We start from the raw sequence: 58,441 nt of genomic DNA, 5'->3' as shown, positions 1-58,441 counted from the left end.
AGGACATGCCTCTGGGACTGCCCTCTGGAACAGCCATGTCCAGCACATGTGGGAGGCACTGCATGGCATGGGGTGCACCAGTGCTCACCCAGAACTTGCTCCAGCCACCCCCAGGCTTGGGGCTGTGAATCCCAGCAAAGCCCAGCTCACAGCAGCAGTGATTTGCCTGGTTTTAGTGGCTATCTGTCAATGTCTGTGGATGCTTTCTTCTGAAGTCCCAGAGTGGTTTGGATTTTCACTTATACCAGTGGATGGCCTATGTAAAGTGACCTGCAAGACTCAAGGGGAAGTCATGATGCAGTTGAAATGACAGGATATTTGTACCTACAGAGACATGATCTAACCTATGGGAGTATTTGCTGAATTGAGGACAGTCTCCCTACCACCCTAAAAGCATATTTTTTATTGTCTAAGTCATTAAGAGCAGCTATGCCTGAACTTCTATTTTGAAGATCAAAAATCCCTCCTGACCCCTACTAATTGGGTTCACCTCCAAGGTTGGGAAGCACTTTAGGCCCTGTCTCCATTGCTTTCTTATCCACGTGGTCATTCTCCATTGTGGCTGATAGCTATTGAACCTACTTGATCAATAACCATCAGGTGGTAATGAACTGTGACATGGGATCAGATTTGAATAGACAATTCAGAGTCATAAACCTTTATCCCTGTTCAGTGTTCGAAATAAGGAAACTAGATATGCAGAGACTAACTATTTTTTTTATTGTCCTTTGCCAGCCAGTCTGTCTATTAGAAATTCTCATGGGTCATTCCAAAGACAATTGTGACATACAAGGTTTCAGCATGAACTAAATTTATTTAAGCATTAGTGGGGTTTTTTCATATTCTTTAGTGTATACACACACACAAAAGATTTATATTCAGGCTCCCCAAGGAGTTGCCAGTGTCCCTTAGGTCTGTCACACACAAGTTTCTTGAAACATTCATTTCAAAAAGAAACATGCTTGTTACAGGAGTGTTTTAAGTGGGGATTTCTCTTCAAACTTCTTTCTTTTTTGATATATTTACTGAAGAAATATAGAGTGCTAAGATATTTTTAATTTTAACTAAGCTTCCTGTGACACTGATCAGACTGTTTTGAATGTGGTGCCCCTGAGAAATCCAAGAACATGGGGCTATAAAAAATATGCATCTCATGCTTGACATAACTTGATCATTTCTCATTTTCATTTTCCAGGCACCCATGGAGTTTTATTACCATTAAAGGAAATCCCTCCTCTTCTGTTGAAGACCACATTGAATATCAAGGTATTTAATGCACGAAATGTTGGCTTGACATGATCTCTGGAAGTTACTGGAGTTATGGCTGAGATTAATTTGGTCAATGATGTTTCCACTTGCATAGCATTACATTGAAGCTATGAGCAATTGATGCTTTGACATATTTAATTGAATGCTCTCTGTACATATTGCTTCTTCCCACTAATGCAGCTGGAGCAGCTGAGTGGGGGATAGCTTAGGTTATCCAAACCCTGGGACAAAAGGTGAGATCCTTCACCAGTGTAAATCCATGTAACTTCATTGAGCTCAGGCACTTCCTCTCTTAGACACAAAGATGTGGAACAAACCCAGCTCACACCAGCTGAAAATTTAATCAGTGTGTCCTGAATTGGTGGCCTCAAATCCTCCTGTGAAACCATTTTCTTGCAAGCTGAACACTTTTGAGGCTGTCTTCTCTCAAAATTAACAACATGGCTTGCTAAACATCAAATAAAAATAGCAATATACTACAAATAACTGGGGAGTTTATCATCTCTTGATTTTTGAAGATTTTTCCTACTGATTATCTAAGAAGTTATAAAAGTGTTTGAAGCCTCATTCCCAGATCAGTAAATTCTTCTGGAACTTGTACAGGGCAATTCTGGACAATGTAGCCAAAATATGCAAACATGTACACAGACCTTTTCAGTTCTGACATTTATTGATTGCATTCAGTGATTTCACCAATGTTTGTTTTTTTATGACAGGTCACAAAGGGTCAGCTGTGGCCAAAGTATCCAAACTATTCAAAGCTGAGAATGGAGAACATTTTAATGTCTCTTCGACGAGTGAGTGGGTTCAAGGTAAGAGGTCTGTGGGCTATTTAACTCGGTGGGAGACAGCTGACAAATAGGATTAATCACCCTTTTTATTGCAATCCTTTTCCATTTGGGAAGAGTGGACTTACTAGCTGCTATTTACGTGGCCACTAACCCAAGTAATGAACACTCTCAGATTCTTTCCCCAATTGTCTCCAGGACTCTCTGAATAACTGGGATCCTTTTTCCTTTACTGCACTGGGTATGAAATTCCATCTCCTATGATCTAAGAGATCACACACAACCTCTTACTTCTTTTGACTGCATAGTCATCATGTCCATGTTTTAGACAACATACAGTAACCGGTCGCAACTTGATCTGAAGATCATAAAAGGCACCTAAGGAGGACACAGATCCAAAATCCATATCTATTAATAATGCTCATACTGCATACTCCAATTATGTAGCTTTTAATAAGTCTGCTCTCCCTTGGCTGGTTGCACTTCACAGCATCATTAAAAGCAGCTGACAGACTGGCAGGAAGAGGTAGGAATCAGTTTGTCAGTGAAGAAACTTGTGATGGATATCTGAGATCATATTATGCTTCATGCACTTCTGCTGCATTCATTAAGCTTGACTTTCAAATGACTATTCTTGTTTGCACTTGTCTCCAGATGTAGAATGGACTGAGTGGTTTGAGAAGCCTGGTAAAGCGAGATCTAAGGACATGGAGAAGCTGTCTGACTTCAAAGCTGCTCATCCTGATAAAATCTGTAGGCAGCCCATTGGCATCCAGGTAGGACAGCTTACTCCTCACTTTAGAGGGGCAAGTCCTCTTTGGGCTGACACTGAACCCTCAAATAATTGTGCTTGTCAGCAATTTTTGTATCTAAATAAAAGACACCAATTATTTTACTGCTCTAATACATACAACAAGATTTGGTATCCTGTTTTGTATAGTTCTGAGACAAAATTTTATAGAATTGATCTCCTTACAGCAAATTCTGGCTTCTGGCATGAGAAGGAGTACAGATGGGGTCATGGACAGCACAGATGCTATCGGGAAATATGTGGTTCATTGCTGGAAGATTAAAAGGAGCAAGCACATGAAAATTTCAGTATTTAAATGGTCCTGGAATGGACCCTACCTAAAAAATTAATCACAAAATGTAACTACCAGCTGTAGCAGGTTGTCAAGAATATTGGTGGGCTTGAGGCCATTTCTTGGAGTCAATTGTTTTATCTCTGTGGAAAGAAATCTGAATTCTGTTTGAAGTTAAAAAAAAATAATTATGCCATAAGGCCATCATGCTGAAAGAGCAGTCATATCTCAGTCTGAGACTGCAAAAGCCTCTTAAAGGACAAAAACCCCCCCAAACCCAACAGCAAAAACAAAGGGATTTTTGTTTGTGTATACATTCACCTTATAGTTATACGTCTACCTGGTAAAACAACTATAGCAGAAGTATTGACTAGAAAAAGCCAATATAATCCTTCAATGTGTGCAAGGCTGAACATAAGGTTCCTGCATGCTCTGAGCCAGTGGAGTTGTCCTTATTCACAAGAATGCAGCTATTGAAGTCAATGGGAATGCTGACAGTATGAGTGAAACTTTCCAGGGCTAGATGTTGTAAAGAATCTCTCTTGAACAGAAAGGAAAAAACTGCCCTATAATTTTCTGCCAGGTCTTAGCAAATCCACATTAATTTTTGCTTCCATATACACGTATTAGAAGCGACAACTTAGTTCAAAACGGGTCAGATGCAGCATATGTGTTAAAAGAGGAACAAGAAAGAGATTATTTTGTTTGAGGAACAAACCTTTTTTTTTTCCTCTTCTGTGAAATGAGTCACTTTTTTTCCCCATGTATATTAAAAGCAAGACATCTGTCAGTTTATCCTGCAGATCTTAGGGCAAATCCTCAGGTAGCGTAATCTGGTGCTGCTCATTGCTTTCAAAAACTTCCACTGATTTATAGCAGCTGGTCTGCTCCAGCTATGCTACATGCAAGTAAATTGAAGATATGATGATTATAACAGAAGAACAGCACAGCCAGAGGCACATTCCTCCAGCTGACAGTGCTAATCCCATACACAGCAGCAGAGTGTATGCATTAATAAGAAAAGTCTGCATGAGCGAGAGAATGAGGATCAGACCCTTCATTGAAAGATGCCTTATCTCCTGGTACCTTGCTAAAATGCACGTGCTATTTGGATTGCCCAGTGCAGTGCATCACATTTTTGTGAAAGGGTCAAAATGAAATGCAATCTGTAGAGGCAGACTGTGAAATTTAACATGACCCTGAGGGATGACGTTGCCCCAACAGGAACACAGGAGAGATTACATATCTCACTGCTTCTTAGCATGATACAGCTTTTTTCTCTCAAGGCAGCTCTACAGGCTGGTACTTGTCTGTGAAAAAAGGCCACATCTACTTGTTCCTTTTGGAGCAATGGGTATTGCAGCAGCTTTGGGGTTTTTTTATAGAGAGACTGATCCATGCAATGAAGAAATAAGACCCCTACCCCTTTCTTCTGCAAGGTTTAGACAGAGCCTAGCCATAAGCAATGGAATGAGTGCAATGCAGATGATTGAAACCATGAGTTCATTCGGGTGCAAGCATCCGTGTTCAGTATTTTCATCTGCCCTCAAACCAACGGCAAAAGAAAATCTAGGGCACCGAAGCAGATGTTAGTGAAGCTCAGAATACTCCTCCCCAAAAAAAGCACATGGTATTAATATAGACACAGGAGAAAGGCATGCACCTAGCAATAATATTTGCAGCTTGTGGGTAGAATAGCTGCATGTGAGCACCAGCTGGAGTGCTGGCTAGAGAGCACAGTGCTCTGTTATGCAAAGGTTCAGCATGACCCAAAACAAAGTGAAAGCTTCTTCTGATGGCATAGATGTTTTGGTAAAATTCCTTCACCTTCCAGTATCACCTGTGTTATATTTCCATTCTCATTCCAGGCAATGACGTTGGATGGAGCTAATTTAACAACTGAGGTTTTCTACAAGAGTGGTCATGATTACAGGTTTCTGTGCCATGGCAAGGACCAGACAGGCGAGGGCTGCCAGAACTACAGAGTACGGTTCCTGTGTGGCAAATCTGGTATGTGCCCCACGTTTGAAAGCCAGAACAGAGAACAGCAGAAATCCTGTCTTTTGATGCCTGGCTCTTGTCTGGTGTCAGAACAACTTGAGTAATTTCTCCAAGCTAAAACGTCATTTGGGCTATTGACACGAACTCAGATGTAACAGCCGAAGATTTATCTCAGGAAAAATTCCTGGGCACAAAGAGAGGCAGCAGGGTGGTGTCTCAAAACCCCAGCAAGGCTATGGCAAATACTTGGCAAGCTCCTTCCTGTAAATTCCTTCACTTTTGCATTTTGGGATGAGGTCAGATTAATCAATCAGAATGTGCGAAGACAAGAGGTTTTGAAAGTAATACTTCACTTTGTAGTTATTAATTCCAGCACTGCTGTCCCTAACCTGGTTGTTAGACCATTAGGGTTCTTTGGCACTCTGCTGGTGGGAAAAGAAGGGTGGAAGACTGTTGTTTTGCTGGGAAAAACAGTCATTAGGTTAAAGACCACTTGGCTGCTATAAACAACAGCGCCCAGTGCCCACAAGGGCTGCTGCTAAGTGGGTGTGGTGAAAATGAGCCACTAAGAGCTACATTTAAATTTAGTCCTGGGGCTAGTGGAAAATCCACCTGCCTGCAACTAAAGGAAAATACTTTCTTGTTTTCTTGCTTTCCAAGCCAAAGCTAGTAAAAAACATGTTTGGGAGAGTTAATTTATTTTTTTCTTTTTCGCATGAGGAAATAATTTTTGGTGGCATTCCAGGAAAAAAAAAGCCCCAAAATGGAGCAAGCATTTTCTGATAAGATTAACTGAATTCTCCACCCTTTCAATTTGACTTTACAGTGAAACCAAAGCTCACAGTAACCATTGATACCAATGTGAATAGCACAGTCCTGAATCTGGTGGATGATGTGAGCTCTTGGAAGCCTGGAGACAGGCTGGTGGTGGCGAGCACTGACTACTCCATGTACCAGGCAGAGGAGTTCCAAGTACTGCCATGCAGAACCTGCAGACCCACACAGGTCAAGGTAGCAGGTAAGGTGCTTCATCTTATCACTCTGGTGTTACAGTTCACAAATTCTGTCGTTTGTGATGAGGTAACTCCATGAAGAATTGCAAAGAGTTGAAAGACACCTGAATTTGATGGCTGGTTTTCAGATGCTTTTAGGAGAGAGAGTGCCTTTCATCCTTGAAAGCCATCTAGCTTGATTCTGGTTCCTTTCTGCTTTCCCTTTTCATAGCTGCCTCCATTTTTAGTCCCCAAGCACACTGCTGAGTGGGTGCATTTACTTAAGAGACAGATTCAGGTCATGTATTTGAAATTTTCAATAACTATATTTGGAATATCACTTCCTAGAAAGCAGAAGATGAGCACAGCTGATGTGAAGAGTGAGCTAGGGCAGGAGCAGACCATGAGAGACTGTAAGGCAATGAAGTAATATCCATCTGGCTGTTTTCCTAAGTTTTCTTTTACAAGAACTGTAATCTTACATTTTCGAAATGCTGTTTTGTATTACTGAAGCTACTCTTTCTCATTTACTGTGTCTCTAGACAGCATTGCTTAGAGGTGATGTATTAACCAAACATTTCTGGTGGCCAGCGAGTTGTCCTGAGCCACTGAACTGGGGAGATGGAGCTGGCAGGGTGGTGCCTGAGCTAGTCTGAGCAGGAGGAGCCTTTGCATAGCCACAGCATTTTCTCTTGAGGGTGACTAGCTCAAAGGCAGAACAAATTGCTTTTGATGAAAAGACATTGTAGACCAATGATGTAAAGTGGCCTCCAGACACTGACTACAATTAAGTAGCATAACCATGATGAAGCACAGATGAAGCTCAGTATGAGCATAAAAGTGAAATCCAGAGTGGGAGATTGACATCTCCACTTGAATCTGTGAAGTGGTCTTTCCCTTCTAGAACCATGTTTTGCCACACTGATAAGCAGAGCGTGGAAAGAGCACATGAACTGTCTCTTCTCTGAATAGATGAGGATTTTTTTAGTTCTATAATTTGCAAAAGTAAAAGTTATTTTACAATCTAAAAGTCTCTAGTAGATGAGTCTGTATTTCAAGGGCAGCATCTGCCTTGTGGTAAGTCATGCATTTTACATTATCTTTTGCTTACACAGTGGCTGTTGCTCTAGGCAGAGGTTTTGTCTGTATTTACAGTAAGACCTTTCTGAGAAACCATGAGGGCACTTGGAACATTCAATGCACGAGGGAGTTTGCTCGGTTCTCTGAAATGAACCACTTCACCATTATCTCTGATGCAACTTCTTTTGGAAGGTACAAATATACTTCCTTTGGCAACTACCTCCCCATGGAGCTCTAGCCATTCATTGTTGGAGATGCTCATCAAGCCAAGAAAAATGTTATTCGCAGTTCAAATGTATCATAGTCTTATGACTTAAAATGAGTAGTACTTTCAAAGAAGACAGATTTCCAAGCTGAATATTTTTCTTGAGCAACTTTTGAGCTCTTGGACTCAGACTAGTATGATACATGTCACATCATGAAGATGGTCTTGGAAGATTGCCAGTAAAAATAAAGATGGCATAGGAATGTTAGGCTTCCCATAATGGAATGGATCTGTGAAATTCATGTAGTTACATTTATCTTCTGCAACAATGACAGCTAAGTTAGTTCAAGGAAATGAATAATGGGTTAAAAACAGCAAAAAAGTTCATGTGAATTTCAAGTAAAGTAGCAGTGGAAACACTTGTTAAAGTAATCGTGCTCTTGGTCTCCGATTACTCTTTAGGAGAATTAGGACATTCCTTTTATTACCACAAATGACATGAACACCAGGGCCAAAGTCTGCCCTTACTTATATCCAGGCAACTCCATTGACGTCAGTGGGATTTCACTGATTATATAAATCAAGGCAAAATCTAGTCCAGTTATAAAAATCACATCCAACTTTCTCATAACAAAAACATATTCACACTAGAAAATAAAATAATCTGCCTGAATCTAAGTTCAGTCTAGATGAAATCAAACCTGGGAAAGGCTGAGGTGTCCTCTGTCCTTAGGAGCCAGGAGGTCCCTGAGCTGCTCTGTGCCTGGCCATGGTGTAACTTCATCCATTGTCCTGTGCCATGATATGCAGTTAGAAGGACCAGGAATGGTCCCTTAGCCCAGGTGAGCAGCCCCAGCACAGCCTGACCTTGTGTGGCTGTGTTAGACTCGTGATTGTGTGCAGAAGTTCATTGTAGATTTCTGCCTTCCTTCTGCTGTGGAGGGATGCGAGATTGCTTTGCTCCTTCTGAGACATATACACATTTATATACGAGCTCTCAGAGGGATGTCATTTGTAATCAGTGGAATGGCTTCATTTTCCTAAGAGGTTTAGTTTAGCAGCTGTGGACTCCTGAAGTCTGCCCTTTGAAAGACAAATGATAAAACCATTCCTACCCATGATGGTTTGTTTCCCTTTTGATCTTCACTTTTTTTCCTTTCCCTTTTTTAAAAATGAAGCCTAAATGTCAGATCTAAACTGCTTACGAGTCTCTTTGCAATAAAAAAGGCAGAAATCCTCTGCTTTGTGGATGGACAACTCGGTATGGCAGCCACTTGGCTTACCAAGGTTTAGGATAATTGATGCTCTCATCATTAAAAAGTAGACATGGTTTAACATATTGTGCCAAATAAGTCAAACTCATTAGTTAGCTCTGAAGCCTAAATGTCAGATCTAAACTGCTTACGAGTCTCTTTGCAATAAAAAAGGCAGAAATCCTCTGCTTTGTGGATGGACAACTCGGTATGGCAGCCACTTGGCTTACCAAGGTTTAGGATAATTGATGCTCTCATCATTAAAAAGTAGACATGGTTTAACATATTGTGCCAAATAAGTCAAACTCATTAGTTAGCTCATGTCCTTATTTGATACTTTTTTTCTGCTGAAAGTCATACTTTCTTTGCTTGCTAGAAATTGATTGAGTAGAGCTTTTCAAAACAGCTTAAGGGAGTTAATGCTCAATTGCCATCAGGTTTTAGCAGGATTTTGTTGTCTAACTGTGGACTTCTGTAAATCTCGGTGTAGAAAGTGAGGGAGGACACTCAGCTTCTGATCTTCTGCACTCCTTTATTGCAGTAACTACACTAGTATCAAAACTGTGACTCCTATGGGTAAGTGTAGTTTGCATGAGGACCTAGATCTGCAGGTCCTGCTCCCAGTCAAATGGTCACTCCCTTAAATGGAACTTTTTCTCCACTTGCCTCCTTTGTTTAACTTTTTATTTGCTTGTCATTTTTGTGCCTAGATTATTTTCTCTGTGGGAATAGATTAGAACTGTTTGATCTTCCAACTTCACAAGGTTTGGGGAGGGACGACAGTCCAGGGCAGAGGGAGGGAGGAGGAAGGAAGGAAGGAAGGAAGGGTTGTGTTGTTATGATAGAACTGGATAGTAGGAAAGATCAAGTATTTTGTCTAGTTTCCCTGGGAAAAAAGTCTTATCTTCATCTTGGTTGCTCTGTATGAAGTTACTACTAATGCTGATAAGTTTCACCATGGAACAAAAATGATGAAATGCTCTTTTGTGCTCCTATATGCTCTTGATAAAGGATGAAAAAACTATTTGTGCCTGGCATAATTACTCCAATTATCCCACATACTGGTGAATCTATGATTACAAGCACACATCTCTTAAATCCTGCTTATTGGGTTGCGAATACTAGAGGGATACAGAACTTACTGTGATCTTGTTCATGCAGAGAACTTTGTATTAAAAGTATGAATACATAGTTGTCTCACAACTTCACAGCCTGTGTCAGCATTCATCTGGGGCTGTAAGGATAGAAGAAGTTACTTCATTAACATTCAGATACTTTTAGAGATTTAGGGTGTTCTGTTTAGAAGTTGGCATCATTTTGGCTGGAACTTGCCAAAAGCTCTTTTTTTCTTTAAGGCAACCCTGGTGCTTGAGGGCTGGGCAGGAAATCCTGTGAAATGGCCCTTTCTAACAGCCTTTCAGATCTCCTTCTTCTACCTTTGGACATTGCCTAGAAGCTGAGTTGACAGAGACATGCTCAGGTTTTCATAGTGGTTCAGAAGGGTTGAGTTTGGGCCTGATTTCCTAAGTATTTGACCTGTTTGTTCACTAGACCTGCTTAATCTTCCTGTCCCAGCTGCAAGAACTTACATGTCAGGATGAAGAGAGGGAAAACCTAGGGGCTCAGAGAGGGATAATCTAGCATTTACAGAGCTGTGTCAGTAGATTGCCAAGCTGCTGCTGCAGAAAGAGGGCATGAGGTGGGACAGGAGTGGGCTTAGGAAAGAGAGTAGCACTGCCACTGGGCTAAAACACTAATACACCTTGCAGAACCTTCCAGTGCTTGGTTAAAGCCAGCATGAGCAGATGCACTGCCCTCAGTCTGCACCAACCCCCTGCCATGCCCCTCTGCAGCCTGAAGGTCCACTCATTTCAGCCTTGATAGCAAACAGCTACTGAGGCTTTGATCCAATACAGCATTTAAACATACACTTAATATCCATGTGGACTCAAGGTTCTTTATACTCCTATAACAGAGGGTGTATTTCTGAGCTTTGAGGGACACTCTGCAGGATTTTGAAGAAGAAAAGGGATGAAGGGCCATAATAGGATGAGTTGCCTTGCAGGAAGCTGTCCCAAGAAGGCTTAGTTAACTTCCAGCTCCTTATAAAGTTTCATGTTTTCTGCTGCATGTCTTTTTACTGGAACCTAAATTTTCCATGTGAAAGTTGTGAATTTGAGGAATATTTATTCATTAAGACATCAGGTTGTACTGTGTGACTCAAGGAGCTGGTCAGCTCACCCAAACCATGGCCTTACAAGCCAGTGGCTTAGAGGTGCACCAGCAAGCCCCACCAAGACAACTCACAATAATGAGGATTTGACAGGAGGACTGTGTGAGCATTTGTTGGCTGCTAAATATAAGCAATACCACCAGTGGTGACAAGAGTTTGGCAAAAATGATAAATGTGTCAGATCTGGGCTGGCATCTGCAATGAGTTGCACTGACTTTCTAGATACCCTGAAACATTCACTGTCACTGGATGAATGTAGGTTGAACAGATAAATTGTGTTTAACATTTCCCTTAAAAATTTGTTTAGGAAACATTAAAAGACCATGACACACATGGTCTTATCCTTACAGAATGCAAAAGGAGAAGAAAACACTCTTTAGAGAAAAAGAAAAATATACCAGGAGAATCTTAGCTTTACTTTATCTTCACCAAACCCAAACCTTCAAGTGCCTGTTTCACTTCTCAAGTGGAGGCTTAGCAGTTTGTGTCATTTAGAGCTATGGGATTTAGGAAATGCGTGAATGTACCTGGAAGGGTTTTCAGAGGGATCTGTCCAACTAGCCAGACCTGAGCACTCTTCCACGTCTGCAGCAGCTGAAACAGTTTTAAAATTCCACCCCTCCCAGCCTTGATAAGGCCTGAGACCCAGTTTTTATGGCTAGGTTCATGTATAGCAGGTTTTCCTGGAGCTTTGTACAGTTTGGAGAGACTCTGCTTTGAATTGCTTTGTTGACATAAGCATGCCCTTGGTTAGTGGATCATCTATGTTTATTTTAATGCATACTTTCTTTTAATAATTACCTTGTCCTTATCAACAACTGGTGACTTCAATAGTGACTGTCTTGAGTCATAGTCATGGAAATGTGCTCCTATTTTTCTAACTCAAGACTTCCACCAGGCAAGCCCACATATTACAGAAGTTGTTCCCTGTGAATATACATTATGCTAACTGGAGCAGCACCCCCAGGGTGTTTTTCCTAGTCCATCACACAAGGCTGTTGTGGGGAGACGTAATCCGACTCACTGCAAGGCTTTGTTTGGTTTAGATTATAACATGGCACAAGCCTGACTTGCTAGTGGGACAATATCTGTCCATGAGGGATGCAGCAAGCCTGAGCCCAGAGGAGGAGAAGGTGAATCAGTGGCCTCTGGGCATGTTAGTGGTTGGGCAATCACAGCATTGGCTTTGATGCTGAAGCAGCAGACACATTACTCCCACTTTCAAAGCACAGTGTTGCCTTTTTAGTATCAAACCACTTCAGTTTGCAAACTCCAGGCTTGGGTTTGCTCGTGGTCAGTGCTCAGGGTCTCAGATATCCTGTCTGCTCTCTGGGAAGGCTCTGTGTGCCAGCTGTGAGCAGCAGCTTAACTTCGAACTTGTAACTCTGCAGAGTGAGACACTCTATCCCCATGTGAACTCCCTGAACTTGCCACAGAGCTGTCTCTTTTGTTGTTATTTTTTATGCATGCCCATCACTAAACATGTCCCAGCAGCTCCCTGGCAGTGCAGCTTGTCTGTAAATGCACATCATGGTGCTTCTGGCCCCATGGGAAGTTCCCAGTGTTGGAGTGCTAGTTCCCAGCAGGCATGTATAGTACCCACGGGCTCTTGTGCCAGGGTCTGCCTCCCACAAGCCATTTCAGCTCTGTTGCTATGGGGAGCTTGAATTTCTGTCTGCCTTGAGGAGAGATTTGTTTTTTAAAACTCTGTTAAAGGAGCTATTATTCAAAATCCGCTTTCACCTTGGAAGGGGGATTGCTTTCCGTCCTTCCTTTTATCTCCAAATATGTCAAGTCAGCAAAAGCACAAACTGAAAATCATGCACCCAAGAAGTTATATTTAGAAACTGGTTAGTCCGTATTTAACATTCCTGTCAGTGCTTACCCTGTTTTGCATGTCTGGACTGGTGTTAAATTAAATTAAATACATGCAAGCATGACATTTATTATTCTAGAGCTCAGCACATGAATAACAAAACTGCCTATCTAATTTCACTGCCGCAAATCCTGGAGATGTGGCGTCAAATCGGATGTTCTTAAGATTATCCGAACTACTTCCTGCATTTCAGTAAATCAAGGAAAGGTCAGCACTGGGGAAAACTGAAAAATAATAGCTTCAGAACAGTTTCATAAGGAGAAGACATGCTCCTTAGCAGACTCACTCAAGGGTCTAGCACAGAGTGTCCTCACGTGAAGGGCACTCACAGCAGTGGCTTTTTTTTTTTTTTTTTAATGTATGTGAATAGGGCAGTGCTTTTTGGGCAGGTTTTGTTTGGGTTTGGCCACACACCTGATGGGGCTTGCTGGCTTCAGGGCAACAACATGGGCATGGGTAAGCCCAGGACATTCTAGGGAGGCAATTGCAAAAGTGAGTGAGATGCAAACCCATGGCCCTTTGCAACCCTTCCTTTCTGGGCTGAGGGCAGAGCTTGGAGGAGCTTCATTTTCCCACAACAGCCAAAAAACTGCATCTACCTGTTCAGCCATCACTGCTCCTCTAGTTAACAGAGAGTAATTTTTCACATGGCCAGATTATTTTGAAGGCACAGGTACCAAGGAAAATGGCACATGTTGTGATGTGAATCCTGTCTCACAACACTGCAGTCTCGGAGCAAGGCAGAGCGCTCACCCTTCCCAAATCCCAATACTACCATCAAACTTTGCTGCTCCCAGCTGCAGAAGAGGGAGTGAATGGTGTTTGTTTTGAATCTTTGTTATCCAGTCAAAACATCGTGTTTTGGTTAAAACCAATATTGTTTCAATGTTAAAAACCCTCCCTTGACTTGGCACCTCTGCTTAAGCAAAAAGTGGTTCGCAGCTATAGCCAGGCTTCAGGCTTGCCATTTGTTTCTAATTACGGATTTGAATGATTCCATGGAAATTAAATACATGCAAGTGTAGCATTCCTTAAAGTTCAGTGTTTACTTAAAGAGTTTATTACTTATTTTTACTGGAATAATACAGAATGTAGTCAGTAAGATGAACCTTTTCCCAACTGGCCTTTCCCTGCAGAAAGCTACGGAAGGAAGGAGGGAGTAGGAATATGTTTGAATGAAATTACAGCAAAGAGATATTTTACTTTCTAGACATCTGCATTGCCTGGACTTCACCCCTTTCTGGCCAGGCCAGGGAAAGATTTCTGTGCTTTTAACCCCTCCATGGAGCCAAGGGTGTGTGTGTGTAGGATGCTATGAGGAACTTGGGAAAGGGAGATGTGGCATGCAGTAGATGGAAGATCCCATTGACCCCAGCTACACCTGGGCAGAAAGAAGCATTGGGACCAAGTTGGAGACGTGGGTAGACCTACATTTCAAAGGTTTTGGAGGGCAGGAAGTGAGAGGTTTTACAGCCCACAAACTTGGTGAGAGGTTGTGATTGTCCCAAGCCACAATTTCCACAAGGTTTTCTGCCCAGTCCTCTCCTTGCTTGCATTAACACCCATGGTGTTAGCAGGATCAGACTCATGCACACCTATGGGTAGTGCTGTGGGATCTGAGCAGCTCCCAGCATTTTACTACAGGAAATGCTGTGCTAACCCTAGTCTTTTAGACTTTTCAGTAGCTGCATCATCAGTTTTCTTTGCTTTGGGTGTTCATACACAGCTGATTGTAATCCAAAGTAAAAAATCTCGAATTATCACCATCCTTTTTTCAAGGTAGAAAATGTGTTTTGTCTACCAGACTGTTGGTTTAATTCCCTGGATAAATGTAGCAATTTAAGACCAAAAATCCCACTTCCTCTATTGCAAATATCTCAGCAAGACTTTGGGTGTCACCTGTGCTCCAGCCTTCCCTCCTTTGAGGTGTCAGCCAACAGTTTTTGCTGACTCGATTACTCCTTTCATTTTCACGCCAACCCCACCACAGGAAGCACAAGGGGAAACCAGCAGCATTGGCAGAGTAACCCTGAAACTGGATCTTGTTCCTTTAGGGAAAGCAACATACCTCCACATTGGTGAAGTCATTGATGGCATTGACATGCGGGCAGAAGTGGGTCTGCTGAGCCGCAATGTCGTGGTGATGGGCGAGATGGAGGAACAGTGCTATGAGTATGGCAGCAAGTTATGCTCCTTCTTTGATTTCGACACCTTTGGGGGACACATCAAGGTAGGGCTGGAGGCCTTTCCTTGCACTTTCCTTCTTCCAGTCACACCTTCACATACCAAGGAAACCAGGATGCGGGAAGGGAAAAATTCCTCGTGTCAACCACTAAGCAAATAACCTCTCCCACGGTACAGCAGATCCTCCCTGCTGCTGCCTGTCCTTTGGCCCTGAAGTGCAAGTCATGCTCCTGCAGACACTGCTCAGTCAATGAGGCTGGTGATCAACCCACCTGAGATACAGTCTCCACATCCCAATCTCAGTTTTCCCCAGATTTTGGTGATGCTCAGCCCAGGAAGTTCTATTTGAACCCAACTGGCTGAAACTTGTGGAAAACATTAAATAAAAACTGTTTTCCTTCTAAAATTAAATTACACATAGCCATGGTAGCAGTGAGAGGATCAAAGAGCAACAACGGTCCCTTTAGCCACAGTGACCCTCTTCCCTTCACCCTGCAGCCATACACTTCCCTCCACACAGTAAATCTTTGTAGCAGATACAGTGCAGCCTTTCCTATGTCTTTATTCCCTCTCCTTGCTCTCAACAAACTTTTGTGTGTCTTGACTGATGTTCTTTTGTTCTCCAGATTGGTCTTGATTTTAAGGCTACTCATATTGAAGGTCTAGAACTGAAATACATGGGCCAGCAGACAATGGGACATTACCCAATTCATTTCCATATGGCTGGAGATGTGGATGAGAAAGGAGGCTACAACCCTCCAACGTATGTGAAAGATGCCTCCATCCACCATACCTTCTCCCGCTGTGTCACAGTCCATGGATCCAATGGTTTACTGGTAAGAAACCCCAGTGTCTACCTTAGAGAACAAGGCACCAGTACAAAAGTTTCCTCACAGCATGAATACAGCTTAATTATTGCAGGATGATGTGGTTTATTGTTAAAGCCAATGCCTGACTCTTCCTGCCCTGGATACAAGGAATATTTCAATCTGCATTGAAGAGGAGGATGCCAGTGTAGCACTGGGGGCTGTGTGTGGCTCAGAGTGGGCAGAGCACTGGTCTGTGTGCAGCAGTGTCTGCAGCCCAGCCCATCTCTAATGAGTAGTTGTGTCTATCCATAGACACAGAGCTTGCTATTTAAAGAGGATAATCAGAAGCTTGAAGTGTGCCTCATCTTTCCTGTAATAAAGGTTTGGGTTTGTAATGCCAGTCACAACATTAAGCACTCACAGAGCTCTGATTTGTCAGAGCTGCCATCGAAAACAAGAAATCCTTTAGGATAAATCTATAAAATGCCTGATGCTTACCAGACAAGTTACAGCACACCAGAGATGGTAAGAACATGTTCAGATTCTCCCCAGATGTAGGAGTGCCTTTGTTTTTGGGGTAAGGATGCTGGACCTGTTTGTGAACAGAGAAGGACTTGTGGGTGATGTGATTGTTGGAGGTTTTCTTGGGCACAGTGATGACAAAATGATAGTGGTTTTCATTCTGGGAGGAGTAAGGAGAGGGGTCAGCAGAATGGCTACCCTGGACTTCTGAAGGGCAGACTTCAGCCTATTTAGGAGTCAAGTTGACAGTCCCTTGGGAGTCAGTCCTGAAAGGCAGAGGAGTCCAGGAACACTGGATGTTGTTCAAGAGGGAAATCTTAGAGGTGCAGGGTTTCTATAGGCAAAGGACTCCCACCCATCCAGTAAAACAGCAGTGCATTTCAAGAGGAAAAAAGTGTATCAGAGCCCTGAAGAGGAGAATTTGCACCATCAAGAGCCTTAATACTATATATAACAGAGTTTTAAGTGGAAACATATCATTGGCAGTTGTAATCTGGATGGTCACTGTGCATTAAGAATTCATACCTCTAAAAGTGGCAGTACTGGAAGGGACAGTCACAGGCATAATTAAAATGCACAGAAGTTGAACAAAGGGCATTGAAATTGCAGCTCCAGAGGCAGAGCAACTTTTATCTGCTATTTATGAATCCGAGGTTTGGGGTTTGACCTCTGTCCTTCTGAGTTTATAATAGGATCCTAAAAACCTACCACGTGAACACAGCTTCTGAAGAAAAAAGACATTCTACTATATAAATTATAGAAGTCATTCAAGACAGGGACTTAGTATACAACTAACATGCAGAGTGGCAGTGCAGCAGTGCAGGGCTCATTTGTCACACCATGATGGGCTGTCACCAACAGCACCATAAACACATCCTCTGGCTGCACAGAGGTTGCACAGCTGTTGATGAGCTGCAGACCAGCTGAAGTCCTGCTTCTGGATCTAATGTGAGATCTCCATTCCTTGTTGCTTAATACTTGCCAAACCAAATACCCAAAGCCTGGCATTTTTTTAATCAGTCAGACAGATGGGTTCATATAGAGCATTTGGAAATAGTTACGTCTCTTGTTCTTTCTCTGGGTGGCAACTGTGCCATGGGGTATCCACAGCATAGGGATCCATGTGCTCAGGCTCTTCCAGCCAAGGTGGCATGAGGAAATTTAGGCAGGCTGATGTAGCTGATGAAAGCAACTTGATTCTCTTGCTGTTACTCAACAACCACAAATCCCTAAATGACCATACTTCGCCTCCATAACAAGGCACTCAAGAGAAATGGTAGAATTTAGGACATTAGTTAGTCAGCAACTTAATCCCTGTTGATTTTAGCTTATCAAAATGTGTGAATACCAAACTCTACTTATAATACTTTGCTTGTTTTTTAATTTAACCTCATCCTATTGCTGACAGCTGAAAAGAAAGCCCCAGTGAACTAAAGCAACTGATCAAGTTTGTTCAGTTGCATCACAGAAGACATGCTCCAATCATTGCATCACTTAGGTGTTGTTTCACTGCTCTGATAGACATCTGCAGTCAGCAGCTCCATGCCTTGATTCATCGGGTGATCCCACCACAATCTCCTCATCTGCCTTCTGACTCTAATTTCCTTCCTTTCCTCTTCCTTCTGCCCCAGATATATTCACAGACACCCACATGGGTCTTTGATGATCATAATAGTTATTCTATACATTTCCTACTTGCCAATTATCTGGTGCAACACCACCTGTTTCTACATGCAAGAACACCATTTGTGCAAACAGAGATGAGCTCTGTCTTTCCCCAGGTAACATTCATTCCCTCTGATATCAGGGAGATCCAAAGTGTACTTTGCTAAGGGAAAATTTGCCTTAATGATGTGCACAAACCACACTTTGGAAATAGCCATAAAAATCTAGCTGGCCTATTAAACCTTAGGAGAGCACAGCATTTAAGGTTATCCTTAACACTAAACCCTCGATTTCAGAGGGGTTTCTTGCATGAGTGTGGTAGAGGACCTGTGCAAATGCTTTAATAAATGGTAGAAGGGCATCTGTTGTTTTTAACTGTCATTAGAGCAGGCTGGTAACTTACATTCAGGCTTCCTTGCTTGCTTTGCTGTCACTTTTCTTATGTCACTTCAGACAGATGTTTTGCTGTGGGTCTGTACAGTCTGCTAGAAATTACTATCTCAACATTAATTCACTTCATTGGTGGGTTATCCTGCACTTGTCTGCAAATTCGTATTAGCTGGAAGGCACAGAGTGTCCTTCTGGAAACAAATCTGTAGAAATTCTTTCCTCATCATAATTGTTGTTTTAAAACGCAATAATTACCCAATGTTTTCTTTAATATCTTGGCCATAAAACCACCTAGCTACACCATTTCAATTTCAGGGATGAAACTTTGCTCTGATTCTCACTCTCTCTCCACTGAATCCCAGTGTGCAAACTGAAACAGAAACAGTCATTGGGGAAGGAAATTAAATGGGGGTCAATAAATAGTTTGGAAGGATCCAGGGAAGAGCTTTACTTCATGGAATTAAGAGGCTGAGCTGTCTAACAACTTCAGTGGTATCTGCTTTTACTACTCCAGCTATACTTCACAGCGATTGTTTTGCCACGAAGGGCATTATCTGGTCCTAAATTACTCATGGTTAAAGTAAGATTATAGGCTATTAGCAAGTTTTTAATCAAATAAAAAATTAAGTACATTAGAAAAGTGATTTTTGGAACAAGCATCTTGTTTGCAATCCAAGTATTTCAGTACTGGGTTTATGCATGAAAACATGCATAGGAAACTAAGTTAGACCTGACCAAGAGATGAGATATGGGGAATTAATTAATTAGAGAGAGGGTGACAAATTCCTACGGGACCAGCTTTCTGGCCAATAACTCAGTGTTATTCTGTGGGCTGGGTAAGGGGAACAGTGAGTGTTTGCTGCCTCTGAGCCCCTCTGCAGTGCACACCCCTCTCTGCTTCCCTCCTCTCTCACTATACAGGAGATGCCTTCCCCTGTGCTGGTACTCCCCATGCACATAGGTGGCCTTTGCCCCAGCTAAGTCTGGTCACTGCAGGTTTTCATGTCCCAGTCCCTCGTGCAGTGCTGTGCTGGTTGGAAAGATAAATGACCAAAGTGACTAACATTTCTCTAGGGAAATTGCTCCCATCATCTAAGTGTTGCAACACCATTACTTATGTCTCCTCAGTGTTACTGTAGTGTGAGAGAAAGCGAATAGGATTCAGTGGCAGTTTCTGTGGAATTCTGACATCTCTGTGGTTAAAAGCCTTCTCTTCATGTTGGAAAACTGCAGACAGTTCACTGTCCCAAAATGTTCTTCTGTTCTGTAAACCTTTATCATTTCACGGCTAGGAAAGCTCATTCTTCCAAATGGACACAGTTTAGTACATATGTTGTACATGTAAATAACAAAGCCTAAACCTTTCAAAATCTGTAATTTTATTAGATCAGGGAAGTTAATGAGTTTTAGTGAGGTAGCTTAAAGGAATGCACCACTTTGCAGGTCATTTTAGCTGTGTTTAGTTTGGTGTGATGACTCGTGTTCAGACATTTGAGTATTTACACTGGAGCATGGATGATACATAATAGAAGTGTGTGCAGGTGGTAATATATTTGGCAAGCGAGTTGTTTTTTCATATGTGAAAACATATTTGTAATCATTTCAACACTAATACTGGGATGTTGTTTGAAATTGGTGCTCCTTGCCTTGAGAATGAGGCATGGCGATGACAAAGGAGTCTCAGGCCTGTTTACAAAAGTAATTCCAGCCCTTGAGCACCCAAGTCTCTCAATGACACCATGATGAACAGGTCTTCTATCCAGTTTAATATTGTCTTTTGCCCCTCGACAATTGCTGTTTCATCAGAAACATTTACAGGAACACATTGGTAGTAGACTAACCTTGCCAGGGGAGATTTCCTAAGTCCGAAGTGATTGATGGATGATGGCTGATGGGAGCAGCAAGGAAAGAGCCCAGGAGATCCAGTCCTTCACCTGGCCAATGGAGATCTGAAATTAATTTTCCATATCCCAGACATATCCGCTAACAACTGACTCACTGGACACACTGTATGTCCAAGGGCTGTTGTTTCCCATCCAGTCCTAGCCTTAGGCTTTAAATTCACATATCTGCTCCTGAAATTGTTTTCTCAGATCTTCCAGTGGTGTGATGGGTATTGTTCTCTCCAACCAATGGTGTCCCAATATTAACAACATTCAAACCAAAACCAGAAGAGCACTGATTAACACCAGCTGATTTGTCTCAGGGTCAAGTAAAGCTTCTGTCAACAACTTGGAAAAAAAGATCAGGTCAAACCTAAAACAAGCCAGCCTGTCTGGAAAACAACTTGCTGCCTCTCTGATAGCCTGAAAAAATATTGTTTCAGCTCAGCTGCATTTTTCAGTTGCATTTTATGTAGCTGCTCATGTAACTCCATATGAAGATGAATGAGCCCAGATGTGATTTGAACATCTAATGTCCTCTGTTCATTCCCCACCCTGTTGTTTTTTCCAGCCTCATGCTAAGCCAGTCTCTGATTTCACAGGCCAACAAAAGAACAGAATGAGCATTTCCTAGGTGATGACAAATTCTAATTAAGTGTTGGAGTTATTGCGTAGATTATAAGCTCTTAAGGACAGAGAGTGATCTTGCTTTTGGTTTTGCTTATAGACCCTGAGTTCAAAAGGGTATTGAGGCTCCTATGTGCCACCACTGTAAAGTTTGTTCTAATCAGGCAGTGGCTGAAGCATGAAACCTAAACACTGGTCTTTATTTTGTACATTCAGGTGAAGGATGTGGTGGGTTATGATGCACTGGGGCATTGCTTTTTTACGGAGGATGGGCCAGAAGAGCGCAACACGTTTGATCACTGCCTTGGGCTGCTTGTTAAACCCAGCACTCTGCTCCCCTCCGACCGAGACAGCAGGATGTGCAAGCTGATCACGGAGGGTGCTTACCCAGGGTACATCCCTAAACCCAGGCAGGATTGTAGGTGAGTGGGAGCCTTACTTTTCTTCCTTCTCTTTGCAAGACTTAGCCATAACAGATAGCACATGTTTACGTAGTCATCTGTAGGGGTCTAGGCTGTATCCCCCAGAGCTGGGAAAGCAGTTTCCTTGGGGTGTATTTCTATATCTGCTATTCAGATGCCTTACACTTAGGGTATACTTTTCATTTTTTGCATGAAGTCCATTGAGACGGTTCCTACCTCAGATATTGAAAATCTTTCTTTCAAAGTACGTGGTGATGCCTTGTGTCTTGTGGACTCTTGAACCCAATGGCTCAGCAAAAAGTTGCTGAGTTCAGAACGGGCTGTGTTCTGACTTTCGTGCTCATCTCAAATGGCAGCTGATTTTGGAAAGATTCCCATTGATTCAGAAGTCATTATCTGTGAAGGATACATACTGTTTAATGATACAGCATTGGCATTATGCATTCATTTAGCACAGTCTGCCCAAACTCTGAAGTGAAACCACCATGATATAATTAATCCAGTTTAACAGAGGAACTTGACAATATAAGATCAAAGACTTTATACATCCCTTGGATCTCTATAATAGTCTGTCTATACATGAACTCATGAAAACGTTTCCATGAGAGCTTCTTGAAACTTCCATTTGCCACAAACAATCTATTAAACTTGAAAAATGCCAAATACCTTTCATCTCCCTTTTTGCAAGATCCTTTCCTCTAAGTGTCCTTGTGGGTCTGCCAGCTGAGGTTTAGATGTGAACTATAGAATCATTTGAAATAAGAAGGCATTTTGCAAGTTCTATTTCCAGTTCTGTGGCCTTGTAGAGAAAAGTCAGGTGAAGTGCAGGGTAACTTGGCCACACAGTTAAGCATTAGAATTTTTTCTTGGGGGAATTAATGGATTCTTCATTCTTAGTAATTTTTAAGCACAGGTGAAAGAACAGATACTGTGGTTGTATTTGATCCTGTTGTAAGGCAGGGTATGGACTCCCTGAGCCCCTGAAGGCTACTCTAGACTTTCTTTCCATGATTTTCCAGCCATTTTGCTCCTGAAAAATCAAGGTGCACAACCCAGGAATATGACTTCATTAGTAATTACTGACTGTTCAGGGAACCTACTCATTTTGACACATATCAGGCAGCTAGTGAGGTTTCTTTTTCTTCCCCTATGCACCTGACTCTTCTTGAGAGAATACTAGACTCTGAAAGTCAAACCTGTGTGCTTAGCAGCTAGGCAAGCAGATTTCCAGCTGGAGTCCAGGGAGCATAGCAAGTGGTCTCAAGCAGATCTGTGGAACCACATTGTTTTCAGAGTGCTTTCCATCAAACTTGCCTTTAAGAGCTTAAAACTGATGGCGGATAATCTTGAGGACAAAAGCCCTGTGCAGCTGAATGGGAGGTCTTTCACAGTAAAGATTTGTCTTGAGACCACAGAGCATTGGTGCTGTGTTGAAGCTGCTGGGAGAGACAGGAACACTTCTGCTCATAGTCCAGATTTTTCTCCAGGAATTTATTCTGCTATAGTTGGAGGGGGAAGGAATCTACACCAAAAAAACCCTATACTTCTGACCCTCCAAAAGTCAATGAGGAAGTCTCTGAAGTCAAACTTCTGTCTTGAAAATGATGCATTTAGATCTGATTGATGCCTGACAGCTAAAATTCTTTGGTGGATTTTTTTTAGATGGAAATACTCTCGATCTGCCGAGACTGTATCCGTATCATCCATTCTGTCCTCAGAACAAACTGGGGGTTTGTCCAAACAAACATATTTTAAACTTTTTAGTTTGGCAGGGGAAAGAGATGAATTCATGCAATGCTCTTTTTCACATCTGTGTTTGTTTATAAAACATACTTAATGTCTCCATTCACAAAATAAGGGTTAATCAGCCATTGTGCTCATTTTCCACTGATAATCCCTGTAATAGTCAGAGGGACATACTTTGTCTCATTTGGAAGGCTGTTAAAAAGTGCTTTCTAATGGAAAGGTTTTATAGTACTTTGATCTGCCACATTTTCCTTTATAAAAGAGTTCAAGGTCTGATCAGAAGAGCAGCTTGTTTTGCACTGGGCTCATCCAGCCTGCAAGTGCACGAGGACACTAACACCAGCCCTGGGGCACTGGCCAAGGCACCCACCACAGGGAGGAGGACCATTGGCTGGGGCTCCATCAGCTTGGAAGAGGCAGGCAGCCAGCCACTGCCAGGAATCAAGACAATAGAATTGTGCCAAATGACACAGTAACCTGCCCAATCCATGTGGCTCTGAGGAATGAGATTGGGCTGAAAGACAGGTCTCTGTGAAAATACACTATCCTGGTCCTTGCCTACACAACAGGAGGGAGCGTATAAATATTCCAAGTTTGTTTTTTTCTAGGCCAGTCGCAGGCCCAAAATGGAAATATTTTGCTATGTTTTGATGATCAAGTCACACAAACAAAACTTCACCAGCAAAATCAGATGGCCTAAAGCCCACATGGAGTCCCTCATGGCAAGATTAAAATAGACATAAGGGTTCCATCATCCCCAGCAAATTTAGGGAGCCAGTCTGCTGGCTGTAAGTGCTGGATGTTTTCCATGCCTGTTGGTTAATGAATGCTGTATGTCACAGGATGGACAGTGATGGATTGATCTTTCCTCCTTGATGGGAATCTTTCAATTGAGAGTCTTTTATGTGCATTAGACAAATGCAGTCCTTTTGTCCCCAAAAAATGTACAGGAGGGTGGGAGCAAATAAAGTTAATGAATCACAGCAGCTCTTGGAAAAGGCAGGTACTGGGGTAGACTTAGAAAGCCCTTAAGAGGTAATTCATTGGATCCCTTGATGAAACAAGTCTCTAACGAACCTGAGGGCTTATTTGGGGGCAAAGTTCTTTTCTGTGACTTGTGAAACAACATATTTACCTTATCATAAAACCTGACTGACATCTGACAGCTTCATAGCAGCCTTTGAATTGCAGTTGAAATTCCTCATCTAATACTTGGTGTTTTAAAAGATAAGGCCACACTCTCTGTCAAACCACAGAGGACACGAGGAATGAGAAGAGAAACAGAAAACACATTCCTTTTGCCCCCTAGGCAGGACCCCTTATCTGGGGAGGTATCTGCCCTGCCCATGCTGGGAGAGTTGATGGGTGACTGGTATGTGCTCAAAGTGTCATTTTCATGTTATTCTTTGTTATCCTGACCTGCAGTGCTGTATCGACCTTCTGGATAGCCAACCCACACAACAACCTCATAAACTGTGCAGCTGCTGGATCTGAAGTGAGTGCACAAGTTTCTTGTTTGGTAACAGCTCAGGCCAGTTACAGCCCTGCAAGGCTGAGTGAGGTTCCTGCTGGAATAAAACCTGCTTCTGTTACAGAGGCACTTTTGAAACTGCTTGATTGAGACATACATTAATGTGGTTGGTGCCACCAATAAAAATATTGCTTTTCCTTTTGCTCTACACTTTTTGTCACTTGCTGTTTCTAGAGCTAGATGGCTTTGACAAAATTCCCGGTGCACAGCCTGAATAAATTAAATAAATGTGACTGTGGAGTCCCAGAGAAGCCTTTGGCAATGATTCCATTGATTGCAGTACAGTAATGGAGCTCTGAAATTTCAATCAGCCTTAATGCTAATTCCACAGAAATTCTTGGTCAGATCAGGAGCCCTTATTTCCTACAAAGACAGATAAACAAGCAAATCAAACCTTGAACAGAGGGCTGTGGTCTTTCCAAAGCTTCCAAATCTGAGTACCTAGATTAGGTACTTGTTACATTTTTAGCCAACTAAATAAAAATTACTTGATTTTTAAGTTTCAAAAGTCTCACTTATAGCTTCAATACCAATGTCAAAGCTTAACTTAAGGCACCCTAAATATGTGGGAGGTGAATGTCAATGTTTATGTGCATTAAACTCTTTGCTGCAGGTCAATGCCATTGGCTGTGATTTGTCCCGAAACATTCTGGCTTATCTCTTGTGGCTTTACTGAGATCTCCTAGGGTAATGTAGACCAGCAAAGTCTCAGATGTCCATTCTCTTTCTCAGGAAACAGGCTTTTGGTTTGTTCTGCACCACGTGCCAACAGGGCCCTCAGCAGGCATGTATTCCCCTGGCTACTCGGAGCACGTGCCGATGGGGAAATTCTTCAACAACCGTGCGCATTCCAACTACCGGGTGAGTCTGCACGCAACGGGAATGCTGCCCTTGAAAAAAAACACCATCTCCTTGCTCCAGCTCTTCGGGTCTGTAAGCTATTAGTGCCTGTGCTTTCTGTTTCACTAGAAGTTCCTGCAAGCTTGTTTGTGTCTGCAGATAAAGCAGCTCACGGGCTGGTGTGGGAGTGCTCGGAGTCAGCCAGCACCCGCTCCAGTTGGCTCTTGGATATCCAGAGAGGCTCTCCCCTCTGCTCAGGCTGCTTCACTGCTTCTGCACTCCTAAAACAGTGCCTCCAGGAGCATCTATTGGCAGCTTGTCTAATTATACACCTCGACTGCCAATGTTAGCAATTAGCTGAACAGCTTCTAAAGGGATAAATACAGCCGCTATGTCTAATCGCCTTCTCTGCTTATTTACCCTTAGTGTGCTGTGGGGCTGTGTGCTACTGAAGGCTTTATGCTGCAGCAGAGAGTTTATCTGTATGGTGATATTTATGAGAGAAGTGCAGTTTCTGGAAATTTGCAGCAATTTGGGGGGATATAGGCAAGTCTGGTTAGTCCTGACAGCCCTCTGTTTCGCATTCTACTAACAGGAGCTCTTATTAGGATTGTGTGAGTAACTTTGGCTTAGAACAATTGGAGGTAAAGTCTAGAGATGGAAAGAACAGTAAAATTTATAAATATATTATGATATTGCATTTCTCTTTTCCTTTAGGCTGGAATGATCATCGATAATGGTGTTAAAACCACTCCAGCCTCTGCCAAGGACAAAAGACCCATCCTGACACTGATTTCTGGGAGGTAAAGTGTTTTGCAGTTTGGTTTGGAAAGGACTTCTCTATTGCACTGACTGAAAGCTATGAAATTGCCCCCAAGGAAGCAGACAAGAATCACTGCAATGCCTTTGGGTTGGCTCTTATTGAGAAAAGGTCTTCAATTCACTTTGCCATTTCTAACTTCATCTCTCTATTCCCCTTTCTAAGGGACCCTCAACACCCACACCCTTCTGGTTTTGACCTTGCCTTTTAGCTCTGAGCTTAGCTGTCATGGATGTTACATCTGCTCTAGGGCATTCCACTGATGTTTTGGGGTTTTAAGATAAGCAGGAACATTCACTTGTGCCTGGTTAATCATCCCACTCGGCAGAACTTGCTGCAAGTGTTTCTTAGGAATAAGAAATGAAAGTATCTCCTAGGAATGTTGTTGATTTTATTCCTTCTTTTAGAACCTGCTTTAACAAGGAGTGCTTATGTCATGGAGCTCAGACTTTGAATACACATTTCTGTCTAGTTCCAAATGTGACACTGCAATAATAATCACAATTAAATACACCGAGCAATCCTTCATCTCTGCTGCTGTGCACAGCCTCATGTGTAGTGGAGTAATTTAGAAACATTGGAATCCTCTCCATAGACTGTATTTTATCATCAGACCTACTGTGGTCTGGTGGCTTCTGAGCTTCTTTCCCCAAATCTGGCCCCAGTGAGGAGGCTGATGTAAGGACTGCACTTGCACCCTTGTATCTCATTTGAGATTGAGTCTGGCTCTTAACTTAGTTACCAACTCCCAGACACATAAAAGAACTAAAATATTCTCAGGTTTCTTAGATTTCTTTCCTGAGAGACCAGTTGCCTCCAGTTGCACCTAACCTGCATTCCCCCACGACTGGGTTTCTTGAAAGAAGAAACCATGTAAGGAAGAGAGACCTGCTGAAAACCTCTGCTCAGCAGGGGAGAATGACAACTTTATCCTTCTCTCCTTTCCATCTCTGGGGTGTGGGTTACCCAGAATACTGCAGTCATGCACTGGGCAAGCATTGTGGGGGTGGGATCGGTCCTCCTCCCGAGGGAAACCCAGTCAGGAGCTCAGATATCAGTTATTCTGTGATCCACATCACCCCAGTGTCCTGCCTGGCAGCTGATGTTAAAAGACATTCAAATGTGAATGTTATTTACATTATTTTGATGCTCAGTTAATGGAAATGATTAATTAAATGGTAAAAGTAACTGCTAAAAATATTTTATTAAGAGCATCCTGTTCTTGGGAACCTGATGCTGCTTTTCTATGCAGCTGAACACATGCCTTGGGAAACTGCCTGCTGCCACAGGCACAGGAAGAGATTACAAAAGTCCATTTCTCCCTTGCCATACAAGGGCAGGAGTGACCCCTGGAAGCCAAACAATTCATAATACAGTCATGGCTATGCTGGGGATTACCCACCAGCATAGGCTGCAGTTCAGATTATTTATTCCATTTTCTACTTTTCATGTGTCAAGACTGAACAACTGGATAACTGATTATAGCTGGACTGGCTGGGGCAAACTGAGAGCTAGGCTGGACAGTTACAGAGTGGGAGAGATTATTCTGCATTCAGTTACAGCATTAAATGTCTTGAGTCAAATTCTGTACCCTGTAGTGTTCCTCCAGTTATCATGGGTGTGAATGAAACTGGAATCCATCTCAGAATATCTGTATTTAACAATATCTGGGGAATTCAGAAGGGCTGATACTAAATCTTTCTCTGAAAGCAAATTCACAGTGATGAAGCTGCCAAAGCAATATTCATTTACTGGAACCCCATCAGCCTGATGCTCAGTTTTAGATTGATATGATGGCTTATTAAGCAAAGCAAAGTGCTATTGAATATCTGTTAGCAATTTGACAGCTTGGCCTCACTATCCATTGGTGAGGAATGAATTTTAATCTCTGGACCATCCATTGCTGGCACTGGGTTGGATACTCATCTGTCAGGTTTTCTAAGCTATGTAGTGTGATGAAAGATACTCCTTCAACAGCAAAAAGAAGAGCTGTGCCTCAGGGATGGGTAAATGAGAGCCAAGCTCAGCATGACCATAGCAAGCCAGACTCTTGCTCAGATCCTGTGGCCCAAGCAGTGGATGACAGGGAGCAGCTGAGGGCACACATTGCTGCAGTTTCCACTTGTTTGTTGCTACATCAGGCCCATATTTCATCATATTGAGAACTTCAGAGTTAATAAATCTTGTATGCATGTCCTGTGTAGTGGGAATAGTGAAGGCCATACTCAGCCCCTCTCCAAGATGTTTGAATTCCTTTCCACAGCAAGGAAAATTTGGCAGTGGTACTCACGGCCACAGTATAGCCAAAGTTAGGAGATAAGAATGCTCTGAAGGGAAAACAAAAGGATATTTATCTAAATAACAGGAATATGCTCAAGGATAACAGTAAAGTCTCAGACCTTTGGGAGCAATAATAAACTTTCTATGCTTTCAGCAATACAATACCAGAAAGGTGAAAGGAAATTTGGAGTGAATCTTTACAACTGCCTTGCCTGGACCATCCTTCCCTTGGCAGCTGGGTCTGGCCACTGCTGCTTGACTAGACATGCTACGTGCATGGACTGTTGTCCCAAAGTTGTTCCTGAGTTGCCATAAACCAGATGTTTAGCAGGGCCATGCAGTGAGCAAGGCTACCTTCCCTCACCAACCTTTATTCTCTCCTGATTACAGGTACAGCCCACACAAGGATGCTGATCCTCTGAAGCCCAGGGAACCTGCAATAATTGAAGGCTTTATTGCCTACAAGAACCAGGATCACGGGGCCTGGCTGCGGGGTGGAGATGTGTGGCTGGACAACTGCCAGTGAGTTTTGCCTTATTTCAACTCTCAGAGTTCAGCCTGGTGTTTATGGCAAGCATAGCTGTGGTTCAGACTATTTATATCGCTTTGCACCTTTCTTATGGCCAAGATTGAAATAAAGATGAAATGTTAAATAACCACAGGCATTATTTTACACAAATAAGACCTGCTTTGTCTGAGCTGAAGATCCCTCGAATTGTTTCTCTGTGTGATGCTGACCAGTATCCAAAAATGGTCACAATACACACACAGGGACATACTAAAAATAAAGACAAATTTCTTGTATGAAAAACGAGGTGCTTTGAAAAGAAAACGGCAAAATGCACCACCTTCCCTGGCTCAGCCTGGTCCCAGATCAGTTTTTTTGTGGTTCACTGTTATGCTGAATAAGCAGGTACTGATGTAGCAGACATAAAACTATGTATCACAGCAGCAAAGGGAGAGAGATTGGGCGAGTGTGTGTTGTGCTCTTTGAAGGCAGTTTCCTGTCCTGGTCAGAACAGATATTTGTTTTGCACTTGAAAACAGATGATCTGCTGCAGTTTCTTTTGCTGAGCCAGGTTCCTGATATCAATCCCGATGAAGAAAGAGGAGAAAAAGGAAAAAGGCCCTTTATGAGGCATATTGTGATAACCCTGGTGGGAATAGCTGTCACGCTGATATCTGGTGTCCAATTCCCAGCCAGAGCTGCCTTACCTTCAAGTGACCCAAACCTCTTAAAGCAACCAGTGGTATAAACTGGCTGTGGGGACCAGTCAGCTTGGTGAGGATAGAGCTGCCAGAACAGTCAGAAACATCATATTGAACAATGCAGTTTGTGTTTCTTATGAGCCACAAGTATCTAGGCCACTCCATGGCCACCAAGTGTTGCCCTCGCAGATCCCACTCGTGTCACTGAGATGTTTACATTGCTCATGGACCAAATGCAGCATGTGGAATGTGCTAAAAGACCAAGTGCTTTATGAGTTGACAGCAGCAAATCTACGAGTGTACGTGAATCGGAGGAGGCAACCATCAAACTGTAAATGTCTTTATAGCCACAGTCGTCTTCATTTCTGTTGCTACAAAAAGACTTATGTATCACATCAACAACACAAATGTTACTGTGGCATGCAGGAAAGCGAGGAGGAGATAGGGTGGGAAGGGCTGCCACCTACAGACAGCAGCACGACGCTGGGCTCTGCTCTCGTGTCGAGATCAGCGAGAGACACTGAAGAGTGACACCGGTGTGAAGAGACCGTTGATACTGACTCAAACTACCAACTCATTGTAGCCTTTCTATAAGCAGGAGTCATGGACCAACAGTTGCTATTTATCTCATGTAAAACCTTGAAACTTGAGCAAAATAGAAAGATATTCCAATTTTTGGTTTTATTTTTAATAAGGAAGCTCTGATCTCTGTTTTCCTGTTGGTGAAAGAGAAGCCAAGCTTGTCTCTTGTTATCACAGTCCCCCTTGCAAAGCTTTTTTCATGGAAGCAGTATGTGGTGCATGAAGACAGGGGAGCACACAGTTGTGTGCAAGCTCTGTAATTAAAGCTAGTTGGCGTGGGAGATAAGCATGATCTTTTTTACCTAACATTGAAAAGAGTGTGGTCATTTGATAAAGGGATAAAGCTTTATCAGACAAGTAAACTATGTCTAGTAATCATCATCTTAACCTCAGCTTGAAGCAATCAGGTGCATGTCTGCTGGTTCATGTGGTCTACACATACGTCAACGTGCTAAAAGAGATCTTTCAAAACAGGTTAGGGAACAAATCTGGAAAACCCTGAGTTCCCCCTGAGCCCTATAATATATAGCTGCTGTTCTCCACGTCATTGATTTGCTTGATACAGTCTGACATGATAAACCAAAGCAAAACCAAACCTCTTCTGAAGCATCTCTCTTCTCTTTGCAGGTTTGCTGACAATGGCATTGGACTGACCTTGGCAAGGTAAGTGTGACAGGTTGTGTGGTAGCCTGGGGCAATGGTGGTGGAGTTGGGTGTCAGCAGTCCTTTAACCTCCTGCCCTTTCCTCTTAGTGGTGGGACCTTCCCTCATGATGATGGCTCAAAGCAAGAAATTAAGAACAGCCTGTTTGTTGGTGAGAGTGGAAACCTGGGCACTGAGACTATGGACAATGAGATCTGGGGACCTGGAGGTCTGGATCACAGAGGAAGGACCCTGCCCATTGGCCCGTAAGTTAAGCTCAGCACATCAAAACACTCAGTGTTCTCCCCACACAAATTCCAACCCAGTGTGGTTTTTTTCAGTGCTGTTCAGTTTAATAACCATTACACAGAAAGGATTTGATTTCATGTCTCCTGATCCCAGAGCCCTCACCGTGCAGCTGCTGCTGGCAGGTCCATCTTTGCAGGCTGCCAAGACAACATCAAGCTCCTCTTTCCTTTCCTCTCCCCTCTGCAAGCAGAGTTGAGAGGACATCAAGAGGGTTGTGTGTTGTCAGGGCACTTCTGCACATGTGGTCAGCAGTGGCTGAGCAATGTGACAGTCTCCATCCAGGTCAGCTGCCAGGAAGGCTTGTAGAAACCCTTTCCTGGGCTTGGATGTGCCAGATGTGGTCAGGGATGTCCTCAGCACTGCTGTTACTATTGTTGCTGTGCAAGAATTTGGTGCCTTTGTTAAATAGTTTTGAAATGGCCAGTGAACTTCTTGTGGTCTCTTCCTAGACCTTAGTCCTACAGATTAGTTTGCAAGTACAATTGTTTTGCTGTTATTCCTCAAAATATAGTTATCCTAACAGTAACCCTACAGTAAGCAAACAGCTCAGCTGGGTTTTTTTCTGCCATATTATAGGCCTCAACTTTGCTGTCAGTAGCAACACAGGAGGCTTATTATTAACTATAGCAATAATGAAAACCAAATCTGCTATGACTTTCCTAATATCCTTTATGCACATATGTGTGGGCATATCTCATCTTGGGTGTTGTGTGCAAAAACACAGAGAGACAGAACAAATGCAGAGGAGCGAGCAGGTCTTCTCTAAGGAAAACCATTCATATGAGAAAGGGATCAAATTTACATATCATGAGTGAAATTCGAAACATCTTATCTTAACCCCTTAAAGAGCTTAAGCATCTTGTTCACTTAATTGGTGTGAAAAATGGTGTCTTCTTTACCTTGCAGATGGTATCAGAAAAGGTTGTTAAAGGTTCATTTATCTGCCCCTTCAATTATTCTCAGTCCTATAGATTGTAGGAACTTTCCTTGTTTTCAAATCCTTTTAGTTTTTTATTGCAGTCTATTTGCAGTGTTTCTCTCCAAGTTCCTGTGAAAGATGTGCTGGGACTTCTTTTAGCCCTGCCATTACTCAGCTCAAGGAGCCTGCACAGCTCTGACGAGTTTCAGGTTTCACTGCTGCAGAACTCATTTCTGATGGCAAACATGAATTTATTCATTTTTAGGTCAATGCTTTGGCATTGCTGTAAGTTCCTTCCCTGGAGGGGCAGAGACTAAATAAAGATGATCTGTTCAACACGAGAGAACTTGTGCTGAACTTGCAAGGATAAGAGGACTTCACAGACCTAAGAAGGAGGGAAATCCCTTTTCTTCCAAAACATGAACTCAGGAGTCATTCTATGGGCTGTGAAAAATGAAAGCAGCTGAAAAACAAGTGCTGTGGGACTGTACATGTCTAGAATACATCTCATCCTGATGACAATGTGTCATGACCAAGTCTCTCTGTTGCCTCCAAATGTATTTTAGGGATTTTCCTATTCGAGGGATTCAGTTCTACGATGGACCTATCAATGTGCAGAACTGCACCTTCCGCAAGTTTGCTGCCCTGGATGGTCGGCACACCAGTGCCTTGGCCTTCCGGCTCAACAACGCCTGGCAGAGCTGCCCCAACAACAACGTCACTGACATCCACTTTGAAGATGTCCCTGTGAGTTTTCCTTCCCAGAAAGGCCTTTTCCAGTTGGCTTGGAAATGGGGTTGTGGGCAAAAAGGAGAAAACACAAGATCTTCAAGAGGTTGCCAATTGTCTTTGCCATAAGTTCAACAAAGAGGGTGGCAGCTAATGAAAACAAAATTGGATGGGTGCAGTAACAAGATAATCCAATTCTCTGTCAGGTTTGCAGCAAAGCAGAACTAGGCATCAGTTTCAAAAAAAAAAGGTGACACTGAAATGGAAGTAATTTCCATTTCTGTATGTCTCAGAAACTGTGAAGAGGGAGAAGAAACTGCCCCTTTATTTTCAAGAGAGGTATACTATTAAAGCAACAACAGAAGGAAGTCTGTTGTGAAAGGTCTAACTAATCTAGAGTCAGAAAATACTGATTTTGAGGAACAGCCAGTGAAAGTGAGCTGATGCAGGGTAATTCTGCAGCCCTGCACACCAGGGTAATTCCATGGACCCCAGTCCTGTGGATATAAATGAGAGCAGAGCCCAGTCAAAAAAGGGTTTGACAGACTTTGACTTACAATATGAACTTCTGGATGCTGGTCTGAACCTGTCTTGGGGCATGTGCTTTTGAGTTGTTTTTGGGTTTGCCTGCACAAGTACATGCTAACTAGTTTGCAGAGGTTCAACTCTAGCAGCTGCTAAATCCAACTGCCAAACATTACAAATAAATAAATAAGTAAAGTGGTGAGACTGAAATGATTTGTGTTGCTTAATTTTCAAAAAATTAGGAAACTTGCTCACAAGTCAGGAAAAGTGCTGACTAGTGCCAAATGTGATGGGAAAGGCAAAATTCCCCTAAAAGTGTTGGTTGGCCACTCTCTCACATTGCAGGCTGGTGACATGACATTTATTTATGCTGGATAAAAATATCAATCAGAACTTGCCTGAGCAGACATTTCCCAGGGGACGTCACTGACTACTCCCCTCATTGTTGCCTGAGCAGACATTTCCCAGGGGACATCACTGACTATTCCTCTCATCAATATGACTTCATGTGGCTTTGGAACCCTAAAACTATATTAGCAAACAATGAGTGCAGTGGCTCTAGTGAAATTACCCTGTCTCCTGAACCTTCCTCCAGAATTGTAAAACAAACTTTCCCACCGCTGAGGCTGAAATTCTGGTTGTTTCAGCCTTTCCCCCACGATCAGCAGGGAAATGTGTGTCTGCTCTGCCTGACAAATCAAACACACCTTTTATGTGTGTGACCCAGCTCTACACTGACTTCAGGCTGAATGAAGAGGCAGTGTGCAGGCAGAGCCAACCCCAATACGCCTGTACCAAATGGCAATGACGTTGCTGCCAACTTACAAGGCCAGCTCAGCCGAAAGTTATTCTAGTGTGTTCATCCTTGGATAGTTGGGTTCAGAAGTTCACAGTTTTATTACCATGTAAGTGCTGTCACAGAGGATCTGCAACCCCAGACTTCACCTGAGTCATGGGGCCTCAAAGCCATCAAACATCAAGACTACAAATGTCTCAAGCCAAGCAGCCAGAAACTATGGCCATTCAAAGAATGGTGATGTTAGTGCATACAGTTTTCTTCATACAGAAATTGACCCACAAACCCAACACTATTTCTTGTCCAAGCTACTTTCCAGTGCCAAATAAAGTCAGAAAAAGGGTCCTCTGAGCCACTGCAGAGACCATCCTTTGCTTTGTATTCTACACTTAGAATAATTCCTTTCTGGAGATGTAAATGTTGTTTCACTGTTTTGTCTAGATTACCTCAAGAGTCTTCTTTGGAGAACCTGGCCCCTGGTTCAATGATCTGAATATGGATGGTGACAAAACATCAGTTTTTCATGACGTAGATGGTTCTGTGTCAGAATATCCAGGCTCATACCTGATCAAAGAAGATAATTGGTTAATCAAGCACCCTGACTGCATCGATGTGCCTGACTGGAGAGGCTCCATCTGCAGTGGACACTTTGCACAGGTAAAGCTGCTTACCTTGCAGTACCATTATCACTTTATTTTGTTTTAAATTTCTTGGCACTGTAAAGCTTTACCTGTAGAAATGGACTTTCTTCAGGGTGCTCAGCATTTATGTATCAGCATGTCTGCACAGGTGGTTTTGAACATGAGGAATACTGTGGTACATTTTCAGATGCTTTGGCCTTGGCTGCTGACAGCTCCAACAACTTCTGCCTGAAGTCTCCTGAGAGCTCCATGGGCATTAACAGATTAATATTCATAAATCCATGGGCTGTAGGCTAGTTATTTTTCCTTGATTTATGGAGGGAAGTGGTACCCACAGTGTTATGAGAAATGTGCTGAGCAGTTGAAATTAGACTTCAGCTCTTATGATCTTTCATCCTGTGTGTGACCACCAAATCGTTCTTCCCACCACAGGAGCTCTGAGTGCTGCTGCCATGAGAGTCCTCACTTTCCTCTGCTGAGAGCACCTGGTTTTGTCTTGGGTGTTGCAACTGTTGTTTTTTTTTCTCTGTAATGCCACTACAGCCAATTTCTAACCACTAAGCTGGGTTTCAAGCTTCTGAAATCCAGACAAAAGGGTCCTTGTTCAGTAGAAGTCAGATGTCTGAGGTAGATACTGTCCTGCTGCTGAGGGTTGCTACTAACAGTGTGGAATACCTCAGCCCTGCTGCAGCCTGTCTGAAGCCTTCTCTGGCACACGCTCTTGAACTCAGTGGATAAGGAAATGAGCTTCTCTCTTTTTTCTGAAAACAGTTTGCTTTGTTGGAAAGGAAGCCTAAGAAATGGAACATCAGTGCATGGCATACAGGGCTCACACCAGCTCACATCTATTGAGTATCTTCACCTTTAGTGTTTCACTGTAGTTCATTAAACCCTTGGTGATCTTTTTTTTCCCCATCTAGATATACATCCAAGCCTACAAGCCAGCCAACCTGAAAATGAAAATAATAAAAAATGACTACCACAATCACCCACTCTACTTGGAAGGTGCTTTGAGCAAAAGCACTCATTACCAGCAGTATCAGCCTGTTATAACTCTGAGGAAAGGCTACACCATCCACTGGGACAAGACAGCCCCTGAAGAGCTGGCCATATGGCTCATCAACTTCAACAAGTAAGTGATCCAAATTCCAACATTCCAGCCCAGTAATGTAACTGCACATTTTTAATGAGTGAGGTCATCACCTTATGAGCTCTTCCAGAATGAACATGCTTGTTCCAGAAGGTCCATTGAGTTGATCATTTTTTCATTAGACATCTCAGATTCCTGTTTCCTCCCGTGGGAAGCCCTGCAAGATAACAGGGCTTCCAGTTCATTTTTGGAAGTTTAGAGCTACTTAGAGCTAATTCATTCCTTGTGCATGGAAGTCACAAGTATAGAAGTCAGGAGCAGATCTGACCTACATTGCTTAACTAACTCATGGTTGTTATGTCCAATTTATGTTGCATTGATTCATCCTAAACCATGAAAATTTTAACTGGCCAGGAAAAAATTAACTTACATTTTTCAGAGTGAATTATTTAGTTTGGCCTCTAGCATGCACAGGAAAATAGTAGTCATGTGTTAACTTGTTATAATACAGGTCTTTGCTACTTTTAGGAATGACTGGATCCAAGTAGGGTTTTGCTATCCTAAAGGGACGACATTTTCCATTCTGTCAGACATCCACAACCGTCTCTTGAAGAAAACATACAAAACTGGAACCTTCTACAGAACTTCTCAAATGGAGAAACTGGAGCACAGATATCCTACCAAAGGATATTACTACTGGGATGAGGACACTGGGTAAGGAAGCAGGCTGTGCCTATTTGGACACCACTGGGGGAAGCTGCTGGAATCATGAGCCTTTTGGCTGATGTCCTTAGCAAGGATCACAACAAAACCAGGAAGCCTTTCTGGGAATGTGACCAGTGTTTTATTTTCCTGGGACTCCTGTGGCTGCCAGTCATTTGTAGGCTCTGCTGCACTACCAATTACTCTGGGAAATGCTTTGCCAAGTGAATGCAAATTTTTTAAAAAAAGACAGAAGCAAAGTGCAGACCATGAAACTGACCTGGAATCTCATGCAACCCTTGTTGTTTTGAACAGCAACCATTTATAAACACTGCGGCAGGGATGCAGAGGAACTAAGGATGTAAAGCCTGATATATTCTTTTAAAGGATTAAAGTAATGGAAAAGAAAGACTTAAAATACAAAGCATGTATTTTTACATGGATGTGTTATTATAGAACAGAGATCAAAGGGAGTTCAGGTGGCATCTTATTTCTCTGTCTCAAGTTCTCTGACCTCCCCAACCGTTACTGAGACAAGTTTCCCCTTTTATTTGCTTGTGGTATGTTGGTCACTATGAAACACAGACATTGGCACCAAGGGTTTGCAATGCATATTATTGCCAAGCGTAGGAAGGAGTTCACCCAAACTGGGAGTTAGGCATTTTTTGCACAGAATCTTGAGGATGCTGTTCACTTTTCTCTCCTACCTGCAGGCTGCTGTTTCTGAAACTCAAAGCTCAAAATGAGAAGGAGAAATTTGCTTTCTGCTCTGTCAAGGGCTGTGAAAGAATAAGGATCAAAGCTGTGATCCCAAAGACAGCTGGAGTCAGTGACTGTGAAGCCATGGCCTATCCCAAGTACATCGAGACACCAATAGTGGAAGTGCCGATGCCGAAGAAGCTTTCTAGTGCACAGCTGGTAAAGCAGTTGATTTCTTATCACAGAACCATTGCTCATGTAAATCTGCAGTTCTGTCACATATTGTGGCCACAGACATAGGAAGACTTTGTACAAGGTTCAGCATATCCTGTGCCTGATTTGAGGAAATGGCTCAGGCATGTGAAATAGTATGAAACAGATTCTTGCACATGCAGAGAGCACAGGTCCTCAGAGCCACACAAGGCCTGGGTTGAAGTTGGATGCTTGGTCTTTTGGGTCTCTGATGTGATGTGTTGTGCTTAAAGGCACAGGGTGGAAAGTGATGAGCAGGAAGACAGGTTGGTCCAGGAGATGTGATTCTGGAGAGACAGCAGGTTCCTTGCCTGGCCTTCAGCTCCTCCAGGCTGTAAGAACAGCAGTTTCAGAGTGAGGACTGCATAGCTGAGTGTCTTGTTCATATTATGCACAACACTGTCTCCAGTCTGGTTCTCAGGGAGAGATGGGAATATTTATCTGTTATTTGGGGTTTTTTTCTCTCATCACCCTTGAAACAGGAATGCACAGCAAAGCCTCAGAGAATTATGTGTCAGTTCTGAAAAGTGAGAATCACTCTGCCATTTGGTGAAACAATTTAAATGGTGACAGGATGAGCAGAGAGGTTACCATTGTGCCCAGTTTCATTAGCAATGTAATTTGGCAAGTCAGTGCTTATTAAAGGAACTTTCTTGTTGATTGATTTTCAAGGTTTGAAAATGTTTTTTGGAAAATGCAGCATTCAGGTGATGGACATTCTCACTGAAAAACCTCTTTCCTCTTTTTTTTTTTTTTTTTTTTCCTAAACAGAAAACTAAGGACCACCTAATAGAAGTGAAAATAGAAACTTACAAGAAACAGTACTTCCACCTAAAGGATGACTTTGCATACATTGAGGTGAGCAAATCCTCTCAATGAACTTAATGGCATGACATTCTAAGATACTTATTTCATCTTTATGGAAAACTTGCTTACAAAGTTACCATGGATAGCAGATTCAGGTCACTTCTGCTTTGTATTTTGAAAAAAGAAAGGACTGTAACTTCCCCTGCTAGTGAAAATGCAGGAGAACTTGACCTCAGAGACCTGGAGTTCTGCCCTTTGATAGAAAGAGCAGTCCCATGACTCAAGAATATCAGTGCTTCTCACAGGTGTTTGTTTGCAATTGTCTCACTATGATAAATCAAGTGTATTTTTCCCCCTGCACAGGTTGATGGTGTCAGGTTTTTCCTCACTGAGGAGGGTATCCAACTGGTTGTGATTGATGGACATCATGGAAAAGTTGTTGATCGAATAACATTCAAAAACTCCATTCTACAAGGAATCCCAGCTCAGATAGAAAATTATGTCAACAACATCAAAGATCAGTGAGTAAATAAGTTGCTGTCACTAAGGTGCAATGTACAAGAGTGCTGTACAACACTCAACTTTTTCTTGGATTCTGTCACCCAACATGGCCCAGACACCCAATGATGTACTTTTGTTCCTGATGACTCTTGTAGAGCCCAAATGTGTGTGAGACATGCAGGCAGCAGCAGGATGCAGAGTGTGATTTAGGGACTGATTGAGCCCCAGATAAACTGCAGAGCTGCATGTTATTGATAAACTGCAGAGCTACATTTACGTTGTGGGTTACGGACAAACTGCAGACTTAAATTCACAACACACTGATTGGTACAGGTATGCACAGTTTGCATTTTTCTACTGCCTGCATGTTCTCTCAAATTGCAGAAAATTCCACTAATAAAATACATTCCCCTTTGCACATTTCCCTTCCCAGGCCTAAGGGCTGGATGCTTTTATATTTTAAGTATGGACAGCCAGAAATGCAGAGTTTTGCAAACAGGTTATAAGTAGCCAACACGTGTTCCTGCATCCTGGAGGCAGAGGCTTCATTTGCTGGAGTTAGAATGGGAACAACATCAGAAACACATTAAGCAAAGGTGTTGTTCTCATAGTAGCTTGTGGAGTGCTCTTGGGAAGTGAATATATTTCATTGTTATTAAATCTGTTGGGATTTGAGATGTGGTATGTAACATTTAATACAAATAGGAGTGCTTTGCTGATGAATCATCTGAAGTAGCTATGGGCAAATCATTGGGATATTGTTCTGCCTAGAGACTTGGGGGAAGTTTCAGCAGAGTGCCATGCAGGTGGAATCAGATATGTTTCTATTGTCTTTGATAATTCTGGAGGTTGCAAAAATCACATCCAGTAGTTACTTCAGAGAATCCTGGTAGTTGCTCACCTTTCTTTCATAAAAAAATGAAGTCTTCAAAGAGACCATCATCCTGCTTTACAAAAATAGCCAATCTCAATCCTGGCTAAATCCAACTCCTCAATTCTTTCTTACTTTAGAAGATTGAATTGTATTAGACCTTAGGTGTATTTAAGCCTTTATGAGGCTCATTGTCTTCTCCACACTGGATTAGTTTTGAATGTCGTCAGCACCTCTCAGGTCTCACTTAGCTATGTCTTTACAAGGATTGAACCCCCAAATCATTGTCCTTCTTTCACAAAAACTTTTCCAGTCCAACTCCTGCAGGCCTTCCCAATTTGGTCAGGCATGGGCTTCAGCTCTGGCCATGGAACACCTTCCATCCATTGGCTGGGTGACAGTGTTGCTCAGATTGAGCTGTGGGAACTCTGCAGGCAGTGGGACTGTACATCTGGAAGCTTCTGGTCACCTCTCCCCACCACAATGCACAGCACAGGCTGTACAGAGAGACAGTGCCCATGGAGGGGCCAGGGCCCCACTGGCCTCACCAGTCACTCCTGAAGAGACTGCTAAAACAACTTCTAGGTGCCTGGATTTGGGGGTGCAAGAAGAAGTGTTTCTAGCAAGGATAAGCCTTTCCGTTCATTTAAACAACTCTCTGCATTCCAGATACCTTTTTAAAACATAAATCCATTTTTCTGATGAGTTTCCCAGGGTTAACAATACAAAACATCTGGTGAATTTATTTTAAACTTCTATAGCAGGAAATGCTTAATAAAAAGTAATGATTTTAATGAACTGAAGGAAGGAAAAAAGAGGTGATTCAGCATTCACAAAGTAGTCAAAACCAGCCCTCCAGCTCAATCCACTCTTGTAAGCACTGGAGCATTTTAACACCTCAGGTTTATTCTAGGAAAAGTCCCTGATAACACTTAACTCTTTTTCTTCTCTTGCTCCTCTGCCACCACCCACTGCTGTTTTCCCCTCAACAATTCCAGTTCCAGCTGAGGTGTTAAGATGAAACTGCTGCCCTGAGGAGCTTAGGGCTTGAGCTCCACAGGAGCTGTTACCTAATTAATTTTAGTGACTTGTGTCCACAGTGATGCTGGGAAGCAGCCCCAGCATGGCTCTCGCTCTGCAAGACTGCAAATGCCATTTGAGTCAGGGAAGTTTCATTCACGGAAACCCTGCAAGGTGGAATGAAATCATTTCATCTTAGCAAGTGTTTGCTCAATTACTGTTGTGCAACTTTAATTAGGAGGTGAACAAAGATGACATTCCAGTGCCACTGAATGCAATAGCAAACCTTCCACAGAACTCACTGGACCAGGCTCTTCCTCAGTTGACACTGAGATGAACATTGGAGGTGTTTGTGTGTCTTGTAGGATATAATGAGCTTAACTTGACTGAGCACCCTGTGCTTCTGCCCAGAAAAGTCTCACTACATGATTATCTCTTCATGCTTAATTTGAGTTTTTATTCTATCCATCTAGAATTAAGTTATCAAATTTTTCCCAAGCTACTACATATTTGCATTAACTTGGTGCACTTATGTCATTTGTTTATCGCTTGACATCTGTAGAGGATCACCCAAAGAATTCTGAGGTGAAATGCAATACATGCAAGTCAGTCAGCAGCAGTGATAGTAGTGATAATAATAATGCACTTTTTAAGCAGAAGCACACTGAAAGGGAAAGCATCAGGCCAACAAAAATCTCAGAGAAGTGAATTTCTTCAGGTTTAAACTGTTAATAAAGAAGAAGAAATTACTTGAGACTTGCTAAGAGCATCCCAGGGAGAGTATGTGCCTTTCTGGGCAAAGCAGGCATTGCAAAGAAGGTTGGAAACATTTAAATCATCCTAGAAAACAGTATTTAAAAAAAAATAAATAAAAAAGGTGACTTCTGTCTGCTTTCTAATGGGTTTTGCATGACTGGAAAAATAATATATGACTAAACTGTTGGAAAGCATTGGCAAAAGCCATTAAGGCTGAGGCCACTGTGGTTCATGGGTGTCTGAGTCACAGGCAGGAGCTACCAGTGCTCAGGACAAACAAGCAAGGAATGTGTTCTGACTCTTCATCTGTTTATATATGTTTCCTTCAGTTCCATAGTGCTGGTGACATCTAAAGGAAGATTCATTTCTAGAGGACCATGGACTAAAGTACTGGAGAAACTTGGAGCAGAAGAAGGTTTCAGGTTGAAAGGTAACTGCTTTTCAAAAACTCATTTCTATCCCTCTTTGATTTCTTCCCCTCCTACGGTTCCTGTACAGGGATTTTTTTTCTGCTTCTAAACTTTGCCTTCTTGTTTATATCAACATGTGCTCAAACATCCTGGGACCAGTAATTTATTTATTCAGTAAGGTTGTATCCACTGCAGCTTTGGATAACAGCACTCAGTTTGGGAAAAAGGTGGCTGGAGATGGAAAAAGGGCTCTGGCAGTTGTTCTTAGAAGTAAATAATTCAGGGGGGTTGATTTTTCAGATAAATTTTAAATAAAAAGGCATTTTAACATTAGAAATATTGGGCCTTTTTTCCCCACTAAATGCTCCAAATCAGTATTTTTTTACTTGTCTGAACTTATTTTTCACCTGGTTTTGTCTTGAAATAATTCCAACTTGATGGCACAAAGCACATTGATACCAGAGCATCACATGTTGCACTAGAATATTGCTCTATGTGCTCATGCTTCGATCAGCTCTGTGAGCTTTTGGCATGTTTTCCTTTGTGGGGTGTGTGTGTTATACTTGCTAATGCAGGTGGTCCCAAAATTCTTCCCTGGGAGGGTGGTGAGACACTGGCACAGGCTGCCCAGAGGGGTTGTGGCTGCCTCATCCCTGGAAGTGTTTAAGGCCAGGTTGGATGGGGCTTGGAGCAACATGATCTTGAAGGTGTCCCTGCCTGTGGCACAGGGTTGAACTAGATGATCTTTGAGGTCCCTTCCAACCCAAACAATCCTGTGATTCCATGATCATCTCCTACCTTTTCCAAGCAGGAAAGGGCTTTGAGTATAACCACCACACAAATTAAGAGAGTTTCAACAGACAACTCAAGCTGTCTGCTAGGAAGGCTTTTTCCTTCTCACTTTCTCCTCTGCAATGCATTGTTAATTAGTGGAAGCATACAAAATGTGAATAAAATTTTAACTGAGCAAAATTAGGAAAGTATTTCTTTAGTACCTGGAGAATGCATGTTGCCAAGGTTTGTATGCATGTCTCTGTGCTCTTGTGCACCTGCAGCCATCCAACCACAGGGTGCAGCCATGCCCACAGGTGGTTTTTTGGTGCACCCCTGATGCACTCCTAACGTATTTGCTCTTATTTGCAGAAAAAATGGCATTTGTGGGATTCAAGGGCAGCTTCCGCCCTGTCTGGGTGAAGCTGGTCACTAACGAGGACTCAGCTAAAATCTACCAAGCACTGCCAATTCCTGTGGTGAAGAAAATGAAGTTATGAGGACACCCTGCTGTGCCTCCTGGCTGCCAGCACTGCCCCATGGGACGGACTACTGACTGCTCGCCGCAGGCGCCTCGCCAGCCTGCGCCACAGGTGTAGCATTTTGTTGTTGTTGTTGCTGTTCAAAAAGAAATCTTACTGTAAGTAGCTAGAGTGGCCACATGTGACAGAAAAGCCTTGCTCTGTGATGAACGTGTGCCCCGTGATGGCCAGCTCAGCACCGCGGGCTCACGCACCGACGCTGGGTCGACTCTCGTGTTACTAAGCAAGATCTGACCTGTTTTACCAGGTGTTGGTTTTATCAGCACTCCCGTGACAGACTAACTTATGTGCTGCCTCTCAAAGGGGGAGTTTAAAGTCTGAAGGCCATCAAGGATTATTGCTTTTGCCAGCCTCTAAGTTGTCCAAACACTTTTTCTATTCCATAGTGCAACTAGCTGCTCACATAAACATGGGATGCCAGTTCAAGGGCTGGTTGACAATCTAAGGTAGAAAGAGTATATCTGAATGATTACCTAGGTGCTGGGAAATGTAACTGGACAGTAAGCATTTATCCTAAAACTTCTATGAGGTTTGATCAAGCTCTTTGGGGTCTGTGTTTTATGTGCAACCCACGGCACATAGTTGGGGAAGAGATGAGAGAAGGAGCGGATAAAACATGCCAGCAGAGATTGATGAAACCACATCTTTCTGCTTGCTCAGAAAACTGCTTTTTTTCCCCCCATGGATCAAGGAGTTTTAATAGTGGTTGTGCAAATAGGAAATTTTCCTTCAACAAGCAGCTGCAGGCTAGAAGGTGAGCAATGTCAATTAGCACGTGTATTTTCTCAGCCTTTCCCACACAGCCTTTCCCTCTGTATAATAATATTCAGGGTCAGTCTGGAGGGTTTATGGTTGCCAGTTAAAGCCATGCCATTTAGCTTTTAACTAGGCATACTGGAACTTACATTATTCAGCATCAGATAGGGTGAGCAGCCCTCACCTTTCCCAGGACATCAGAGGGAATGGGATCAGACTGCTTTGCTGTGTCTGATCCTGTCCTCAGGCCTAAGGATGGTGCCTTGGTCCTCCTGGAAGAGTTACATGAGACCTGGATGAAAGGTGGCAGAGGTCTTACCAGGTAGCTGAAGAACTAAAGTGGGAATCCCCATACACTAGTTGGATGTCTTGTACCTCCTTTCCCCCTGCTGCAAAGCAGTATCTGGGTAATGAAGGCAGATTAGCAAGAATCAGGACTCTACAGGGACATCTCTTGTAGGTGGGGAATTAAACAATACCTTGTGAAATATTGAAAGCACTTCTTGTATTCAGTGATATTTCTGTCTGTTGCCCAGAAGTGCCATGAAGGCCTCTCTTGAGGCTGAGGCTGTTCTAAGGAACCTAAGGGCAGGGGGGAAGTGTAAAAGACAGAATTCTGAGTTTTTCAAAGCACATTGAATGTCCATTTTGCCAGTAATACCTGGGTTTATTTCTCCACTTTGTCTCTGCCTGTCCCCATGATCACATAAATTATCCTAGTTGCTGATGGCTACTTTATTTTGCTCCATTTTAAGTAAAGTTTATGTAATTTTCTCCCACAGTATCCAAAATGCTACCTTGCAGCTAGACTGAAAAGCAAGGATTTTGTGTGTCATTCCAAAGGCTGGGCAGGTGCTCTACTCTCTGAGCCTGGTTTAGATTAGTTGCTCTGAAAGTTAATGCAACCCTGAACAAAATTTAGATAGCCCTGTAGGTTACATTCCCCTCAAGCCTCTCCTGGGTTTTGAAACTGGAAATGTTCTTTTCAGTCTGTATAATTGTTTTGAATTCACTGAGTGTCATGTGTGTTGTATTTGGGAAGGAAAGAAAAGACAAAAGAAGAGCCAAGCATTCCCTCCCTGCTTCCCAACCAGAGTCTGTTAATGAAGACCCTTCTGGCATTTGTGCCGTTTCCAGAATGAATGGGCAACACTTGTAAAAGGAAAGTAAAGTAGGTGGGTTTTTTTCCTCAAAGTTTTTGATGATTTGGGGATTTCACAAACTATTCCATGAAAAGGTCAGTCTCACTGGTAGCTCAACCATTTTCATCCAAACATTGTTTGTCTGATGTTCTCTGAGAGCCAAACCAGAGCCAGAGCCCTGAAGTTGAGGGAACAGACTAACAAGAATTTCCTTGAGTCTGTCAGTCTGGGTCTTCACTACCCTGAGGAAATTCTGTTGATGCCATTGCACTGGTGTTGTTGTCACTTGCTTCCAAGAGATGGACCAAAGCAGGAGTATTTCTTTCATGAGCACTTAACAGATGGTGGGCAGCAAAGTCAGGCTTGGAAGGTGCCTGGAGTGGGATTTGGCTTTCTATGACCCCTGGGGCAGGGGTTGCCCTCTGCAGTGCTTTGCTAGCCACAACAATTTCCCCTCTCCTGTTCCCTCTAAGTATGGAAATGCTCAGGAGGATCACACCAGGTGGGTCTATCCCCTAGACTGGTTGGTTCAGCTTCTGTGAGCCGTTGCCTTTGTGCTGAAGTGTAGCTTCTGATTTTACTGTTTTGGGAATTCTCAGGGTGAAATCATAAGACTTGGCTCTAGGAAAAGCTTTTTTTTTATTTCCTAAAAATCTCATCTTATTAAGAGAAGAAAACTTTTAAGTAGATTGTTCTATCATGCAGAGCTGGTCACAAGAGGCCTGGTTTGGAGCCTGGGTGGGTCTCACACTGTGAATATGGAGTAGGGAGTCACTGCAGTCTGTAAGCCCAAGCGATAGTGGAGCATCGTGGCTGTGTACCAGCACTGCCACACCAGGGATACGCAAAGGGCTCCCATCGACCTTCACAGCATGGAGTCAATGTGTTGCTCTGAAGATAGAAGGAAGCCTGATACCATCAAAGTTATCAAGAGCTTTGTGCCATATGATTACTGTTTAATCTTTGACTGTTCTAGAAACTGCATGTGCACATTCTGACTAGTGAATTACCTGACTGCTTGTTCTTTGCCCATCCTGTACAGTCCCTGCACAAGCTGCAGTGACCCTCTTTGTAAGGTTTCATTACTGCAGATGTTTCCATGTTTGCCTACACAGTTGCCATTGGTAGAGTGAGGGGTTTTGATTGCATTTTGTTTGTCTCTTTGTTTGTTTGGATGTTTGGGGTTTTTTTTCCTCTGTTCGAATGCTCGTTTGACCTGTCGCCGAAACAGCTGGTCCTTTTTCGGAGTTAGATGTTTGTACATTTTCTTATAGACTTTCCAATGAAAAAAAAGATATATTTTCTATTAATTTATTACAATGGCACTAAGACAACTAAATTGCAGACATATGAAGCATTTTTACTGGAGCTGAGCATTGTCCAGGTTGTTAAGGAGGTCAGCAATATGTCTTTTCTGATAATCTGCTTTGCACTTGAAAGCTCTCTATGTCCGCAGACCGTGGTAATGCATTGACTGTTGGGTTTATGATGACAAGAGCTCTTGGGACGTTGGTTCCAGCAGATTGTGGCTTACAACTGAAATAACATGTAGTTGTTTGGAGTACACAATGTTTATCAAAATAAATATTCAGTGCAAATTTCTTATTTTATTTTTGCCTCCCTACTTATTTCAAAAGACAAAACCCAAGAGGCCAAATGATCCCCGTGTGAATTTGCTGGCCAGTCTGCACAGACCACACAGCACATTTCACTGCCTGCCCTTGCAGGATCTGAGGGAGGAAGATGGGAAGGGAAGGAGACAGGAGTGGGCAGGTATTGGAAAGGCCTGTATTTGGGGCAGGTGGGAGACTATTAGTAGATTAAAATAAAAATCTTGTGCCTTTGTTTGCAAAACTTATTTTTTCATTGAACAGGGTGAACATAGACTAAGTATATATGTGGAAGTAATATATAAACTATGCATAAAGTCTTTGTAGTGGGAAGCTAAGGCTTATGAGAATCTCACTGTCGCATTCAGTATGACTTTGACTGTAACATTTTCATCCTGCTAGCTGAGCAGAGTCTGCTATGAAACCTTTCGGAGGGTCCAAAACAGGAATGGGATATTTTGACAGAGCAATCAGCAGGTCTAAGATCCAAGCACATATATTTTTAATTAAGTATCAAAACAGTAGATTGAGATATGCTATTATATATGATATTCTATGATATCCTATGTGTGATATGGTATTAATTAACGGCTCCCGTTCCCTGTCCGAGCGCTCCCTCTAGTGGCCTCCTGGGGCGCAGCGCCCGCTCCCCCTCTCTCCCTTTCCTGCGGGATCCTTTCCCACCGCGCTCCCAACGCCTCTTTATCCCAGCATGACAGTGATATTCCCAGCTGAGCGTCAACTCCTGTTTAGTTTCTTCTGAGCAGCGAGCGCCCAACTGAGCCGTCACAGTTTCTGCTCGCAGCTACAAGACGTAGGGATGTTCCCTCCACTGCTTCACAGAGCTTTGATTCTCCTAAAGCCACTGGATCCTAAGAAACAATGTTTGCCCATGTCCCCAAACTAAGTGATTTTTACGCAACCCTTGCAGCCCTTTGGACCAGTCAGTCCATCACCACCAGGAACTGAAGCGGCTATGATGTGTCCAGACTTTTTCTACCCCAAAAGGCTGTCTGAGCAGCTGGCTCAGAGACTGTTCTGCTACCACACCTTATTTCTGACCAAAGGATGGGGGAGGGGATGTGTAGAAACCACTACTGTGGCTACACCCTTCCTTCCTCTTGCATGGCTTCTTCACAAAACACACCTTGGGACACTCCTCCCTGTGGTGATCCCTTAGCTATAGAGCTGAACCCGACATGTGCATTCCCTGTATTACCATAAAAACAAAACCCAAGGGAGAGCTCCATCACTTTGCAAACAGGATAATTTGCAATTTCCAAGTGTGTCTCAGATGGAGCATCAGGCGTGGTACCAGGACACAGCAAGGGGCCTGTGATAAGGGAGCAGTGACAGGACTCAAAGGGAAATTGCTCTGGAAGAAGTCCCTTACAAATAAGTATCTCTCCTCTTGTCAAAGGTGTAAAGTGAGATCATGATGAAATTACCAACATCGCTGTAACATCATCTCCTCTCCTATAGTACAGCATAATGTTTCGTAAAGCACAGATACCTCACCTGAAACCCAAGGGACTGTCAGTTGACAGCAACACCTCAAGAAATTAATGCCTTTTATTTTTGCTTTTCTGTAGTCCTTCTCTAGTATTCAACTGGTACCACTACAGATTGGGGTATCTCTTGAGCTCTGTCTGCCCTGTTACAAATCTGAAGTTGAGTAGGAAAGAAAAAAGTTTGTTTCTGAGAAGTGCCAAAAAGCAACACATTCCTTCCCCATTTTATTCCATGCTTAAGCCAAGGATGTTGTCAATAGGATTATTGTCACAGCCTCAGCAGGGACTGAGCCACCTGTATACCAGGAACTCTGACCACAGCTCACCTTTATGCTGCTCTTTCAGAGCCAGGGTATCCACAGGCATCCCAACAGGATGAATTACAGCACTTCACAAGGTGGGAAGACTCTGCCATCATGTAGAGGGAGGTGTGAGGGATCAGTGGGTGAGCAGGAAACCTCTGGCATGAGGACTGTCCTCTTAGCAGCAGCTCCAAGGCAAGACTGTGGGCTGAGGAACTGTATGTGATGGCCTTTACCAGTAAGACTGGGAAGAGGCTGAAGCTCCTTTTACTGTCCCATTTCTCCCTCCCAAAATACCAATACCTGTGTAATAACAGCATTTAAAAAATATATATGTAGCTCCATTTTGTAAAGAAATTAATTATTATTGTTAATACAAATGATGGTTAACAGATCTGGTTTTCATATTACAGAAGCAACTGATACAACAGCACTGATAAACCAGCCAACATCAGTATCAGCAGTGACAATACTGGTCCATTAAGTAGCATCACACAGGAAAGAACCAAAGCATTTAGCAGCTGTCCTTGGCCAAAGGCTGACATGCTGTGTAATGCCTGATTGTAATGTGTTACATCAGCTTTTCAAATGCTAATCACAAACTGCACTGCACAGAGCTCTTCTGCTCCAGAGCCAGCCCTCACACCACCTGACTTCTCTACTGGAGGAAAAAAATACCATCATGCAAAAATCCAAGTGGAGTGTTTTTCCTTCTTGAATCCAAGCAGCTCTAGCCTTCCTGGCAATTTGGTATTACCTGAATTCAGTGGGGTTAAAATGGCATAGGATGGAAGATAGTAAATAGTCATATGGCAGAAACAGTCCATTTTATGCCAGAGGGAGAATTATGAAATAGAAGTGCCAGTGGACCTAGCAGGATGGCAATCCTAGGAAGGAGAGAAATGAGAGTATCAAAGAAACAGGCATTTTAAACCCAGGGCACTCCCACTGTTCAGGCACAGATTCTTTCAGTTTCTGTAATTGTCCAATGTAATTAAAAAGAAAAACCTCTGGAAAAGGCAAACAGTGTTACTCCTCAAATAGAAAAGGAACTGAGCCACAAAGACTGGATGTAATTTCTAAGCTCAGGAACAGTGGCCAAATATCAGATAAAAGTAGGTTGTTCTATATCTTAACAAAACAGTGTTTTAATTTATGATTTCCTTTTTGGGAGAGTATTGAAAGAATTCAGGAACAGTGACAGGAATGTAGAGTCTCTTGAAAGTCAAGGCTGACCTGACTGCTCAAAGAAATGCTTTGACCATGCAAGTCAAGGTCAGAAATCCTGTTGTAGTTTGTAAGTGTCACAACAGACTTAAAGATAGAATTTAAAAAACTGGGACTGCATCAGTTGTAAGTGCAGCAAAAAAAAAGCTAAAGGCAAACTATGAAGCTGAAAAAGAAATGGGAACCACAAACTTACCTGCCAGCAAGTGATGAGTACAACAAGAAAGGGAGAGAGGCAAGACATTGATATCACAGAGCCCTGGTCCTGGCAACTTAAACATCAAATTCCCTACTTTCCTTTTTGATGGAGTTAAGCCCTCAAGAACAAAGGATGCACTTGTACTCTTCTAGGCTGGAATTTAAATTGAAGTTCTTTTTGCTAAAACACGTGATGTACACAGTATATATTAGGATTATCTTCAACAACAACAAACCCCACAAATCCCACAAAAGAAACCCCAAAACCCAGAATATTTTTTCCAGTATTTTATTATATAAAAAGTTGATTGTCCATTGGAAATTTTTCACAAAGTGCAACCACATCTTGTGTAGTATCATTGACAAACTGCTTTTTCTGAGAAGAACAGTTGGGTTAAAAATATAACAGTAACTTAGCAAAGTTAGTTATAGCACTAGAACAGAGAAACCACTAAACTGATGGGAGAAAGACAGCAGATGTCTCAAAAACATGATTTTCTATGTACCTGTCATGAAAACATGATTTTCCATGTACCTTGGTATGGAACTGAAAACAGGAAATAGTAAGAGCTCCAATTACCACTCTAATTGCTGAAATTAGTTTTAAAGGCGGTATCTGAATGCCCTGGATATAGAGCCAAAAAATCCTGTTATTGTAAAGCCTGAGGGGACTCCAGTGAAGAACCCATCTCTGAGGTACTTATGGAACATTAGTGGCCTTAAGGAACTTTTGGGAGATACTTATTTTTACACATATATATGTGTGTGTGATATTGTGTTTGGGCCTCCTAAATCATTACCAAATAACATTTGCTCATGTAACACTGTACCAGGAACTAGTGCAAGGGTCTCAAGGACTTCACTAGTTTTAAAAGGCAATCTAAGGTGTTTTGGAGCAAAGAACTGTGATACCAGAGAAAGACTGGCTGGTAAAGCAGCTCCTGCCAGAATGCCTCATTATACTTACTAGGGTATTTCAGCATTACTTGAGTGCAAAGCATGAAAAAGGGGGAAGAAAAATGGAAGACAAAAACCAAATAAACTACTTGAAGGCAGCATTTTGTATTTTATATCGAAAAAGCAATTGCCAAGTCATTTCACCTCCTAAAAACCTACAAAAACCCACCCCCAAACCCAAACACGTGAAAATGTAAGCCATGTGGCTCAAGCCATGCCTGCATTGGGCATGGGCAACTGAATGACCCAGAAACAACCAATCCAAAAAAAAATCCTGGTCAACTGGCTGGTTGAATTCCAACAAAGCTGCTTTTAACTGCAAAGAGGAAAGACCCAACCTACTGCAAATGCAGATTTATGCATAACTAAAGTATTTATTCTCAAAGGCTGCGTTATAGCTACAGTGCAGCAATTGTTTCTCATTCTCCAACTCAATTTGTCAAAAAAATAAATGTTTATGTTTCATAATATTAGGAGAGCTACAAAGACTGCATTTTCACCTGTTTCTGATCAAAATCTGAATTGTCATCTCTATACCATAGATTTATGTTGTAAAAAACAAAACCTCATTAATATTTTTATAGTTTCATCTGACCTCAGTTCTCCTGAGATGAGAAGCAATATTGTTTAAAAAGGGTGGTGCAAACCCAGAATACATGAGCAAATGATAAATTAGTTATGAACCAGAAATGAACTCCACATCTCTCCTAACCAAATATCTACTGAGACTCTTCTCAGCTCCACTGCACATTTGGATTAATGCTAGAATCTAAAAGTAATACAGTTAATCCTGAAGAAACACAGGATTTCCATTTTTCCACTGAAACAGGCACGGACTTGTTTAATGAAGTGCAGCTGGAAAGGTTTCTTTAATCCTAAATTCATACAAATATAATTAAAACTAAATAAAGCAGATCACCTGGAACCTTCATCAACATCATTTAGTCCTTATACACAGAAACCGAAGATGAGTTACTCTGCCTCTTGAATACCTAACTAAACGCAGAATTATTTAAAAGGGTTTACTACTCAGTGAAACAGTTAAGTTTAGTGACATCTTCTATTTCTGAACAAGCACTCAGTCACAGTTTCATACTTTTGATACTGAAGTATTCCACAAGGTCAACCATTATGGTTCAGTTAGGACCTTTTATCCAAAACACTTGGATTTTAGCACCTTAATAAAGAGTAAAAGTAACATCTTACTAGTACTGAATGAAGACAGTTAACACTGTGCTCATCCTCTGGAAAATGATATGGACCATACTACTAGGTGCATTTAGTCCCTACAGGTAGTAAGGCAGAAGGGAAACAGTTCTAAGTAATGCAATTGACTGACTACAATCTGAATAATAAAACCTTCCCAATTATACAAACTATTTGCTCCCATGCATCAAACTTCAGAGTATTCAAATCAAATGGTCACTCATAATCAACCACATCAGTCAGGAATCTGTACCCTCAAGAAATAATATGATCTGGTTATTAAGCATCAGTCAGTGATATGTCTAACTCAAAGTGTAACTCAGTTCTGTAACTAGTGCTCTTCCAAATACTTAAACAAACCATTAAATCAGTAAACCAAATTAACTTCAGACTTAAAGCTATTTCCTCTAGCTCACTGTCCAGTTAAAGGGGCACATGCAACATGTGCTTCCACAGGCACACTTCTTTGGCAGCAACCTGAATGCCCTGAATTTGGCTCTCCCTTTCACCCTGACACTGTTTATGCAGATGCTGTAATTCCATTAACATCCCAGCATCACTTCTGGAGGGCACAGAATCTCCTTTCTGCATGGATCTGGAGTGCATTAGCCAAGTACCTGCCTAGCTTCTATCATGCTCCGAAGCACTTCCATGGATTTCTTAGGACACAACAGGTTCTGTTTATTTTAAAGAAACAGGCAGCCTAACCAAACATAACTAGTCCAAACCCTGTTACTTCAGGCATCTTTGGCCACTGTAACACTATTCTTTGCAACTTTGGCCAGTTTTGTGCCAACTGTGTCTATCAAACTAGCTTCCAAGAGAATCTTTTCCCACTGCACTTGACTGTCTGGCAGCAGCTGTGAATCAATGCCCAACCTGCACACCCAAGATGGACTACACATGAACATCAGTGTATTCTAAGACCATAATCCTTTTTATCCATTAAATTAAGTTTGTGATGTTAGACACACAGGTTTGTATGTTAATATTAAACACCAACAAAAGCATAAAAAATTACTAACTAAAGTAGTCAATTGCTGGTATGAAGCATTACCTTTCCTGTAATTAAACAAAAGGCCAACAGTAATGAGAAAACTGGTGAATTTCAACACAAAAATTTAAACCACAGTAGTCTCTGCTTCTTTCCTTCCCCCCCTCAATAAACCCAGGACTCACAAGGAAATTCCCTTCAAGAAGCAGCAGAGCAGGATTCAGTCTGGGCAATATGTCCATCATAGCTCCTCTCTCTCTTTGGTCGCTCGGTTGTCCTCTTTGACGCTGTTAGATTTGTTCTCTGCATCTTTCTTCTTCTTTGCTTTTTCAGGTTTTGTTTTGTTTTTCACTTTCTCATTTCCTTCTCCTCCTTTGCCAGGATAAACCTGACCTTCCAGGGTAACATCTGCACACCTTTCTTGATTTATCAGGAAGTCCTTGATCTCCCAGGCGTAGCCACCATCGCGCAGCATAAAGATGGCTCTGTTGGAGCCAACAATAAACCTAGAGGAAAGAGCCATAATTTTTTCAGTTAACTCTGTGCTTTTCAAACACTATAGTATTTGCTTAATTCAGAGAACCTACATGACTGAGGCATATGTTTAAGAGCAAGCAGCTGGTCGTCTTGTTGTTGCCTGGGGATTAGGACAAGAGAACAATTTTCTAGGACACATAAGAATAAAATGTAGTAAGTTTATAAATCACCAAGGAGGCATGAATATGAAGAAAACTTAAGCACTAATTTGGCACTACGTAAAATCCACTAATGGGCATTAAATTTGCTTTATAAACTTACTGCCTTCTCAGCCCCAATACAAGGGCACAACATTCTTCTGTTTCAAAATGATCCTCCCTCTCAGAGAAAAAAAAAGAAACCGCATTTTTACGCCAGCAGAAGAAAAAGCCTTTTGTGGTGACAAGTCTTCCAAGTGTGATGTTGTCCATCACACACATAAAGGCTGCTACAGCAGCTAGAACAGATAAATAGCCGAAACGTAATGAGATAAAAACAAACTAGGCTATAAACACACACACTGTGCATGTTAAAAAGACTTGTGCACCACACCAAGATTTTTGTAGATTGACTTGAAACAAATTGGCTGAACAGTTAAAAGGTTTGCAGGAAGAAGGAACCAAGGGTTCTGCAAAAGCAAGAACTTTCTCCTGTGTACGACAGCTCACCTTTGCACATCGTAGTTGGCATTGAAGAGACTGCCCTGCCACAAGCTAGTGATTTCTTCTGTCTCCTTTTCTGTGGGATTTCCTGACACTGTGACAAACATCATCAAAGTCTTCCCCTTTTTTGTCAGCTTCAGGATGCTTTCAGGCTTGCCTGGATCAATTTTTGAGAAATCTATTGGTGCTGGAGGCCTCTTGTGTTCAGGAAGATCTCCCTCTTCAATGTCATCATCCTTCTGTGTTGAAAAGGATAAGGAGACTTTAAGCTCAACTGTTTCACAAAGATGTTCCTTTTAAAATTACTCTCTGTTCAGAGAATTAACTCTGGTAAAATATTTTTTACTTTAATGATGGAGATTCTGAAACCAAAAGAAATAGTGACTTTGGTTTTGGGATACTTCACCAAGAGTGCAGTTTCCATTTATAACCCTCCCCTCAAAATGATGTGCATTTTCATACTGAAAAGTACAATCTTATCTTACCACGTACTGAGAAATATTTCAGCCTCAAGGATAATTTAATACAATTCCACCTAGGAAACTCATAAACCAATTTTTTCTTCACAGTTTCACAAAAATGTATTAAGTGTACAAGATGAAATGTGAAATTGCAATAAAAAAACCTCACACAAATAAATTTTAAAAAAAATAATTCATCTGCATATTGCTTTCAGAGGTCAAAACTTCTGGGAATCATGCAGCTGCTTGAGAATTTGATTTTCCTCTCTTTGTGTCTTTAAACAAAACCACATGAATTCAGATTTTCAATGTTCATGCCACAGAAAGACTTTTATTAAAGGTTTCATGACTTTTCTAATGCACAGATGCAGCTCATGATTTGACAACATAATCATCAAGACTAAATCATTCCTACGAAAAAGAAAGAAACTCCTCTTGATGCCTCTGCTGAGGCTGACAGGCATTTCAATATTTGGAAAGGCACAATTCAAACTGCTGCCCCTTAAAACAGCCCATGACAGAGAGCAGTGAATATAGTGACAACTTCCATTAAGACAGAACTTGATTTCTTAAACAATGTTCGTATCATAGAATTAAAAAGTCAAAAGCAGGACACAGAAACCCAGAAGTCTCATTCTGGCATCCACCCAAGCACTCGTAAATGAGCAGCAATTAAGGCAGATATTTTAGGTGGTGTCGTGACTTCAAATAGGCATCACACCATTAGGAACACGAACTGCAGCAGTAGCTAAAGATATTCCCTTCAGAAGCTTCAAAGGTCAGGAGCTGAGCTTGATTCTTAGACCTCAGCATGCATTACCATCACATCTCTGCACAAACTCAACATCATCCTCCTCAAGCACCCATGGAGCATCCCATGCCCTTTAAAGGTTAAGGTTTCGTACCAGTGACCCATGTCCTCTCCTCCTCCCAATTCTGTAGTTTGTTGTCTTTCTGACAAGGGAATTTAAAGTTTAGGTACCACAGAGTAAAAGTTGTAGGAGCCTTAGATTTTACTCTTTCTTTCTTTGATAATTATGCGTCCGTTTCAATTTTGCAAGTCTTAAACAACTTTCAAGTAGTTCATATGACTTTGAAATTTCCACATCAAGTGAACTGGGAGGAGAGTCCCAGGAAAGTCCCACTGCCCTCACTATGTGGGAACAATACTTATCTTAGAGGCCGCCGGAAAATGCTCAAATTGGTAAAGAGAAAATACAAATTCTTACATGGTTGAATGAAAAATGTTCTTCAGAATTTAAAACAAATTGATCCTTAGTTTAGTCTGGTTTGGCTAGCACAAAACCTGCTTATTTCACGGTTTTGAAAGGGAAAGGCAGAAACAAATGTTTGTAAATACTCCCTGCACAATACAGAAACTGACTTTGCACTTAGTAACAACACAACTTACTAACATATACTACCTATTTTGCCTTTCAGTATTCGAGATGCTCCCAAAGCTGTATTGTTACAGTCTCAATGGAAATATTCTTAGAAGCTGTCTAGAGCTCCCCTACGTGACATTCCTCTTCTTGAGCCTGTACAAACTATCCTGCAGTTCTGTGTTTATAAAGCTACCTGCAAAGTAAAAGACTGGAACTGTTAACCTTCTGCTTTGGAATGTCCAGCAGATTCATTCATTTAAACAGTAACGTAAGGTTCCAGAGGAAAAGCTGGACACAGACACAGCAATAACCATACATTCCTTCCCTTGCTCCTCCCCTCAGCTCCCATTCTCACGCACTTCTCATAAATGCCCTGGATTTTTTTTGTTTAAAAACATTAGCAACATATGCCACTTAATTCCTTTGCCTATTCAAGCTCAGAGTCAAGCCTGAGAAACTCTGAGCTTATAACAATCATGAACTATTTAAAGCAGAGGATATTTCAGCAACAGAGAAACCTCTGGGCCAGACTCTCAGTTCTGTTTCCAGCTCCCCAGGACTCAGGACTGCTGAACAGTCCCTTTCCATAACGGAGATCCCTCAGGGGCTTCCTTCAAGCTCTGGTTGTGTAACTTAGCTGCTGAAGCAATCTCTACCTCTTTTCCCTGCTCTCCACGCTCATTTTCTATTAGATCACTCTCCTGGATCACAGGGCAGTCATGCACAGGGTGCAGGGGGCAGCATGAGAGTCTGCACACAGGGATGGCTGCTCCAGCCAGGCTTGTGGCCAAACCCAAGGATGTCAGAGCCACCATGCTCAAATGGTTTTAGACTGATTGCCTGGGAAATAATAAATATTAGAAGCCATCTCACTCTGTTGAATTCATTCTGTACAATCTGTGCCCTGTGCCCCTTGGCTCCCAAGCATAATTTCTGCTCTTATCCATGTTCACAACGGCCCCTTTGTTCCTCATCCCACCCCACCAAGTCCACTCATGTCCCTTCTTCTCCCCTGCCCTCCAGCCACCACCCCCTCAAGCCTTTCATGTTCCCTCTGTGTCTCAACTCCCATCAGGCAAAATGCCATGTAGCTGACCATCCCAGAGACCTAACAACCCTCAGTAACTCTTTTTCTGGGGCTCTGCTCTATGTGCCTCTCCTCAGAAGCAACATCAACCCAAGCAGCGACTCTGCAGCTGCTCTGCCACATCTGCACACAACATGGTTACAAGCATTGTGATCAGAGACCTGCTCCAGCTGAAGAGGGAAAACCCTCAACAGCCTCCTAACCTGCCTGCCACAGGCCTGGAGGAGAATACACACTGACAGCCACAACAGCATTAACCTGAGCCTCCCTTTACCCAGGCATCTAATTCAAACTCAGAGATGGTCATCTTTTAAGATTTTTTTTCCCTGCAATGCCAAATTTGGTTTAAATTGTGCAATATTATCATTTAAGCCTTGATTATTTTTTAGCAGATGGGGCTACCAGATCCTTGGCTGATACTACTAAGAGAAAGGTGAACTCTGAGCTTTTTACCTAATTTCAAATTTTAACTCAATTTTCTAAGAGCCTTCCTTCCTAAAGGGAGATACACAGGAACAGTCAAACCATGGGATGAACAAGCCCATAACTTGCCAACCAGGTCCAAGGCAGACATCCTTACTTTTCACAGAAGTTACTTGATCAATATTTCACTTACAAAACCTACTTCTCCACCTTCACTTACAGCTGTAACTGGTGCTACAGGAAACAGAAATTTTTCACTCTATTATTTCCTTCAGTCTTCCCGCAAAACATTCTGGGGAAAAGCCTCATGGGAAAGAACAAAAGACAGTGATGAGTGCTCTGGCATTTATCAGAAGAGGATGGAAGGCAAAATACTGAAAAGAACCAAACAGTGGCACGACAAGGAGAAGGGAGTGACGGGAAACGGCCAAAGGAAAGTTAAGGCAGAGAGCCGATGGGGCTGAGGAGGGACGAGAGAGCTAAAATTAGAAGCTGTTACTACGAGGAGTGATAAGAAAACACCAAAGCCAAATGAGCTAGGAATCTACTCAACGTGAGACGAGTATTCCATCTGCTCTCCACCCCTCGCTCACAAAACGCATATCCCTCAATACTCTACAAACACAGGATTTTAACCCAGACCGAGCGCTCGGGGAAGGCGAGACAGGGCTCAGGGCGAGCACAGCTCCCTCGGGAGCCTCGTCCTGTCCCCCCCGCGCGGGGGAGGACTCAG

At 42.4% G+C, this 58,441-nt stretch overlaps 2 protein-coding genes across 2 annotated transcripts; one reads left to right on the top strand and one right to left on the bottom strand.

Annotated features, from left to right (window-relative positions):
* Positions 1–1,195: 1,195 nt before the first annotated feature.
* Positions 1,196–43,229, top strand: CEMIP (cell migration inducing protein, hyaluronan binding; the record flags this gene model as incomplete). The annotated part of the gene is made up of 23 exons (XM_009082605.1): positions 1,196–1,266; positions 1,986–2,081; positions 2,712–2,833; positions 5,008–5,149; positions 5,967–6,158; positions 14,834–15,009; positions 15,590–15,799; positions 21,076–21,281; positions 24,453–24,522; positions 25,291–25,419; positions 26,116–26,201; positions 28,889–29,020; positions 30,917–30,952; positions 31,042–31,197; positions 32,726–32,906; positions 34,651–34,866; positions 35,771–35,982; positions 36,469–36,654; positions 37,356–37,560; positions 38,365–38,451; positions 38,764–38,921; positions 41,878–41,978; positions 43,102–43,229. Coding segments are annotated over 23 exons (3,298 nt in total), but the record flags the coding sequence as incomplete, so codon positions are not given.
* Positions 43,230–53,380: 10,151 nt separating this feature from the next.
* Positions 53,381–54,591, bottom strand: MESDC2 (mesoderm development candidate 2; the record flags this gene model as incomplete). Its single annotated transcript, XM_009082604.1, has 2 exons — positions 53,381–53,680; positions 54,359–54,591. Coding segments are annotated over 2 exons (498 nt in total), but the record flags the coding sequence as incomplete, so codon positions are not given.
* Positions 54,592–58,441: the final 3,850 nt, after the last annotated feature.

This window comes from Acanthisitta chloris, unplaced genomic scaffold (genome assembly GCF_000695815.1).
Source record: "Acanthisitta chloris isolate BGI_N310 unplaced genomic scaffold, ASM69581v1 scaffold23809, whole genome shotgun sequence".
Classification (NCBI taxonomy): domain Eukaryota; kingdom Metazoa; phylum Chordata; class Aves; order Passeriformes; family Acanthisittidae; genus Acanthisitta; species Acanthisitta chloris.
This window is presented reverse-complemented; position numbering and strand designations above follow the sequence as displayed.